Genomic DNA, 72089 nt, shown 5'->3' with positions numbered 1-72089 from the left:
CAAAAATTTAGAAGAAACCAATTCACCCCCCCCCCCTCTTGGATTGTCACCTTGGGCAACAGCCCACTCTCCCCAAATGTCCATATGTTCCTTGCAAGCCAGATCTGGTTGGTGGTATAGGTAGCCCATACCGCCTCCGGTCTGGCCTGCAAGGACCCAGCCATATGCCCAAGTACCTGCAAGAAAGAAGATGCATGACACCAAATCTCTATGGAGAACTCCGCCCACCTCCAAACCCTCATCGCCCGACGACACTGGAAGATGGCATGGTCCAACGACTCCTCTGTCTGACACTCGGGGCACTGGGCTGGATGCCCATGCCCCTCCCCGACAACAGCTATCTCGTTGATAGCCGGCCCCAAGCGACCTTCCAAAGAAATAAGGCCACTCTGGGGTACAGTCCAAAACGCCAGATCTAGCCGAAGTCCATCGCTAACTGCTCGCCACCCTGACCTATGGAGCAAATATTGGCCACCATGACTCTGGTCCTGCATGATGTACCCCAACCCCTGATATCAGGGCAGAAGCGCTCCGGAACAGGGAGTGATCTCATCCTCTCAGCTAGTGGCTCACCGAACAGTTGTGCAATCCGGAGAGTATCCCACCCCCCTCCTTCAAGGAGAAGAAAGTCACACACCTGAGCTCCCTCCACTACCTCAACATTGACTAAGGACGGCCAGCACCTCAATGGGAGCTCGTCCACCCATGCATCCTCCACCAGTTCCACACTTCGGCCATTGCCAATCATCCACCTACATCTAGCCAGGATCATGGGCATGAACCTGCCAATCTCCCGCCAAAATGGAGAAGTCCTTTGACCTCCAGAAGGAGTGCCACTTCTCTCCACATGGCCATACCGGGCGGCCATCGTCTAACTCCAAAAACACTACGGCTCCAAGATGAACCTCGCTGCGTGCCGAGCAATCAGCACCTCCCTCCTAATCACGAGAGACTAGACACCCAGCCCCCCTGCCCTAGTCGGTAGGCAGACCGATGCCCAATCCAGCAAATGCACCCCCCCCCCCCCCCCCCCCGTCCTCCTCCCTGAGTCCCTCAGATGAAGTTCCGGGCAAGCCTCTCAATCCTCAACAATACCGTCTTTAGGAGCATGATGTTGGACATCATATAGATAGGCATGGAGCATAACACCGATCTGACCAAGATCACCTTACCCATCATGGAGAGCGAGGCCGCCCTCCAGCCCTCCAATCTCTGCTGTATCTGGTGTACCATGTCCTAACAATTAGAAACTCGCAGCCTCCTCCCATTGATAGGAACTCCCAGGTAGCTCCAGATCCCATCATGCTCCCTCATGCCAAGCAACCCCCTGATCTCCTGGCATAGCCGCACATCCGTCTTCGGGCTAAAGGCAATAGTGGATTTCTGAAGATTCACCCTCTGACTCGAGGCTGAGCAGTAATCCTCCAGTACTCTCCGTAGCACAACCGCATTCTTAGGCCTAGCCCTGGCCAGGAGAAGGCAATCATCTGCAAAGAGGAGATGAGTGATTGGGCGGGCTCCAGGGGCCGGGACATAGGCCTCCAGCACCTGTTCCCCACAAGCATGTCGTCGGGCACGAGACAAAACATCAGCACATATGATAAACAGGTAAGAGGATAAGGGACAACCCTGATATAGTCCGATGGATGACCGAAAGAAGGGCGACGGTGTATCGTTCACAAGGATGGAGAACAGCGGCCCCTGCACACACCCCATGATCTAGAAAATCCAGGTCTCGTCGAAGCCAAGGCTCACCATCGCCTTTCGAAGGAAGCACCATCGAATCCTATCATAAGCTCTCTCCATATCAAGCTTCACTGCCATATAACACTGCCGCCGTGGCGCTCACTGCAGGTCCCACATCATCTTCTGGGCTATCATAACGTTGTCGGTAATACTTCGGGCTATCTTGTGGGCTCACCTACGAACGCCCTCTACTCTGAGCAAATCAAATGGGGAAGGAGAGGCTGCAACCTGCGAACTATAATCTTTGCCACCACCTTATAAATGGTGGTGCAGAGATTAATGGGTCTGTAGTGGTTGGGCTCAGCTGCATCGCGCCTCTTCGGAATCAGTATGATGAATGTCACCTTCCAGTCATCCAACATGGCCCCTGATCTGAAAAAATGTAGCACCGGCTCCGTCACCGCTCTCCTGACAATGCCCCAATATCTCCTGAAAAAGAATGGGGGGAACCCATCAGGCCCCGGAGCTTTGTCTTCCCCCAAAGCCTGGACCGCCCCCCGACCTTCGCCTCCGTCACCTCCTCAATCAAGCCAACATTCTCCGACACCCCCACCATAGTATCCGACCGTGGAACACCCTCCCCATTATCCAGGTCCCTCTCCTCAGACCATCTCGACCGAAAAAAGTCCACCAATAGGCATCTGATCGAGCTCTCCTCCTCCAACTGAGCCCCTGCCTCATCCCGTATAGACCAGATCAAGCTACTCTGCCTCCTGATAATAGTCGATTTGTGGAAAAATCGAGTATTCTTGTCTGCCTCCTGCAACCACTGGATCCGTGACTTCTGCCTCCAAAACACCTCCTGCTGTCTCAGAAGAGAGTGGTGTTCGGCAAGCCCCTACCGCAAAGCACCCATGTCATCCTTAGACAAGGAATCCAATCTATTCTCCCTCCCTTGTAGCTTAGTAATGGACGCCTCGACCACCTCCAATCTCATAAATATGTCCCCCACCACCTCCCTATTCCACCTGCGTAATCTGCACCTAGTGACCTGCAACCTGCGTGAGACCCACTGCATAGTGTCGCCTCTCACGGGCATGGACTAGGCCTGTCGAACTATCTCTCAAGAGTCGGGGTACTTCCAGCCACAGACGCTCGAATTGAAACGGGGGGCAATAGTGCGACTAGTCAACTATGGAAATCTAGAGCGGATAATGGTCAGATGCAATCCGGGCTAGGTGACTAACCTGGAACGCCGGAAAGCGTTGGACCCAACACGGCGATGCCACTGCCCTATCGATCCTCTCCCACACTCTGGCCTGCCTGTCCCTATTATTACACCATTTAAACTGCGCCCTTGAGTATCCAAGGTCCACCAGCCCATTTCTAGACAAAAATTCTCTAAATTCCCTTCCTTCCAGCTTGTCAGTATAAGCTCTGGCCCCTCTCTTCTCAGATGGTCCCACAATATAGTTGAAATCTCCCACTAGCAGCGTAGGAGCCCCCGGGAAACAACGATAGAGGCCTCTTCCCACAATCTTCTCCTTAACCTGTAGTCTATGCAAGCATAAACACCATAAAAGACCCATGGAGCAGAGTTTGGTTCCGAGGTTACTATGACTACTTGTTGGGGGAAGTTGCGGAGGACATCCACCATAGCAATCCCACGGTTCTGAAGTAGCAAGATTCCCCCTAACAACCTAGCTGATTCCACCGAGAAGGACTCCCACGCACTGAAGTGACGCTGAATCCGTTGAAGACTATGCCTGGATAGTCGCGTCTCACACAAACAATAAATATCTGGATTATTGAGTTGAACTACTCTTCTGAAGGAGGACTTGAAGGAGGGTTTTGCTGCCCCCTGCAACTCCAAATTAGGATCTTCATAAGTCACAAGCAACATCGGTGTAGCCCTCGCCCACGGGACTGCCCCCTCCAAGGAGCTCCCTATCACTAATCTGCACTAAAGTCTCCTCTCCCGGGCCGCTCACAGCAAACATAAGCTAAAGAAGAAGCTGGACATGCCCCCTTTAGCCCCTTCAACACTTCCTGGATTTTTTGCCAAATGGCACGCTACAGTGCCACCCTCGTTTGGCATGGGCAAGGACTCCTGCAAACCCCCCCGAGCCTCATTGGCAGGGCCCTTGATTGACTCCCCAGGGTGGGAGACCGTCTCAGCCCATGAAGCCGCCGCCGAGAGCACCGCCATCGGCCGCCGTGGAGAAGGTCCGGCACAGGGAGCGTCTCGCTGCCGTCCCACGCCCCGCCACCATCGGGCGCACCCTCAGCATCGACCTCCCCTCCGGCTACATGGGGCGGAGGGCCGCCGCCTGTCCCCTTGCGTACCATCGAGGACAGAGGAGGGGAGCTCAGGCTCCTCTTCCTTGGTCGGGCGCGGACAGCCACCTGCGGCTGTGGTCTGCCCGCATGCGGGCTTCTGAACCAATTCTGTGGCGTTAGGCCCCACCCAGCAGCAGTCGGTGGGCCTTCGGGCCGGCCTGCAGTAGCCCGGTCCAACACCACCCCTTCCTACAACCCGGCCTGGTTACTTGACTCGGGCCAGACCCCGAGTTGACCCGCTAAGCTCGCTTGCGGTCCCAAGTCCACGGCCTGGGTCGTCTTCTCTGGTGATCTCCGATGGGCGATCTTCGTGGGTTTCTCCCACCCCTCCAAGTCCGAGGGAGAGGCCGGCGGGACGTTCCCATCTCTTCTGGACCCTATGAGGTGCCGGCGGAGGGCTGCGATTGGACTGAGACGGCCTCTACCCCAGCCCCGTCCCTCTTTGTCGGTTGTCTCCCACCTTTGGGAACTCCTGGATGCCTGACTCGGTTGGTGGCCAGCCAGGGGCCAAACACTAGTGCGGGGTCCTCCCCAGGGATCCCACTCTGCCCGCACGCCACTGGTGGCGTCTCCGCCGCCTCCGGCCTCCCCTCCGCACTAGGCTCCCGCTCTACCTAAGCCGAGGAAGAGAAGCCACAATCGGAGACGACATGGCCGATTCGGCTGCATCTGGTGCAGTGAGCCGGCAAGTTTTCATATAAGAACACTTGCCAAATGTCATCCTTAAATCCCTTCGTGGTTCCCTTGACAATGGTATCTGGAACGAGGGGGCCTCTAGCATCGATCTCGATCCGGACTCTGGCGAAACCCAGCCTCCTCCTCTATGTTATGAAGCCATCGATTCCCAAAGGCTTCCTAGGCGTCGTCGCAATTCGAGAGATAACTTCTTTTTTCCAGTATTCCATTAGGAGGCTAGGCAAGCGCATCCAAAGAACTAACCCTGCCAATGGAATTAGGGCTGGGAACAAAATTCGGCCGCCACCTCTCCATCGTGAGTGGTTGGCCAGCCACGGGCCTGCCGCAATGGCTGCCTCCCGGTCCTTCTCCGAGGCAAAATGGGCTACTGTAACATCCTCCGCCAAAGGAAGACAGTCTACATTGTAGCTCAGTCGCCCCCCATCCTTTAGCTCCCAAGCAATCCAGTCAATCGGAACCCGTCGGCCAAGGCTCCGCATCAGAACAGCCTTCTCCATGCAGACTGACCTTAATTCCTCCAACTGCTCCACCGGAGCCTCCATTACCGTCGGAACCTGCCTCTTGAGCCTCTCCAACTCGCCATTGGAGATGCAGTGGGACGACCATGTTTGCTGCTTCCGAGGGTTCAAGAGTTCTTCACCATGTTCACCCAGGAGGGACCCCCCACCTCAGGCTTGCGGGGCCGCGTGCTTGGGTCGATCGCCTCCTCAGCCATCGGGGCCTTCAACTTCTCCGACCTACTAGACGACATCAGCCGCCGCCACACCCCGTTCGAGGAAAGGCCCCAACGAGTGCATGACTATTGAGGAACCAATAGTCGCGACGCGGCAGCTCCTACAGCTTTTAGGTTTCTCTCTGAAACACGCCTATCTTAAGGTCCTGTTTGGGAGAGCTGCTGGTAGTAGAGCTGTTGGAAGTAGAGCGGTTATAAAAAGCTGTTTGCTGTTTGGTAACTACATTCGTAAAGTGCTGTGGTACTTTATTTTGTGTTTGGTAAACAAACTGAGAAAGTACTTTTGTATGACAAAATTACCATAAAGGACATTACATAGTATTATACAATAGAACATAATAAAATATAACATAAATTAATACATAAATATACGATATATTATAATATTATTGTAATATAAAATAATATTATGTTAATATAGCATAGTAGTAATATAATTATTAGAGTAAATTAATATTTGGAAATATAACATAATATTAAATTATTTAACATAACATATTAATGTATTATGATATAATGTAATATATATTATATTTATAGTATAATACAATAATAAAAGTATAAAATATTATAATTATTAGTATAAATTAATTTCTCATAATATAACATAATATTAAATTATTTAAAATAACATATTAATGTATTATAATGTAATGTAATATAATATAATATTTATAGTATAATATAATAATAAAGGTATAAAATATTATAATTATTATTATAAATTAATTTTCCATAATATAACATAATATTAAATTATTTCAAATAACATATTAATGTATTATAATGTAATGTAATATAATATAATTTTTATAGTATAATACAATAATAAAGGTATAAAATATTATAATTATTAGTATAAATTAATTTCTCATAATATAACATAATATTAAATTATTTAAAATAACATATTAATGTATTATAATGTAATGTAATATAATATAATATTTATAGTATAATACAATAATAAAGGTATAAAATATTATAATTATTATTATAAATTAATTTTCCATAATATAACATAATATTAAATTATTTCAAATAACATATTAATGTATTATAATGTAATGTAATATAATATAATTTTTATAGTATAATACAATAATAAAGGTATAAAATATTATAATTATTAGTATAAATTAATTTTTCATAATATAACATAATATTAAATTATTTAACATAACATATTAATGTATTATGATATAATATAATATGATATTATATTTATAGTATAATACAAAAATAAAGGTATAAAATATTATGATTATTAGTATAAAATAATTTTTCATAATATAACATAATATTAAATTATTTAACATAACATATTAATGTATTATGATATAATATAATATGATATTATATTTATAGTATAATACAAAAATAAAGGTATAAAATATTATAATTATTAGTATAAAATAATTTTCCATAATAATTTTCCATAATTTCCCATAAAATAATTTTCCACGGTCCAGGGGCTCTTCTTCGTGGTCCACGCTCGAGGAGGACCTCAGCGTGGGCCGCGAGGTTGATGATAAAAAAAAACAATAGATTGATTTTGGAAGGTATGGAAAAGGATTAAAATTTTTTTCTTCTAAAATGTGGTTCAAGAAATGCATACAAAAATTGAAAAGAAAAATACATTTTCTTACGGAAGGGAGTCTGACGGCTAGGATTCTTGGCTCCAGCAGATTTTTAGGTTTATAAAGGGACAAACTATAAAATTATGTTATTTTAATATGGACATTTTTGTCAAAAATACAGCTTTCCGAAAAAGCTGAAACAGCTTCCTCCCAAAAGCTTCAAATTGGAGCTTTCTCCCAAAAGCTATTTTCAGCTTCCCGCAAAAGCTGAAACAGCTTTTTGAAAAATTTACCAAACACAGTTTTTCATCTAAAAGTACTTTTGGAGGGCCAGAAAGTGCTTTCTGGCCCTCCAAAAGCTCCCCAAACAGGGCCTAAATAGATGGTTGGTAGCAATGGTCACGGAGCTACGGAATCTTAATGGGCAGGGTTGTAACTTTCAACAGGAAGGAGGATTTACCTTTTTTTTTTTTTTTTTTTTTTGCACAAATCTACTATTAGGTCGGTTGTACAAGGATCGCTTCAAAATCTATTCAGTGACTGAATAAATTCAATGTGATCTATGAAAAATATGTTCCAACAGCTGATATCGAAAAAAAAATCAATCATTATTTCATGCAAAACGTACAATCTGAACCCCACCAACCGTATGGACCAATTGCATTCTAGAAATTTTTCAATTTTTATTGACGTTGAAAAATATATTTTCCAACAATTTTCTCGTGGAAACAAAAAATAATAATAAAAAAAGGAGTTGTGGATAAGGCTCCTTGTGGTGGGATACGGTCCACTGGATGAGAGAGATAATAATCCTATAATATACCGGATCTGCGTGCATAGAATTATTTGGTAAGAGAGTCTGAATGCGACCAAAGTAACCGGCCTTTACAGTAAATTGCATTCTTGAGAAACACACCTATCCTTTATAGATGGTTGGTTGCTATGGTCACGAAGCTTCGGAATCTCACGGTCATGGACAGGGCTATAAGGAGAGTTCATCTTACTTTGCACGAATCTATTATTAGATCGCACAAAGATCACTTTAAAATTTATATAGATAGATGAATGAATAAATATAAAGCACTTTGAGATCTACAAAAATTGCGATCCAACTATTAATGCTGTGAAAAAAAATCAACCCTACTTTCATGCAAAACATGCAACCCGAACCCCACCAACCATATGGAGCAATTTCGTTTTCTATAAATCTTCCTATTTTTATTGGTGTTGAAAATATATGTTTCAACAATTTTCTCGTGGAAACCAAAAAAGAAGGAAAAAAAAAAGGGAAGGGCAGAGAGCCGTCGGAGTCTTAATTTGTCTTTATATTACTGACATCCAATGGAAAGCTCCCAGAGATATTGTTGGTCTACCTCTTAGTCAAATGACTCTTTGAATTATTGTGCACAATTAAACCAATGCAGAATTATTGATTATTCAAACATTATAGAAGGAATTTATGATTTGTTCATTGGTTATTTGCGCTAATTTAAGAAATTTTTATACTAGATTTGTTGTTTGTACTACTGTTTTTGCTATCGGCTAAGTGGCTTTCCCATATTTATATTATGCAAGTAAATATAATGATAGCTCAGAAAGCGCTTTTAATAAGTTTTGATTGGTTGTAGGTATAACAACTCCATAAAACATTAATCGGGATTCTCTGTTGTACGGCTTGTGCACCGCAGAGTGTTGTATATCCCTAAATGACGACCATCAGGAGACAAATGGCTACTAAATAATATGTACCGTGTATGACATGATACGCACTCATGGACTGCCTTGTTTAATAGCCGCCGATCTCTTGATGGTAGCCAACTACGGCCTACAGTTCTCTGAGGTGCTACGTGTGTACTGCAGAGGACCTGTGTCCATAAAACATACTTATTTCTATCTTATGACCTACAAAATAGCATGGCCAACTCTGCTTCCATATAATCAAGACATCTCTAGGCTCCTACATGTAGCAGAACAAGCTTATAGGCAATCTACAGCTCATAAAGTGCCTACTTCACTCATTTTCATTGGACAATACCTAACCTGCAGTAATATGGTGCAAGTTGAGCTAGTTTAGCAAAACCTGACTTGACTTGATTGGGTTGGGCCAATATAAACCTAACTGTTGGGTTTTGCTAGGGTTCGAAATTGTCGTCACAACTTCAAGGTAGGTGAAGGTTGGGTTGAAAGTTTGGCAGCCAGGATCCAAACCAAATTTCTACATTTTAGTATTTAAACCAACCCAATTCAAGCTTCTTGTTGTCTTATTCTAAACAAACCTAAGTTTACTGATACTTGTGGTATAGATTTCTGGATCGAATATTGTTTGTATTGACTTGATCTAACTTGACCTAGACATATCCAGTCTAAATTGTGTTTGGGTTGAAAATTTAAAGTTGGATCACGTTTGGGCATTATTATTCGGTTGGGTTTGGATTGGATATTTCTCTTAACCAAGTTTGGATTAGGTCGGTACATGTTTCAAGTGACCAACAAACTCAAGAACACCAAGGTAGCTCTGCGGAGATGGAACAAAAGATCGGTTGGAAATATTCATGTGAGATTGTAGAATTTGGAGGCAGAGCTGGTTAAGCTTTAATCAAAGGAAGCAAATTCTGGAGGTTTACATCATAGCGCTCTACTGCTTCTTACTAAATTGGCTGAGTATAATAGGTTCCTGAGATAGCAAGAGACATTTTGTGTCACACCCCCAACCCAAAATCGTGAGTCAGAGATCACGGCAATCGCCGCATACTCATAAAAAACTCTTCCCACAAGCAATAAAGGCATCTCATTCTGATATCATAAACAAGCAGTGGAATAAATTTAAATAATCAATATTAAAACTTTAATTTAAATAATTAGAATCATATTTCAATGTCACCAACAATGTTTTTAAAAAAATTACATCAAACTCTAGTCAAACTCTGATCTAAATTAAAAATATTAAATTCAGCCTCTAGTCACTTCTCGATCATAATCTCATGCCATTTAGTTCTCAGATCTATAAAAACAGTAAGATATAAAGTAATGAGCTAGATAGCCCAATAAGTAATGAACACTTTAACCAAAATAATGAGGCAATAAATTAAATAATTATTTACAAAAAATAAGCAAATGTAAAGTATGCAGATTTATCAAAACATTATGCATCCCAAATTGAATCTTTCCTAAAATCAAATTTTATTTATAAATCCAAATTCTTTCAAATCATTAAGTTTATCTCGTCAACCATGAACTATGATCACATTTTTTCTATGGCAGAATCATGATATTTTATGTCTTCTTGCAGTGTCTGCACATCATCTTGTGGCAAAGTTCTTCAGGACTACGTATCTGCTTGTGGTATATCGCACATCTTCTTGTGACATAAATCTTTTAGGACAAATCAAGTGCCAACATATTAGCCCCCATTGGTGGGGTCCTTAATATATCAGGCTAAGAGTTCAAAATAATCATGCAGTTTATATCTCACTTCAACAAAAATATAAAAAATCATACGATATCGAAATCAATTGAACGAGTTCAATATTTCCAAGCATGCATCATCATAATATTCCAAAATAAAGCATATTTAGTAATAAAATATCGTTCATCAAATTCATACGTCATGAATAGTATGATTCAAATTTATTAATATAATAATCTTATAATTTTTTGATAAATCTAGAAAAAGGATCATATTACTTATTGTGTGAGTGAAATCAAGCGACATATTCAATTAATTTCTAAAATTTCTCTCAGAAACTAAAACTCTAGCCAGGGGCAGCCCAATGCATTTGGGGGCCTAAGACGAACTTACTAAAAGAGGCCTTTTTTAAATAATAATAATAATAATAATAAATTTTTAATAAGTGCAAAATACTTTAAAAATTTATTTAAAAATAATCCGTCTAGCTTTTTGAGATGCAAAATTGCTAATCAAACTTTTGTACTCAAGATTCATTAAAATACTATTTTTAATCGATAATATAGCTAATCCATTTAATCTTTCTTGAGACATAGTTGACCGCAAATAAGATTTTATCAACTTTAATTTTGAAAAACTTCTTTCTGCAGAAGCAACTGTTACTGGTATTGTTAACAATATCCGGTAAGCAATGCATGCATTTGGAAAAGAATCTATTTTTTTAATAAAACTTAAAGTATCAATAGAGGTACTAGTTTCTATTTGTAAAACTTCTTTTAAAACATTTAACTCTGAAAACAGATCAAGACCGTCAATATCAGAATATTCATCGTGCTTTAAAAAGTTTTCAAGATTAAGACAATACCTTTTCAAATTCTCTTCATTCAAAGATTTTAACTTACTAAAATTAAACAAAAAACCAAAAATATCTTCATATATGGTGAATTGTTCAAACCTATTTTGAATTGAAGAAATAGCTTGATCTACTATATATAAAAAGTAATCAATTCTAAAAGATTTCTTCAGCTGATCTTGTTGTCTCTTCATCAGTATTTTCATCAAATTATTTTTTTCTACGGATCACACGTTTTTCACGAAATATAGGTTCTATTTTCATTTCATTTGCAATTTCTTTAGATGAATTCAAAGCATTCATAAATCCATTTTCTCTATAACTTTTCAAATAAGAAAAAAGACCTTTTAATTGATCTATAGCAACATCAATATGCATGTCTTCAGATTGTAAGTTCTTACTAACTGAGTTAACAGCAAACAATATATCGTACCAAATATTCATGCCTAATAAGAATTCAAAATTTTCAATTTCATATGTAGCTAAGCATATAGCATCACTCTTTATTTTAGGATCTTCACTAGTTTCTCCTAATTGAACTAAGGCATCTCTTATTTTAGGAGCCTGATGTTTAATTGCTTTGATACTTTCAATACGACTTTTCCAACGTGTTTGTAACAAAGGTTTAAGAGTTAATGTAGATATGTTATCTTGTAAAATTTTTCATCGTTTTGTAGAAGAAGAAAATAAGGTATAAATTCGTTGTATCACTCCAAAAAAAGATATAGCCTTAAGACACGAGTTAGCAGTATCACATAATACTAAATTCAAATTATGACATCCACATGGTGTGTAAAATGCTCTAGGATTTATATCTAATAATCTCTTTTGTACACTTTGATGTTTTTCTTTCATATTAAATCCGTTGTCATATCCTTGTCCTCTTACATCATTAACCTCAAGTTTATGTTTTTCTATTATATTTATAAGTTCATTAAAAAGGCCCTTTCCAGAGGTATCATCTACTTCTAAAAATTCTAAAAAATATTCTTCTACTTTTACTGAACTTGTTGAAGTATCTACACATCTTAAAACTAGGGTCATTTGTTCCTGATGGCTTGCATCAGGAGTGCAATCAAGTATTACCGAAAAGTATTTTGCTTCTTTAATCTTTTTAAGTATTATAGCTTTAATTTCAGATGCTAACATTTGAATCAATTCATTTTGAATATTATGACCTGAATAATGATTGTAAATTTCACTATGTTGATTGCGTCGAACATGTTCTTGCATTACTGGATCAAATTCTGCAATCGTTTCAATAAAACTTAGAAAATTTTTGTTATTGCTTTGATAGATCTTTTCATTCTTTTCTCGAAATGCTAAATTATATTTTGCAAGATTTTTTATGACAATAATAATTCTTAATAGAACTTTTTTTCAATGATCATTTTCTTGGTTTATTTGTTCTTGAAAACTTTTATCAATTATCTTATTTTTTAGCAATCTCACTTCTAAATTAATCCACCTATTCATGCTAATGATATGTTCATTAGTTGTTTCATGACTTTTAAGCTTGATCCTAGATTTTTCCAATCTCTACTTTCTTCATTGACTAATTGACTCGTGCTAGGCTTTGAATCAAATAATTTACAACAAAAACAATATACTCTATCCAAATCTTTCGAATATACTAACCATTTTCTATCATATTTTTCACCATTGGTAACTTACGAATATAATATATCGTAGAGAAGTGTCTATTATTTTCATCCTTAGAAAAATGAAAATCATAATTCCTAATTAGACCTCTTTCCACTATTAGATCTCTAAATTTTGTATCAATCATTTTTCATTGACCAGGATCATATAAATTTGTAGGAATAGGACTAGTTTCACAATCTTTTTCCTTGTTTATCCTATCTCCATCTGATTCTTCATTGTATTCTTCACTAGATATTGTTTCACTAGCAATCTCATTTTTTAACTCTATTTCGGGTGCATGTTCTGTTGCTAATTCTTGAGTTGAATTTGATGTGATGTTATGTTTGTTTGTAACAACAAATCTATCTAGAGCTCCTTTTTGAGATTGAATGAGTTTATTGATTTTTTTTTTTGAGTTTTTCATATCCACAGTCATATTTTCTATTAGACATTTTAATCTATAAATAAGATTATCAAACTAAGCAATTAAAGAAACACTACAAACAAATCAAAATATAAAAAAGTTAAAAATGATAAAACTTAATTAATTGTGTCAAGAAAACAAACTCGGGTCCTGATAAGTAGTGCTGAACTTAATTGTGTCGAGAAGAGGCGGAATTGAGACGAACTCGACGGCGAGAAGAGGCCGAATAGTGTCGAACTGCTAAAGTCACAACCAATCTACAATTAGACCAAAAAATAACCAATTCTAGTGTCTCTTACTTGACTAAATAAAAATTAATTGGACCAAAAATTAATTAATAAACTAACTCACCTGCCTCACTGCCTGGGATCAGTGGGAACTGGGAACTGGGAGTCTAGGAACTTGGGAAGTGGGATGCTAATGCCGAACGGAGGAGCTGAGGTCTGAGGAGAGGACGGGAGGCCTCGGTCGCCTAAGGGCTAAGGCTCGAGTCGTGGGCCCGTGGCCGTGGGTGGGGGGCCTCGGTCGGGACTCGGGAGGAGGTCGGAGGAGCCGAGGACGGCGAGGAGAGCTGGAGAGGATGGGAGGCCTCGGTCGGGACTCGGGAGGCCTTGGTCGGGATTCGGGAGTCGGGAGGCCTCGGTTGGGACTCGGGAGGCCTCGGAGGAGCCGAAGACGGCGAGGAGAGCTGGAGTCTGGAGAGGACGGGAGGCCGGAGCTGAGGAGGCCGGAGCTCGAAGCCGAGGAGCACGGTGCACCGTGGACTTTAGAGCAGTCCGAGCTTGGAGGCCTCGGTCGCCGCGGAGCCAGGAGGTCGGAGCCTCGGAGGAGCCGAGGACAGTGAGGAAAGCTGGAGAGGACGGGAGGCCGGAGCTGAGGAGGCCAGAGCTCGGAGCCGAGGAGGAGCATGGTGGACCGTGGACTTCAAAGCGGTCCGAGCTTGGAGACCTTGGAGGACGGGAGGAGCCGATTGCCGAGGACGGCGACGTCGGTGAGGAGAGCTGGAGAGGACTGAGAGCCAAGCTTAAAACCGATTCTTTTGCACTCTGCAAGCCAAGCTACCGAGTCTGCCAAGAACTGGAGAAGGTTCAGCATTAAAAAGAAAGCACCGGCAGGCCGCAGGTGGCAGAGAAGGGGGGAGCCGGGGAGGAAATGCTCGTTGGCCGTTGCTTGTCGATGTTGTTGTAGCCGGTAGCCGTTGCCCAGGGCCTACGCCGCTATGCGCCTAGCCTGTGACCCTGTCTATCGTCGGGGAGACGCTGAAGGGCCGAAGGGGACTCACTGTAGCGGCGTACGGGTGTAGCCCGGTGGCCGTCGCCCAGTCCCCGTTTGCCAGACGCCAATGCCCACTGCCCAGCTATCCTTTCACATCCGTCGCCAACTCCCGTCTGCCATTAATTAAGCAAAAAAAAAAAAACGAGCCGTGGGTGGGGGCGGTCGCCTAAGGCTCGAGCCGGCACTGACTCTAGCGAACGCTCAATTAAAATTCCAGTGAGTACAGTGAGCCAATAGTGTTGAAGTCAAGAGGAGAAAAAGGGACCGACGATGATCTAGCGATGATGATCTGCAAAACATGCCAGCGATGAGGCGAAAGGGGGTGTCGGGGTGTAGCAATGATGCTTGGCAAAACTTTGCTAGCAGATGGAACCAGGACCCACACACAGTACCACCTAGTCTCCCACCTCCGAGAAATAGATTGGATGAAGAAGACGGACGATGGATCTTAGCAGAAATCACTGAAATAGAAGTTATGGCAACTCTAAAATCTATGGATTCCAACAGATCTCATGGGCCTGACGGTTTCTCACCTAGTTTCTGCAAGGGTTATTGGAATATCATTGGTATGGATATATGCAAAGCTATCAAAGAGTGCTTTATAAGAAGTCAAATGCCAGAGGCATGGAAGAGAACTTTTGTCACGCTAGTTCCAGAGTGCAGTACGCCTACTGTGCGAAATCATTATAGAGGAATAGGCAGATTTCATAAGGGGGCAAAATATCTCTGACAATGTGATTTTAGCTCAGGAGGTTATTCACTCATTGCATAAAGTTTCGGCTGCAGACTCTTTAATGATGATTAAGTTATATATGTAAAGAGCCTATGCCAAGGTTGATTGGAATTATTTGCATGCAGTGTTACGTCATTTCAATTTCCATTAAAAATTCATAAAGTGGATCGAGGCTTGTGTAAAGTTCCCTTTCTTTTCAGTGTTGGTTAACGGGACACCTAGTGATTTTTTCAAAAGTCCAGTATAAGGCAGCACCAAGGTTGTCCACTACCACCATACCTATTCATCCAATGTTCTAAGATGTTCAGTAGTGCCATCCTGGTGGAAGCTCAAGCAGGTAATATTCATGGATATAGGCAAATAGAAGAAGTCCGCTAGAGAGTTATTATTATTTGCTGATGACTTCCTTCTGATCTCTAAGGCGAGACTAAAAGATTGTAGAGCCTCTTGCTTCTTACTGTATGCAGTCTGGGCAGACGGTAAACCGCAAACCTCGACAAATCTATGGTTCAATTCAGTCCAAAATCCCTGAGGCTTCATGTTGTTGAATATACAAGCTGTTCGCAAGTTCAAAAAGCAGATGAGCTGAGTCAGTATCTTGGCATGCCACTTAAAGGAAGAAGATTAACAATGGGAGAAATGAAGATAATGATGGACAGAATTAATGGTCAGCTAGATTCTTCGAAATGGAAGTTGTTGTCTTCGGCAGGAGGGCTACTTTAGTGAGGTCAGTTCTATGCTCTCTGCCCGTTCATGATTTCCAATACAGTAAAAGTTCCAAGAAGTTTGATAGATTGGTTTAACAGAACTTTGAGGAACTTTGTGTGGGGGAGTCATACATGATAGCACAAGAAGTCATAAGGCAATGGGAGGTTTGGGAATTCCAAATACTGAATATTGGTGGGAAGGATTGATGAGCAAAGTAGCTGGTAAGATTGCTTATCTATATTCATATATATCTATATATGTATGCATGAATGCATGTAGGCATATGTGTGTATTAAACTTGTAGTTTGTAAATTTAAGAACAATCAATTACTTGGATGAAATTAAAATTTTTTGAATGATTTAAATTACTCCTTTTGGTTTTATTTAAATTCTAAGTTATTTTATATTTAATTATTTATTGTTATATTTTAGCTATAAATACATAACTAGCATCTTGACACAACCTAAAAATCTGACTGAACTCAACATGAAAACATTTCTCTTACTTGTCCCCGACCCAACCCAATCAATTATTGGTTGGGTACAGTTCCCAACCTAAATATTATAATAATATTATTATATTATAATGTTGTAATAGTATTTTAGTACAATAATAATATTTTAATTACAAGGATACGGAAAATGGAATAGTTGGAGTGTTAAGCGACCCTTTCTAAAGGGTTTTCTGAATTACAAGATTCTATTGGAATTGTATTGAAATTTGGCTGCAATTCCAATTATACGTTTTTGGGGCTTTACAGGCATCCATATATTTCTTTTAGGCATCTGTAATTCTATTGCAGGCAATTGCAGCTGCAGCTTGCTAATTGCAGTCAATCAAACATTTACATCCTTTCCATTGATTTTTATAGTTAGATTTATCCCTTTTTTGGCAAGAAAAATAATTGCCTTTTAAGGATTAAATCTTGATTCACTTGGTATGATTCCTACAGTCAATTGCAAATATCTAATACCAACTAGTAAATATCTAGCTCATAAATTGCTGAAATGTTTTAATATGCTACCATGAGGTTAGCTCAATTTATGGCATTGGAAGGCAGTCCTGTTTTGGTGACATGTAATTTTTATTCAAACCCCCCCAGAAGTGCATGGTTTGGGTGTTCATCAAATGAGACCGTACATTGATTCTTTTCATTTTTCTCAATTGCCTTGATTGGTAATTCAATGTTAACGTGCCAGCTCAATGAGGTGCTGGCATCCAAGACTTTTACGGCATTGAGTGGAGCTAGTTTAGCACCTAGTTATTTATGTGAAGAAGCACTTTCATGAACTTTATAAAGCCATGCCAATTGCTGATAGAAATACAATCAGCAATCTAGGATTGAAATCGAATCGGATACTAGTATATCGATATCCATATTTGTTTTGTTTGATAAATATAGATAAAAATAGGAATGCTAGTCGAATGCAAAAATTTATATCTATATTTGTTTTAAACAGAAACGGATACAAATCAAATATAAATATAAATTAAATTATTAAATTTTATATTCGTAAAACTAAAAATATTATGAAGTGAACGATAAATCAAGTTAATAGCATATTAATATAGTCGTTTATTTTTCTTAAAAGTTCATAAGACTATAAAAAATTAGGTAAAGTTAAAAATGGAATCGGATATTTGAATACGGATTGAATAGTTATCTATTCAAACCTATTTTTTTTTGACAAATATGAATATAGATATCAGTCGGATGCTCAAATTTCTATCCATATCTAATAGATTCAGATATGAAAATAAATTTGGACGAATATCATCCGATCTACTATCACCTCTATAGCAATCTTTAGCATTTCTGATGGAAAATGTGCTTTGCGCAAGCATACGGCACAATCTTTTCACTTAATAATGCTTTTCGCACTGACAAGCCTGAGTGCCTGCTTGTAGGAGATAGAATAACCATTTCTTGAAGCAATATGTGATATCTTGTACATCTTCTTCAGTCATAATGGTCCTGATGAGAAAAATGAACCGAATTCCACATGCCAAACTTTTACATATCATTGAAAGAATTTATTTGCGCAACTTCATCACATAGGTGTGGTCATACAATTACAAGTTCTTGTCTGTTATATTTATCCCCCAATGATTTAATTTTCTCCATTAGGAAATTTGTTGTGCTTTGTCTCACATCGTCTGGTGGTGGCGTGTGTCTGCAACACCTTCAATCACCTGTCCCTTGTGCTATAATCCTAAAGTAATCTGCACCAAGTAAATATTTATGTGAATAAACTCAAGGAGTCAGACATTATGTTGACAAGCATAAATATATGTATTTCATGGTTCCCAGAATTTGGACATATACATTGACACCTTTCAGTGTTGACTGACCGTTAAATATCATGCGTGTTACACTTTCACATCGAATTGAAATTGTCTAAATTAATTTTATTTGTGTTATCCTGCTGCGATTCATCCAGTTCAACCATTGCTTCTGTGCTTGGAAAGATTAGTTGGAGCTCCAAATCTCATAAGTCATCTTTAGCATTATCAACTCTGACTACTCTTGTTAGCTTGGTGAAATGAAAACAGGTGGTTCAAGAACTGCTCTGGCTCCTCGCCCTCTCTAATTATCTATCAATCACACAATAAAACAGCAACAACAAAATCAGGTTGAATTACAAAACAAACCATAACAAAAAGAAGAAAGACGAAGAAGTTATGTTGAAAACATATATTTGTTTTAAACAAACTACAAAGTAGAGTCAACTGACCAGATGTTCATGGCACAGATAGGTCATAGGTGAAAAAGAAAATTACGTAACTTGCTTGGCAACTCAAAAAAATTTCACCACACTCAACCAGTTCTGGGAAGACCCATTTACACGTGCTACTAGGATAGGTGAGCAAATAACTCCTCCCAGATCAGCAAAATACATTTTCTTTGACACTCGTACTTGGCATTTTAGAAGTCTCAATGTTGAAGTAATCGTGTCATAAGTACATTAAAACGGCCTTTGCAGGCCAATATATGATAGCAATGAAACCGACAAGGAAGAAATCCTCTGTTCACATTCGCACATAAGCCTTAGCATGCTTCTTTATCAGTTCTAGATGGCTGAATGGCTTATGAGACAAGAAAACAATATTTGCATATTATCTCTTGTCAACCTTGTCATTTGTTACTGTTAGCTATATGTACTATCTATACATGCTGATAGATGTATGGCAGCCACATTCTACATGAAAGAGCATTAACCTATTCTAGTTGTAAAATTGAGAACTTGATTTATCATTCTCATTACTGGTTTCAGGTACATGATTGCAATCCACTTAACCATGTTCCTGGGCCGTTATGTTATAAGAGCCTCATGATACTCCTCAAGACTTCTTAGGATAACTTTGAAAATCTATCATGAGATATTGGTTGATTATCTCCAATGTGACCTTTGAGCATAGGTGTGTGCATCAATATTTTCACTGAAGGAAGTTGTGAAGATCTTTGGTGACGGATCCATATTTTCATACAAAGGCATCCTTTCTCCAGCATAATTTAATGACTGTCAGCAAGCTCAGACTGGCCTACCACCAAACTCAACTTCCCCAACCTTCCTGTGGCATCTTTGACCCACCTAGTGCCCTGTTAGGAAAAAGTATTTCATTACCACTATAAGACATGGCCAAGATGGCCATGTTAGCATCTGAAAAACCTAGATTTCTGGTATATTTCCCTCTGATCTACTTTCTCACTTTTTTATATAAATTTTGCAATTTCTTTTGGTATTTTCTTTGGACATTTTGACGTTCCTTAGCTTGGCGACCATTTTCCATATATCTTGCCACCATTTGCCAAAAGTGAAATGTTTTTGTTTATATATTTTCATTTTTTATTTGTTGCATCTTTTAATTTAATTTTTTTTTTTTACATACATCTTGTGATCTTTATTAGGCTCGGCATTAACTGTTTGTTCTCTCCTTGAAAATATATTCCAAATTATTTTCTTGTACTTTTGGTTCTTTAACAGTTGGGTTCTTTGGATTAGCCACACTTGCCAGCTGTCTTCATGCATTTAGATATCTTACCATTGCACTTGCATCTAATAAAATCCTCATGATGCCCTTCATGAATTCTTGCTAGCTAGGGATGTTCATGCTAACATTGAGAGCAAACAGTCGGTAGCTTGTCACTGTCAACAGCCACATCATTGGATAACACATATGTAGTCATCTTAATTGTTCCAATCCAGTTCCTCGACTTCATTTCAGGCCCAAAATCCTGAAATTTTAAGTAGAGCTGTCTCATCAATGTCTTCATTATTATAACATCATTTTCTAAAAGCACATATCTGTACTTTATCTTCTGGCCCTCACATGGTCCTTCACTTTTCATCTCTCCAAAGCCTGATAAAAAGAACCTAATAGAACTCGCTGGGCATGCATGCACCTAGAAATCATTTACTGGAGTGGCTACTAATGCATCTATTACTCAGCTTGCCAGCTTGCCAAGCATATTTATACAATGTTTGAAAAGTTTCTGTGATGACACAAATAGTTCCAATTTTCCATCATCATCAATGTCTCCTGCTTCATTGACCTCATATGTTCGATTCTAGACAAGAAAAGATACAAAACTAGGTTTCTCCAGTCTAACCGCATGATCAATGCCCCTGACCTCCTAGATCAATATCATAGATTGGCCCCATTAAACCATATTTCTACTTGATTCAGATATAGTGTAGTGAAACCTACAGACTTGCCAACTCTTCCAAATGTCCTATACATTCCTCGTATGAACTTTTATGAGTGAGCCTACTCCATGTCTCCCTTTTCTTTTACATGTTTTATGCAATGTTTATCCTCATATAGGCCAAAGGACTAGGTCCAACCTAAGAGTGAGGGAGATTAATCAGTAAGATTATCTCTGTCACATTCCCATTCTTTACTTTAAAACCTTCAATTTTTAGTTCCAGAGCCTAGTCCATCTGATTTAGAGCACCTTATACTAGATCATTTATCGGCTTCTAGTTTTAGTCTCTGTCTTCTTCAATACTTTTGGTTGACCAGCGTTTGTTATCAAACAACACTGATGAAGGGCCCAGGTCCTGAGAAAACTGGTCAATAGCTGATGTTAAATTGACGGGCAGATTTTCAAAGAATGTCAAAAACTATGATACTTGCATATGATTTAATCGGTATGGTTATGGTCAAAGCACTTGACCATATGCTTTTATCTAGTGAAATGAATTCTTCTAATAATTTTGGTATTGTTCATAATCATTCAGGGACCAAATACGTCACCTTCTATTAGAGACTATACATATTGCATTTACTTCTTTGATGGTTTCTAACATTCTACCTCCATTTACCATTTGGATTACCATTTCAATCATATGCAACAATTAAGATAACATCACATTGTGCACCTATATGGGTCAGTACTTCAAGATTATTACTTTTGATAGTCCACTCAAATACCCCTCGCTCAAGACGTATGACATTAATGACACACGATACCAATCTTAAACACCTGTTTTCTGACAACCTTACAAGAAATAGGTTGTTGAGGAAAAAATTTATCACTTTGAGACTACCTGCATGCAACTCATTTTTTTCGTGCCCATTTAGATCTAGGACAAGTCTGTAATCTTAGTCATTGACAGTCACTGACTTTAATTTAGTAAAGAAACAAAAGGTTGATTCTACACTTATTAAGATCTAGAATTTATTTCAGATATGCAATATCGGCAATAATCTGCAAACAAATTAAGATTTTTGATGCAAGAAAAACAGCATTGGACTGAATTCACAATGTGGAGGCCAAGTAGAAGACATCATTTCTTCTCAAAGTAGAAAAAATGAAGAAAAAGAAGAACAGAAAAGAAGACACCATATTCTTTTCTTTTATATTCTCCTTTGTACTGCTCCACAACTACGGGTAACAATAGGTCAAGTCAGATTGGGTTTGTTCTTGGTTTGGGACCACAGGCCATCTCTCAAAAGGAAATGATTCCTTAGAGAGATAAGGATAATTTTGATCAAGAAATTATCGTACTCACATATATATGGCTTCCAATAGGATCAAAAGCTACTATTGATTATTGCCCATCTTGGGGCATTTCCAATTACGAGATCATGTTCTGAAGTGCTGAAAAGAAGAGTAGAAGAAAAACGTTTTTTCCATAAATTGCTCAGTAATATATGGCTTGGCAAAGAGCACACAATCTCTATTTTCATTATGCACAATCTAATGATGTGGAGATCATTTTGTTTCGAATTTCCCTATTTTATGAGATGAAGGCCATTTTTGCTTTGCTTATGATTTGTTTAAGAGGATCAAATGACCATCTTCATAATTAACTAAACTCAGAGGACTAATCAAGAATAATTTAACAGGGTTCACATGGAAAAACACTATAACATTTTAAATTTAGTTATACTCAGGTAATCAAGTCCAAATTTAAATATGTCAAGCTCAAAGCCTCAAATGATTTAGTCATATGGAGAAATTAGTCAAAAGGTAATACTCAAGGGTTTAGAGAGTAAGCCTTTGAGTAGACTCAGAGGATTAGGCCCAAAATTACTTCATAGTAACCTATGAAGAAAGTAAATGGATCCAACATTATATGATAACAATAACAAATCTTTAAATATATATATATAGTAATTCTAGAATACAACAATAGAACAATCAAATGACTTAGTCACTTGGAGAACTTAGTCAAAAGGTAATACCTTAGGGTTTAGATAGTAAACCTTTGAGTAGACTCAGAGGATTAAGTCCAAAATTGCTTCATAGTAACCTATGAAGCAAGCAAATGGATGCAACATGACATGATACCAATATAACAAATAGTTAAAAGAATGTAATTCTAGAACACAACAATAAAACATAATACAATATCAACAGCATCCACAAAATCTATTATTTTGTCCACTTCATTATGTTTATGCAGCATGCACATGAACATAACATGGTTTGATGCACCAGTATGACAAATCTCGAAAGAATAAAACAGGATATGACTGAAATATGCTAATAAAACATACCATGCCATCAAACTACTGTTCTCAAGCTTTTGGCAACATCAACATCGAAAAACTCCATCATTTGGTCATGATAAAAAATCTATAGGACATGGTCCATACTTACTCCATAAAATAACATCAATGTTACATATTCTAAAATTAGCCATACATCAGATCCATAATTAAAAGGTTAGCATCCATTAAAAGTAAAAAAAAAACCCTAAATATATCTAAGAAGTATATGAAGCCTTTTTTTAATTTCTAAAAATATGATACTCCAAATGAGTACCTTACATGTATCCTAGCCCTATCCTACAATTCCTAAAATCCCATATGTATTGAAAACAAAGATAGTGTGAAATTCAAAGTATTCAAGGGACATAACTAGTTACATGACAGGAGTTGAAGGGCTGTGCTACATTTTCTTTTTAGCTGGCTCAAAGACTAAATCAAATTGTATTCAGAAGAAAATCACCAACAAGATTCAATCAATTTAAGTTCTCCTAGCTAGATCCAATAGATTGAACTTGATGGGAGGCAAAATGGATCGTCCTACTCTAGCATGGAGGCACCCAATTCCGACCAAGCAGACCTCACTCAGCTTCTTCCAGCGTGGTCACCCTCAGGCCAGATTTCAACCACAACAGAACTCATGGAGGGTTTAAACCAAAGGATTAGTCCCCTTTAAGCTTACAGAAGATGGACTCAGGGCCTAGGAAATGCAAATCATGCCAAGGATGAGTTCAATCATTGATGGGATCAGTAAAGTTCAAGTTGGAACAGGCCTGCTGGGCAAAGTCATCATTAAATTAGAAGACTTGCAAAGTCGCCAAAATTTACGAAAACACCAGCTAATAGCTTGGGATGTAGGTTTCTTTAGGGTTCCCTTATTTCGGATAGATCAACATGTGTTAGCTGGTGACATGACCAAGTAAAAGTGAGGCTCTTTTTGTTCCCACAATGAGTAGGAATTATTACCCAGCAACAGTCTAGTTTCCTTATTTCATAACTGCTAGAATAGAGTCCTATTTATAACTTTATTTGAGTTGTCAAGGAAACTGTCGCCTATATAAGATGTCTTTACAGTGAGGCTAAATTATTCTTTCTTATTAATAACATTATTTTTCCTTTTTTTCTCTTGAGAAAGTTGTGGTATTCTGTTGTGAAGCCAAGGTTGATTTGTGAGCTAAAGAAGACAGTTTTTTGTTTTTAGATTTGGCCTTGTTTTAAGAGGATGATGTTAACATTAGGTGGTATCAAAGTGAGTTCTTCCTTGGCCTAACAGCATTCAACAACAAATAAAAGCAATGGCACCTCCAAGAACAACACAACAAATGGTTAATAAGTGACTCAAGATGTGTTTAGCACATCACTCAAGGTGACTCAAAGATCAATCTACTACGAAGTTGATGGGTCGAATCAACTCTCTCTAGATCAACTTATGTACTGTGATGATGATGGTGCTTGCAGTCACATGGATTGTGATCCAATGAATAAGCTAAATAGCCAATTTCAACCCTACAAAGAAGGGTGTAGTAGTGAGGAGCTTGATGAAGTTATTATTCAAAGAGATGCTACATGAACAAGACACCAAGATGAAGACTATCATATGAAGATAAATCTTCCAGCTTTTAAGAGACAATAGAATACCAAGGCTTCCTTGACTGGGTTGCTGAAATCAAGAGGTTCTCTGATTACATGAAAAATTGCAGGTTAAAGAAGGTGGAACTTTTCCCTTACACATTGAAGGTTGGTGCTTCAACATGCTGGGAATGTCAACAAAGTGAATTTGATATGGACATGGCAGTTGATAAAGAATTTATTAAAGGTACAACTTTTATCCATTAACCATGATCAAATATAATTTCAATGGTATCAAAGTTGTAAACAAGGGAGTCACAACATGACAAGGGAACCGGCCGAACCCCTGTTTCGTTCGAAATAGAGGAACCGGCCGGACCCCTGTTTCGTTCGAAATAGGAGAACCGGCCGCGGCCTCGCCTCCCGCGGCCTCCGCCGGCCTCCCTCCCTCTCCCTCGCCCGCTCACTCTCTCTTTCCTTTTTCTCCGGCACCAGTAACGATTTTTGTTTCCATTGCCGGAACCGTACCCATGAGCTGCCGGTACTAGTCAGAATGGCCGGAACTGCCCGGTCCGGGACAATTCTGCCGACCCTGCTTGCTACCATTCATGACACCACCCGATAGCTTGGGACATAGATTTCTTTCAAGTTTTCTTGTCAGACAGTCAATATGTGTTAGTGACATAACCATGTGAAAGTAAGCCTCCCTTTATTCCATAGAAGTAAGAATCATTACCTAGCAGCACTTCAGTTTAGTTTTTATTGTATAACTATACTAGAACATATTTCAATAGAAGTTCTATGTCCTATATGTAAGGAGTCTCTCATGAGTCTGAACTATTTCTTCTTATTAATGAAACTGCTTTTCTTTTTTTTCCTTTCAAAAAGAAAGTTGTAGTTTTCCATTGTGAAGCCAAAATAGATCTATGAGTTCCGGATGATACTGTTCCTTTTCTAGCCTTGGGCTTGTTTTGAATAGATGGTGTTTATCTTGTTTCTTTGCGCTCTCATGCTTGTGCTATGTCACCAGGCCAAAGCTGAATTAGTTAATTATCCAGGAGGATTGAACACACATACTCCTTTGCGTCATACATGTAGAGATTTGTACCTACATTTATCCATGCAAGCTGGGCCTAGAGGGCTAAATGTAATTTAACATTACCAGATCAAAAGGAAAGAATCCTTCAAAGTCCAAACCGAACATTATAGTGCCAAAACCTTTAGTAGGGAAACTAGTTGAGTCCAAAGACTTTAACAATATTGTAAACTCAAAAATCCATGCTCTAAGCTCAGTTATTTTTTCAGAGAGACTAAGTTCCAACATGAGACTTCAACCTAAAAGATTGAGTTGTCAAGCATTGGCTTCCAGGCGCTTAAGTCTCTTCTTCAAGTTTGTTTCTAGGAATATTCCTTGTCATATCTATGCACAAGCCTAAAACCTATACTTTGTTCATGGAGGAATAATATCCTCCTTTAATTGGACACTGTGGAGCCCCCATTTAGCTATGAAATACTTAGAAAGCTTAATTCCAAGTTCCAAGTTCCATATGCGATGATCATTTATTTTAAGCATTCACTTAGCTAATCAAACTTAAATATGAGGTTTCTTACTTCTTGGAGGATTTATATTCTCCTTGCATTTAGTTCCAAAGGATAAAAATACCTATTTTATCATGAGAGACCCAAAGTTCTCCTCTAGTTTCATTTCATGAATTTGTTTTGTGTTTACGTATATGGTAATTTCTATTAAGAATTTGAGAAAGATTCAAAGTCCTCTTTAATCTAGCTCCATAAAAACTCAAAATCCTGTGTTAATTCAGCTCCAGGAGAATAAGCCCCTCTCAAGGACTAAAAGGCCATTTTCGTTAAAAGTTCGAAGTTTTCTATATTACACTTCATTACTTTGAAACAAGGGTGACGCTGTTTCCGAGGTCGCTAAGCCCAATTTAGCAATGAAAGAAAAGTTTGGTTGGGGACCCATTAAAGGGGGCAATTACCCATGAAATAAACAGGATGAGATGTATTATCAATCAAGACCTATGGTACACTAGGCACAATGCTCCATACACCTATCATAGAAGAAAGAGTGAGACAAAAGAATAAAGAAAAGAGAAAGATAGGCATGCATCCCTTATGCATCTGAGAGCAAGGGAGTTAAGAAAAAGAAAGAAAGAAAAGCATTATGTAAGCTCACCTTGAAAGACCTAGTTGAGACATCTCATCCAAAAACGGAGAGTAAGGATTTTTTATGGCTTAATTAGAGTGATTTGATAGGACTATTAGGGTCAAGTGGATTGAAAAGGCCTAAGAAGGCAAGGCTTGGTCTTTTCCTTTCCTCTCAAAGTGAAAGAGAACACCCCTTATTATGCAAGAGACTAAAGGGTCGACCTAAGCTTTAAAAAAGGCAGCAAAACAATCATCTTCTCAGGATAGCTTTCAGAAAGGAGCCTTTTCAAGAAAAATTTCCTCGAAAAGTAGATGACCATAGCACTTGATCATTGGATTGATATACATAAAAGAGTCACCATTAGATGGGTAGAAACATTTTTCGCCAATAGGGGTCAATTTTATATCGGACTATGACATTAAGTGTTAGATGAGTATCATTGTTGTTTAAAAATCCCCTTGAAAATTAGAGCTGGGAATAATCTTGATCAAAAATGGCCAGATGTGGATATGCCATTGTTAGATGCATGAAAGCCCTCTTTGAGAGTAAAACAACTTTAGTCTCTACCATTCAATCATCGTGGATGAAAGATCTATCTAGAATAAGGGCCAATATTAATTCAACCCTTGGATTAGGTGCAAATGAGCACAGCTGTAAGATGAAAGTTGGATTCAATCCAAACTACAAAATCTGGTTTAGACTGTATTATTTTGTTGATTGGGCAATAGCCCATTAGGAATGAGGGCTGGCTCAATTCAGACCATGGTATTAATGCATATAAGCACAGTGATTACATAGATGAAAGTCCTTTACAAGGATAAATTAAGATTCAATTGGCTTGGGAAGGAATGAGCCTCGACATGAGATGGACAAAAGCCCTCTATAAGGGCAATGTTTAGTTTCGAGCATGTATTGAATGGTGGAAGTCTCCTTTAAGAGTGAAGGACACTCTGACCATTTGTTAAGTCTTTACAACCATGGGTGGGCAAAACCCTTCTATAAGAGCAATTGGTAGATATTTTATCAACTTGTTAGAATAGAAAGGGCTTCAAAGCCATGTAGCAAGCTAAAGAGGATGTATAAATTTAATCATGGACATCCATCAAGATATGGGTGTAAACAAGCAGAAATTAGCAAACTAGGGCCATGCTTAAGCTTGGCTTCTTTTATAATCAAACTAAGCATAAGCTCAATTAAGTTAATTTCAAGTCAAACACAAGTTGTCTACAACAAACTCATCTAAAGGACTTGTTAAACCTTGAGGTCCATCAAGAAATTCCTTTGAGCTAATTTCCATTATTCTATATCAATGCACTGGTTGGAATTTTCATTAGCAATTAACAATTACAGCTATTAGCAGCAATTTGTTTTGAAGGATATAGTAGGAGGGTACTTCCATTTGTTTTGAAGGATATAGTAGGAGGGTAAGACCTAAGATCACATTGAAAGAACTATGAAAATATATGGAATAGCTTGAAATAATATTAGAGGTAGCCTAAATAAAAATACGTGGTGAATGAGGATTTGTATAAAGCTGATTTGAAATAGTTAGAGAAAAGGCTCTATAATTATGGTTGTTATGGTTAAACGTTGTCAAGAGGCACAGTTCTTTATATAAAATATGTTAGTGCGTAATAAATAAATACAAAAAATCAAATTTCTATTCTAATTAGTAACTAAATTAATACATGAAATATACTAGTGATTGTATTTCGAGTTTATTTGAACCAACCACCGAATAAGCTAGGCAAATTTCATTCTCAGCTTGTTTTCTGACAGCAAGTCCTTTTCAAGCTGAACAGAGAGCAGAACACGAGCTACTCACTAATGGCTTGCTCATTTGATTAGCCCTACATCAGGATAATAATGGATTTATGGTCATCAAAAGCATTAAACCATAATTATTGACTTTCTAAAGGGTTAGGTTGAAAATGCACATAACATATGCAAACTGACTTAAAAGGGTGTTAACTCCTCCGTTAAACACCTTGGGTGATAAACTACCAGAACATCGAAACATGGTAAACATGACCACTTTAAAAGGGATCAAATATTCAAACACTAGATTGACATGTTTATTAAATGGGTGATATGACTCGACACATCTTATTCTATGGGCCAAACCTATGCCAGTAAAATAACAAAATTACAAGGCTAACCCACTCTAGATAGTTCAAACCCTAAAAGAGTGAAACAAAAGGGGATTCTACTCCATGATGCTACAAAAGATAGCAAAGGCAATTATACATGTTGGGTTCCATATAAGTTAAGAAGCTCATCCCAGTTGGCTTTCCATATTTAGTCAAAGAAGGCAGAAATCATGAATTGAATATCAGCTCTTCAACCTACATAAGGAAGAGAAGTTGTATCTTATGGCATTCTTTACCATAACCATGAAGCCTGGTATAAACAGCTGGGATCCATAAAAATAATTTAAGAACAATCTATATTAGTGAGTTTACAAATATGAGTTACATTTGTTATTAAAGTACAGTTGAAGGTAACTACTTTCTAGCCCTTTATAAGTTAAAAGTAAGAACTGTATAGTACTTCTCAGTTGGAATCATGACAGGAAAACCACATCATAATCCCTTTATTTCCTTTCTCAATCTTAGCCGGAAAGGTTGAGATAGATAGTGTATAATTTTATTGCAGCTGCAGTGATCAAGTCCTCATATGACAACAAAGATCTAAGCTTAGATTGTATAAGTACATCACTTCACTCCCCTACTTGCAACAAAATGTGTTTAGACATCAAAAGATCTAACACTGTCATAGATTTTCATTAGAATCTGTCCTCAGTTGAAAGGTCAATCCATATAGAATTATCATTATAAAGACATCAAATAATGACATCATTTGCCAACCAAATAACATGAAAAGGTTTTTGCTTCCTTTGCATTTTGCAATAAATATCAACAGCAAAAATAACAGTAATTATTGAAAGGCAAGTAATAATCAGCATGTCACTTCCACAAGTTAGTTTGTGCAGTGTATAATCAAAATTGCAGTGCAGGTATGCAAGTCATTGTTTTCAAGAATTTATTAGATACCTGTACAGGAATATCGGCTGGAAGCCCCATATGATCAAAAAACTCGGTGCCAATCCTATGCAAATATGTATGCCCATCATCTCCGTCTCCTTCACTCATCTCACTCCCACTGCCACAGCTCATCTGCGGACTCTGTCTTCCTAGCCAGACATACATAATATTCTTCTTTGTCTTTCTTCTACCTGATTTAGACTTCGGTGCTAACAAAACAAACACGGATTCAGAGTCGAGGACCCCGGGGTGAATTATTTCCACTTTTTCCATATCAGGCCACCTGAAAAGAACTGCATGAGTTAACCGAGCATGACCTTCAGTGCTAACACTCTCTTCCTCAGCATCCATCCAGTCTGGAGATGAATCCAATGAAAGCCTTTGCTCTATATCCATGGTTCCTCGGTCTTCTTCCAATTCTGAAATGAAAGGAGGAGAATAGCACCAATCCCTTATTATATCTCTGGGGGAGATCTTCGCCTTCTTGTCATCAGCCTCCGGTAACAGGGCAAGAGAGGGAGCCCTGGTTCCTCTACGCTCAGCTAGAGACCGAGGAGCACCAGAAGAAACAGAAACGGATGCATCTTTTTCCCTCTCCATTCTCTTGTGCAAAGGTAGTGACTTAGAATCAAGATGAATCAGTGGTGTCCCAAATAAATCCAATCTCGGCGGCGAGGAATTGTACCAATCAGAAGAAGATGACGATGCCGGAGAAAATGTGAACAGAGTAGAAGAAGAGTCAGCCGACGAAGACGATGGAGTGGTGCTCGACTCGACCGAGAAGGAGCCTGGCGACGGAACCTGATCCCCTGTCACTGATTGCTCATCACTAGATCCTTCAACCTCTGCTGCCGCTGCTGCTGTCACAAGTTCCTTTATCCCACCTTTCAAGAACTTGTGCCTCAACCGGCTCCACCCGCTCTCCCTCGCCGGAAGCCGGGTCTCGGCCTCGCTCCCCGGCATCGGGAGCGGCGGCACCACGCCGCCCTTGAGCGCCCGCCGGAAGATCTCGAAATCAAGATCATAGAGCTCGACCCTCCTCTTCCCGACCACCCCGACATCAAGATCCGTTGCTTCGGAGCTCGAAGAATTTGGGTCACGGAGGGCGGCCCAGAAGTCGGGCGGCTCGGAGCCCTCCAGGACGGTGACGATCGGCCCCTGGGCCCGCTCGTAGCGGACGACCTGAAGCGCCGCCCCGCCGGCGCTGGCGGCCATGGTCGGCTCGCAATCGCGGCCGACCCACACGTAGATCGCCGCCGGGACGTGGACGAGAAACGCCCCCCGGGAGTCGAGGAATCGGGGAAGCCGGTCGGCGACGGCCTTGGGGACGAGGTGGAGAGGGTCGTAGGGGGAGTGGGGGCCCATCCGGTAGGCCCGGAGGGCCGACCCGGGGCTGGGCGGCAGCGCGTGGACGCGGCTCTGACACTGAAGGAGTTGCGCGGCGAAGCCGAGATTGGGGTCGGTGACCGCCCGGGCGGCGCGGACGCGGCGGAGGGCGTCGTCGAAGGAGAGGGCTTGGCGCCACATGAGGTAGGCGATAACGAGCGCGGCGGAGCGGGAGGCGCCTCGGCGGCAGTGGACGAGGACGCGGCCGTCGGGGCGGTGGAGCCGGACGTCCTCCAAGTAGTCGAAGGCGTCGTAGAGGACGCTGGTGATGTCCTCCGCGGGGGAGTCGTGGAGCCACAGCGTCTTGTAGACCAGCTCCCCCCGGAAGTACTCCGGGCACGCCGACCCCACGCAGTTGAGCACGTGCGTGATCCCGTGCCGCCGGAGCACGTCCCTGTCCCGCGCCGCCACGTCGCTCCCCAGGTAGACGTGATCAGCCACCCGGGAGCACTCCCTCGCCGTCGCCGCCGCCGCCGCCGACGACGACGACGACGACGACCCGGCGGCCGACGGCGTCGGAGGAGGGCAATTCCGGCAAATCGGCCACTCGCCGGAGTCGTCGGAGCCGGGGCGAGGCCACTCGTTCAGGACCGGCCGGCGGGCGACGGAGAGAGGCTGGAGAGGCGGGAGGGCGAGCCGGCCGAGTTTCGCCGGCGGGCGGGCCGGGTTCGGGGGCAGGTTTGGTTGGGACGTGGGGGAGGAGCGGGCGGTCCAGGAGGCGGAGCGCCAGAGGGACTTCCTGGGGGTGGGAGTATCCTCGCCGTCCATGCTATCTCACTGCCGTCGCGATGGGGTCGGGCAGCCGTCCATTAATATAGCTACGGCTTCTTCGTCGGTTTGCTGTTTCACCTAAAGCCCGTGACCGATGGGTGGAAGCAATCTCGGCGGGACCGGAGAGAAGAACGGCGACCGGGGAGAGCGACGACCGAGTAAGCGAGTGGATTTTGAAAGGAAATAGAAAGGGGGATGCATTCAATGGGATGGAAGAGTACGGCGCCGCTGTGGGCGTCGGGTTGGAATGGCGACTCTTTGACTGGGTTATGGCTCGGTCAACGCCACGTCATCGTACAGTGGGGTCCACGCGTCTATTTCGGATTCGTTGGAATGGTTAAAGTCATGCTAATGCATGTGAGGAGGGGCAGAGAGAGAATGGAGAGCAGCACGCAGTGTTCAGGAAAGGTAGATGATGGTGGGTAAAGTGTGAGTTTATTAATACGGTGTACTGCGACACGTGGAGCAAGTGGGAACCATGGGCTCGTAGTTCCTTTTTTAATATATAAATATCAAAAGAAGGAATTATGTTCTAAGAAATTTTTTTTTTTTTTTACAAGTATTGAAGTGCCAATTTGAAGCATGTTAATGTTTGTTTAATAGTTTGTTAGAACCACTAACTAGAAATTAGCTTGGTTAGCTTAATTAAAGGATGCTTAGAGATGATTTCTTATTTTTCCACTCCCTTGCATGGTTTTGGTGACAATACAATTAGTGGTGGGCCACCTTCATTTGTATTAAGTAGTGATATGAAGCTTATTAATATTAGATATTAAACATGCAAGTGTTGATTTGAATTGTTGATTGGATATATTAGATTCCATTTGGCATCTTTTTTTTAAAAAAATAAATTAGAAATAGGAAAAGCATTTTGATTTTTTTATATTTTTGAAAATAGGTACCATATTTAGTATCGCTATTTTTTTAACACTGGTTGCCCCCATCTTCTCCATCGCTACTTCTCGCCTCTAATTTATCATATACCAAATCTATGCGGAGGGTCAAGGTGAAGTGTCAGAGGGCCGGGCAGAACGTCTAAGGGTCAAGGCGAAGATAGAACTAGGATGAGCTCAGGGTGGGAAGAAGAGGAGAGCCCGGAGGCGCAAATAGGAGAGTTAGGAGGCGTTAACCTACTTTTAAAAATAAGCATGGACATAAAAATTTCTCACTTTTAGATTTTTTAGAATAGTTAAAATTTTATTAAAAAAATATTTATTGGACATGTTTCCTACTTTAATTTCCATATTTCTATTTTTTATTAAAAATAGAAAAATATCATACCAATTAGGCTGTTAGTTTCTTACGTTATTAGGGGGAGAATTCTGGATTTATGTATAAGGGGAGCCGGATATTTTAGACTATGTTGGTATTATGATGCATTAAATTATTAAAAAGGATAAAAAAAATAATTAAATAAAAACAACTATATTATTCATGTTTATTCTTGATGTAAAAGTATTTGTAATATATCTAAATAGTAATTACAGTTATTCATATTAGGATCTGAAATTTATAAAAATTGTGATTAGTAAAATACAAAAAGGGGACTTCACTAGCAAAATGTTAACAAAATGTATTGCTGATTGTCAACAAATGAATGTAGTTATAAATGTTAAGATATTATACTCCACTCCAACTTCACTAGTAAGCTTTGTCAAAAAAAAAAAATTGGGACTTCACTCTTGAAGTACTGGGCAGCTGACTAGCCCAATTAGCTTTAATTGAGGAACTAAGATATAAAGGAAGAGAAAGTAAATAGAGCTATCATTTATTAAAGTTATGATATGGAGATATATTTGAATTCAATTTTTCCATGATTTGGCTTAAGTCCCTCTTCTTTATTTGGAAGAATTTGTTGTTTTGGTATGATAGGACTTCCTTGAGAGAGCATTACAATTTCTATAAGAGAAAATATTTCTACTCTAGCACTTAGAAATTTGGCTTAGTAGCTGCCATGGTAAACATTTAACACTAAGTATATGGCCATAACCAGCCAATTCGTACCTTTCTATGAATTTTCAATCCTATATTAACTCCGGATTTGATAGTTCCAGTCCATTGAATGTCTACTAGTGATGGTTAAATTGGTAATTTGAATTTAAATGGAAATGACTCTCCCATTTTGATTAGCATATTTTATGACTGTATTTTATGATGCACTTAATTTTGGAATGTGATTGATATTCTTTGTACTATTGTGAAGATTCTTTTCAATTAAATTAGCATCTTTATTAGTGTTAATTTTTTAGAAAACAAATAAAAGAAATCAAAAAAGAGAAAGAATAAAAAAAAAGTTTAAATTACTGTTCCCATATCATTTTATTTTCAAAACAACTCAATATGGTTTTATTAGCAACAATCACAAAGAGTCAATTACACGTACCAACTTGAGAGTCGGTGTTGTAATAGTAACATTTAGTTTAATAAAATTTGTTGGTGTATTAAAACTCTTTATGACCGGCTAGTCTTCGTTCAACTAGTGGGCATCTCTTTCTTCTTAGAATAAGTCTAGGATTTGAACTCTGATGGTGGCATCTGAACTATAAAAAATGGAGAAGAAAAAAAAAAGCAATGAGACTATTTCTGAACTTTCAAAGTACATGAGTTCCACTTTCGTGATAAAAGATTTTATATTTCAAAACTATTTATTAAAATGCTTCATATTTGTTTAAATTTTACTTCTACTACTAACAATTCTCAATATATTGTAATAGTTTTCTAATACAGCAAGGATTTTGCTTTATTTATTTATTTATTTAGGGGTGGGAAGGATAGAGGGTAAGTAAATTCTCAGACTGCATTACTTTCTCAAAACAATAATTGGAAACAAAACCCATATGATAATATTTTATAGCTTAGGCAAAGGCTTCTGTTCTAAATTATGCCAGCATTTATGTTAGATGTATGCCCTAGAAGCCAATTTGGCTGACACATTGTTGATTCTAGGGACATAATTTTGTACTTGACTGTTTATTATTGAATAAATAAAAGGCATCTTTTCATTCATATTATTTATGTGTCTATGAATCGTTCAAGGAATTAATAAGATGATGATACATATTCTCAAGAGTTGAGAATTTGAGCCATGTATCATTGGTGATTAATTTCTAAATGCTCCTAATCAATGGATCATCACGAGGACGGTGATCGATCCGATCAGTGCACAGATCACTTTCCTTCTGGATGGATGAGACTTGAGTCCACAGTATAGGGACACTGAAGTGATAGTGTAGGTGCTTGTTAGAGAACAAGGGTACTGAGCGTGACCAAGACAAGAAGTCACTTGGATGTCTATCCACTCGTCAGTGACTTGCTTGATGTTGCAGTAGTGTGACTGGTCCTTTGACCTGCGGTGCTTCGGCTACTCACAGTGAGGTTATTGTAGTTTGACTGCACACATACATGGTCTCTAGCCATATGGGTCCATGCAGTGTAGATTGGCTGCAGTAAGTTCACTGTAGGAGTAGGGTATGCACCTATAAGGAATCTATCGACCTTGATAGAAGAGGAGTGATCCTATGTGATTTGTTAGACTGAGTTCTAAGACCTTGGCCAGGGCAGTAATATAAAGTGGAGAAAGAGTTTTCCACTATCGAACTCGAGTCGAATAAATCTTGACATATGACAGACGATGGGGTTTGACGAGTTGTCCATGACCTCCGTCCTGTAGGGATCCACGATAGTAGGACTGTATCACACGTTAACTGCACCTAGAGGTTCATCATTCCATTCTGCTGGGTAGCCACTACATGCTGCTAGGTGTCACTGGTGGATGGTGGGACTCATAGGGATTATCTTGATGATCGATAAACCCTAATGAGTTGAGTTGGAATCGTTCCAACCCATTGAAAGGAGTTTTCAATGATATAGTGATAGAGATCACAATATATCTCACTACCAGTCAGAATAGAACCTATGGGGTCACACACACTAGAAGTATTGACCGATCCGATGGTTGAAATCGTGATTAGGAATCACAAGTAATCAATTTGATTGATAATAAGTTGAAGAAGGAACAAAGGGAATTAATTAATTGGACTTAAACACAAATCCTACTTCGAGTAGGATTCCTAGAGTCCTAATTGGATTAGGACTGGGAATCCTAGTTGGAGTAGGACTGGGATTCCTACTTAGAATAGGATTCCTACAATCCTAATGAGATTAGGAATTTTGAATTAAAATTGGATTCCTACTTGGAGTAGGATTCCTAGAAATCCTAATTGGATTAGGACTTCGGATTCAAATAGAGTCCTAATTGGATTAGGACTAAAATTAAATACATCCTAATTGGATTAGGATTCCTTAAGTCTAAATTAATTATTAATCTAATGAATCAACATGACTCCTAATTGGATTAGGATTGAAGAGTTCAATTGAGTCATGGTTCATTCAAGTCCTAATTGAATTAGGACTAGCATAGATTGAACCCAAAATTGGCTAATCCTAATTAGATTAGGATTAAACCATGAGAGAGGCACCTAATCCTCTTTGGAAGAGGATTAGGCTAACCAAGTAAGAGGGGCATCAGCCCCTCTCCAATTGGTTAGGGCGACAAGAAGAGAGAAGGGGCCGGCGCTCCAAAGAAAGAAGGTTGTCAAGGGCTCCTAACTTGTAGGAGCCCTTGATGCTTATAAAAAGGGACCTAGGGCCGGCGCCCTAGGTGTGTGCTCTCTTCCCCCTCTTGCTGCCGCCACCAGCCCCTCTCCTCTCTTAGTTCAGCCGCAAGCAAGGGAAAAGGATCTCCAAGTGTTGGCGGCCTCCTCCCCTTCCCTTCCTTCATCCAATGCAAGGAACAAAAGAAGGCTGCGTGGGGTTCTTTCTTCTTCCTCTTCTTCATCCTTCTTCTTCCTCCTCTCAAGCACTTTCAAGAGTTGAAAGAAAGAGAGGAGATCAGCCATCAAAGGAAGTCTCTGCAAGGGAGCTAGCACCCCGGGGAGACAAGAAAATATTGATCGGTCCTCTACTTCGTGTGGATACCCGTAGAGGCCGGACGTTTGAACGGCTTCAAGCGAACCCTCTTCCAAAACCACGAATTCAAATTTGCGGTGATCATCTACCCGCGCAAGGTGAAGATTTGATCTTTCTATTAGTTTTAAAAGTTTTAATTCTTACCTAATTACGAAAGGTCTCGAAACAACGTTCATGCGATGAACGTCGATCCCGCACATGCCTCTTCCGCTGCCATCTGATTTAATTTTTGAAATATCAGCGGCATGGGCGGGTTCCCAACAGTGGTATCAGAGCCTAGGCTTCGTAGATTAAGGTAAGAATTAAATATCTAAAGGCATATTAGATCTGAAAATTGAATGATCATGCATGCTGAAAAATTCTGCATGCAGATTTTTCAGGGGTGCTGATTTTTTGCATGCTGATTTTTATGTGATAAAAAGATGATTCTAAATGCATTGTTAATGGGATTACAAAGTTTAGAATCATGATTAGCATGATCAGCGACCTATGTCATGATACAATTAGTTAGTTTTCAGATCTGAAAATTATAATTGTTGCATACGGTGATGATCATAGGATTCAAACTCTTTTGGTATCAAATGTAATGACCTGCGATGTGATCTGCGATGTCATGTAATTTTTCAGATGCTTGCATGCATCTTATTTGATGTTTTGAGAGGCCTGCGTGCCTCCTAAAAGGAGATGTAATTTATTTTTATTTTTATTTTACATCTGGTTGTATTTCTGTGATGTGATGTACATCAACGATCAAGCTGAAGCAAAGGCATGAGATGAAAGGTGATCTAAGCGGTTGATGGCGATGGGATCAAGAGTTGATCAAGGATCGAATCAAGAAGGCTTGGAACCAATTCAAGAGTTGAAGACCACTTGATCGATTGATGTGCATGTGCTTGTAATACGACCTAATTAGAATCCATGATCATCACCTAGTTAAAGTTTAGCTTTAATTATTGCTGCGATTATAACTGCCTGCAATGCGCCGTTTGCATGTGATGTGAATGAGAGTCGGGTAGATAGGTTTACATGTGATGTAGCAAACCCAATTGAGACCTAAATCAAAACCTCCTCAATCAAGTCGAGAGTGAACCGACATGAGCAAGTCATATTAGATTAATTGATCTAATTGGTGTCTAGGAAAGCATGAAAGGTGGTTACTTAATTAGGACCTTACTCTCTGAGTAAGGGGAGCCTCCCACCTGCTTACCTGGCCAATTGTTCGATTACCTCTTATGAAGGGCTCAAGTTGCAAACACTAAGACCTGATTAACCAATATTAAGTCAATAGGTCTTCCACTGTAGTAGAGCTGCTAAGGCCTTTCTGATGTTGATTTGTCTCGGCTGGACACAGTGGTCAAGTTGCATCGGGGGGCTGGACCTCTCTATAGACATGAGATGTTGTAGGGTAAAGGTGGAGTTGGGCACCAATAACTGTTAGGTGAGGACCCAATGACGACTTTATTCCTACGGTTATACGGTGGGTCTGACTTAACTAAGAAATGGGACCAATAACTGTTAGGTGAGGTCTTCATGGCTTAGAGACCAAGTTGCACTGCAACATGCTTGAGAAGCATTGTACAAGAGTTGTACACTCATCCATCTATGTGTCACCAATAACTGTTAGGTGAGGTGGCATGTAAATCGGTGGGATCGCAGTACCCATTAGAAACCCTAGTCGTGTGGGATTTCCGTTTCCCTACCAGGGGAGTGTAAGGGATTCGAGAAAATAGTGGGAGTCACATTTGTTCTAAAAGACCTTAGAACAGATTAGGATCAAGTACAAATAGTCTAACTAGAATCTTTACTCTCTGCAGATACAATGTCGGCTTCAAACCCTCTGACCCGTATTCTTGAGACCAACCGACTGACCGGAACCAATTATAAAGACTGGCTTAGAAATCTCAAAATTGTTTTGGATTGTGAGAAAATAGGCTACATACTCGATTCAGATATCCCCACACTACCAGCACGTCCTACTGATGTTCAGCGTGAGTTGCATAAAAAGTGGTTGGATGATGACATTAGAGTAAAATGCTATATGATGGCATCCATGTCTAATGAACTCCAATGCCAGCATGAAAGTATGAAGACTGCTAGGGACATACTAGCACACCTGCAAGAGTTGTATGGTGAGCAGAGTCGCACAGCTCGTTTTAAAGTGTCCAAGAGGCTTTTCAAGGCGAAGATGCGCGAGGGGCAGTCTGTCCATGATCACGGTCTGACCATGATCAAGGACCTAGAGGAGCTTGAGAAGCTCGGTATGGACATGCACAAGGAATTACAAGTGGATTTGATCCTACAGTCACTTCCTGATTCATTTGGTCAGTTTATAGTAAACTACCACATGAATAAGATTGAATGCACTAAGACTGAACTAATCAACATGTTGGTAACTGCTGAGGGAGCCTTGAAAGGTTCAAGGGGCAATGTCCTTGCTGCTGAGTTGACTTCTGGTTCCAAGAGAAAGTCTACTTGGAAAAAAAAGAAGCCTGCTAAGAAGCAGAAGAAAGACAAGAAGCCAAAGAAGGAAGTTCAAAAGAAAAAGGCTAACGACAAAGGAAAATGTTTCCACTGCAATGTCGAAGGCCACTGGAAGAGAAACTGTCCTTCATACCTCGAGAGCCTGAAGAACAAGAAAGGTGACACACCTTCAGAAGGTATAGACTTGCTCATAATTGAAACTAATCTAACGGTTTCTTCTACTTCTAGTTGGGTTATAGATTCTGGTTCTAGTGCTCATCTGTGCACTACCATGCAGGGTCTAAAGGAAAGTAGAAGGCTGGCGGAAGGTGCGGTAACCCTTCGGATTGGCAACGGGGCAAAAGTTGCTGCTGTGGCTGTGGGCACCTACCATCTGCGACTGCCGTCTGGATTTAGTTTATTACTTAGAGACTGCTATTATGTACCTGCTGCTAGCAGAAATTTGATTTCTGTTTCATGTCTAGCACAGGAAGGTCATGTTTTTACATTTGACAAAGACTGCTGTTCTATTTATTTAAGAAATAAAATAGTCGCACGTGGTTTCATGATCGACAGTCTCTATCATTTACATATGGATGTATCTGTGAATGTTACCGAGCAAGAAGTGAATGCCAAAGGATCCAAGAGATCCAGGGATGAGATAAACCAAAGATATTTGTGGCACCTCAGGCTTGGCCATATTGGAGAAAACAGAATGAACAAAATGGATAAAGATGGGCTTTTAGGCTCATTGACTTCCAAGTCATATCCAGTTTGCGAGTCCTGTCTTCAAGGAAAAATGGCTAGACTGCCCTTTGTAGGACATAGGGAGAGGACCACTGAAATACTTACCCTAGTACATACAGATGTATGTGGCCCATTCGATGTGCTAGCCAGGGGACGTTATTCTTACTTCATTACCTTTACCGATGATTATTCACGGTATGGGTATGTGTATCTTATGAGACACAAGTCTGAATCTTTTGAAAAGTTCAAAGAGTTCAAGAATGAAGTAGAAAAACAAACTGGAAAACCTCTTAAAACTCTTCGATCAGATCGAGGAGGAGAATACCTTAGTGGGGAATTCCGGGACTATCTCAAAGAAAACGGCATAGTCTCACAATGGACACCTCCGGGTACACCTTAACTCAACGGGGTGTCAGAGAGGAGGAATCGGACCCTATTGGATATGGTCAGGTCCATGATGAGCTTCACTGATCTACCTATGTTCCTTTGGGGAGATGCCTTACTCACAGCGATTTATTTATTGAATAGAGTTTCCTCTAAATCCGTTCCTACCACACCGTATGAGATATGGCATGGTAAGAAACCAAGTCTGGGTCATCTCAAGATTTGGGGATGTCCGGCCCACGTCAAGAGACTACAGGCGGACAAACTAGAGGCTAGGACCATAAGTGCTCGTTTTATAGGATATCCTAAAGAGTCATTAGGATACAATTTTTCCGTCTCAGAGGATCACAATGTGTTTGTGAGCCGTCATGCCATCTTCTTGGAAAATCAGTTTATCCTTGATAGAGGCAGTGGGAGGAAAATTGAGCTTGAAGAGAAAGTCTCTGAAAAGCAACGAGTCATGGATCCTATTGAACCCATTCATACAGAGCCAGTACACGATGTCCCTCGACCACCTCGTAGATCTAGTAGGGTCTCCCATCCTCCCGATAGATACTTAGGTATACTAGAAGAGGATACCGAGGAAATGTTCCTAGTGGGAGATAGGGATCACATACAGGATCCCAAAACCTACAACGAGGCGATATCTGATATCGATTCCGAGAAATGGCTGGAAGCTATGAAGTCAGAGTTAGACTCCATGCATTCCAACCAAGTCTGGACCTTAGTAGATCCACCAGAAGGTATTGTACCTATTGGATGCAAATGGATCTACAAAAGGAAGATAGGTTCGGATGGAGAGGTAGAGACCTATAAGGCAAGGTTTGTGACGAAAGGGTATAGTCAGCGCGAAGGCATTGACTATCAGGAGACCTTTTCACCTATAGCCATGCTAAAATCCATCCGAACATTGCTTGCCATTGCAGCATTTCATGATTATGAAATCTGGCAGATGGATGTGAAAACTGCTTTCCTGAATGGATATCTTGATGAAGATATCTATATGGAACAGCCTTTGGGTTTCACTTCCAGTGATGGAGATCACAAGGTCTGCAAGCTGCAAAGGTCCATCTATGGACTAAAGCAAGCATCTCGGAGTTGGAACACTCGTTTCGATGACGCAATCAAAACGTTTGATTTCATCAAAAATGAAGAGGAACCGTGTGTTTACAAAAAGGTTAGTGGGAGTGCTGTCGTTTTTCTCGTACTGTACGTAGATGACATTCTCCTGATTGGGAATGATATTCCCATGCTAACCTCGGTCAAGGTCTGGTTGTCAAAAGAATTCTCCATGAAAGACCTTGGGGAAGCATCCTATATTTTGGGAATAAAGGTATATAGAGATAGATCTAAAAGGATGCTTGGCCTGTCACAGAAAATGTACATAGAGGAGGTGCTGAAGAGGTTCAGCATGGAAAACTCCAAGAGGGGTCTCTTACCCCTAAGGCATGGAATTCATCTCTCCAAGAAGATGTGCCCCAACACATCTGAAGAGATTCAACGCATGAGCAAGATACCCTATGCATCGGCAATAGGAAGCCTCATGTATGCCATGCTGTGTACACGACCTGATATAGCCCTTGCTGTGAGTGTCACAAGCAGATATCAGTCGAATCCAGGTGAAGAACACTGGACAGCTGTGAAGAATATTCTTAAGTACTTGAGAAGAACTAAAGATTTATTCTTGGTCTTTGGAGGATCATCAGAGTTAAAGGTAGAAGGGTACACAGATTCAGACTTCATGACTGATGTCGATGACAGGAAGTCAACATCTGGATATGTGTTCTTATGCAATGGTGGTACGGTGAATTGGAAGAGTTCTAAACAACCGATCATTGCTGATTCTACCTTAGAAGCTGAATGTTAAGCCGTATCTAAGGGTGCAGTGGAAACCTTCTGATTAAAAGTTAATTGCAGAGTTAGGTGTAATGTCATTAGATGCCATAACACTTTACTGCGATAACATTGGCACCATAGCACTAGCTATGGAGCCATGGTCTCATCAGAAGTCCAAGCACATAGAGCGGCGCTTCCATTTCATACGCGACTATGATGTAGAGGTGCAGAGAGTAGACTCCGCGGATAACGTAGCAGACCCGTTCACTAAGCAGCTGAGTCAGCAAAAGACTGAAGCCCACCTTGAGAAGATGGGCCTAAGATATATGACCAATTGGCTTTAGTGCAAGTGGGAGATTGTTAGATGTATGCCCTAGAAGCCAATTTGGCTGACACATTGTTGATTCTAGGGACATAATTTTGTACTTGACTGTTTATTATTGAATAAATAAAAGGCATCTTTTCATTCATATTATTTATGTGTCTATGAATCGTCCAAGAAATTAATAAGATGATGATACATATTCTCAAGAGTTGAGAATTTGAGCCATGTATCATTGGTGATTAATTTCTAAATGCTCCTGATCAATGGATCATCACGAGGACGGTGATCGATCCGATCAGTGCACAGATCACTTTCCTTCTGGATGGACGAGACTTGAGTCCACAGTATAGGGACACTGAAGTGATAGTGTAGGTGCTTGTTAGAGAACAAGGGTACTGAGCGTGACCAAGACAAGAAGTCACTTGGATGTCTATCCACTCGTCAGTGACTTGCTTGATGTTGCAGTAGTGTGACTGGTCCTTTGACCTGCGGTGCTTCGGCTACTCACAGTGAGGTTATTGTAGTTTGACTGCACACATACATGGTCTCTAGCCATATGGGTCCATGCAGTGTAGATTGGCTGCAGTAAGTTCACTGTAGGAGTAGGGTATGCACCTATAAGGAATCTATCGACCTTGATAGAAGAGGAGTGATCCTATGTTATTTGTTAGACTGAGTTCTAAGACCTTGGCCAGGGCAGTAATATAAAGTGGAGAAAGAGTTTTCCACTATCGAACTCGAGTCGAATAAATCTTGACATATGACAGACGATGGGGTTTGACGAGTTGTCCATGACCTCCGTCCTGTAGGGATCCACGATAGTAGGACTGTATCACACGTTAACTGCACCTAGAGGTTCATCATTCCATTCTGCTGGGTTGCCACTACATGCTGCTAGGTGTCACTGGTGGATGGTAGGACTCATAGGGATTATCTTGATGATCGATAAACCCTAATGAGTTGAGTTGGAATCGTTCCAACCCATTGAAAGGAGTTTTCAATGATATAGTGATAGAGATCACAATATATCTCACACCAGTCAGAATAGAACCTATGGGGTCACACACACTAGAAGTATTGACCGATCCGATGGTTGAAATCGTGATTAGGAATCACAAGTAATCAATTTGATTGATAAGAAGTTGAAGAAGGAACAAAGGGAATTAATTAATTGGACTTAAACACAAATCCTACTTCGAGTAGGATTCCTAGAGTCCTAATTGGATTAGGACTGGGAATCCTAGTTGGAGTAGGACTGGGATTCCTACTTAGAATAGGATTCCTACAATCCTAATGAGATTAGAAATTTTGAATTAAAATTGGATTCCTACTTGGAGTAGGATTCCTAGAAATCCTAATTGGATTAGGACTTCGGATTCAAATAGAGTCCTAATTGGATTAGGACTAAAATTAAATACATCCTAATTGGATTAGGATTCCTTAAGTCTAAATTAATTATTAATCTAATGAATCAATATGACTCCTAATTGGATTAGGATTGAAGAGTTCAATTGAGTCATGGTTCATTCAAGTCCTAATTGGATTAGGACTAGCATAGATTGAACCCAAAATTGGCTAATCCTAATTAGATTAGGATTAAACCATGAGAGAGGCACCTAATCCTCTTTGGAAGAGGATTAGGCTAACCAAGTAAGAGGGGCATCAGCCCCTCTCCAATTGGTTAGGGCGACAAGAAGAGAGAAGGGGCCGGCGCTCCAAAGAAAGAAGGTTGTCAAGGGCTCCTAACTTGTAGGAGCCCTTGATGCTTATAAAAAGGGACCTAGGGCCGGCGCCCTAGGTGTGTGCTATCTTCCCCCTCTTGCTGCCGCCACCAGCCCCTCTCCTCTCTTAGTTCAGCCGCAAGCAAGGGAAAAGGATCTCCAAGTGTTGGCGGCCTCCTCCCCTTCCCTTCCTTCATCCAACGCAAGGAACAAAAGAAGGCTGCGTGGGGTTCTTTCTTCTTCCTCTTCTTCATCCTTCTTCTTCCTCCTCTCAAGCACTTTCAAGAGTTGAAAGAAAGAGAGGAGATCAGCCATCAAAGGAAGTCTCTGCAAGGGAGCTAGCACCCCGGGGAGACAAGAAAACATTGATCGGTCCTCTACTTCGTGTGGATACCCGTAGAGGCCGGACGTTTGAACGGCTTCAAGCGAACCCTCTTCCAAAACCACGAATTCAGATTTGCGGTGATCATCTACCCGCGCAAGGTGAAGATTTGATCTTCCTATTAGTTTTAAAAGTTTTAATTCTTACCTAATTACGAAAGGTCTCGAAACAACGTTCATGCGATGAACGTCGATCCCGCACATGCCTCTTCCGCTGCCATCTGATTTAATTTTTGAAATATCAGCGGCATGGGCGGGTTCCCAACAATTTATACAATAGACATACATTTCTTCTTTTTTGTAGAAAAAAGATACCCCATTGAACATTTCATTAAGGTGATGAAATGTATACAAACATGCTTAACAAAAGCACAAGCCATGGGAACCTAATAATGTCCAAACAAATACAACAGTTTGAAATTAATGAGCCATCACAGGGGAGTATTTGACTGAAATTATAGAAGACCACTCCCTTAAAGTTTTGATAGTTATATCAATGAGGAAGAAATAAGATTTAGTTGAAACTTTAGATGTGATAGAATTTCTGTCCTTTCAAAACTTTCACTAAACAACAACATTAATAACATCCCATCTACATCAAAGTTGTCCTGGATCAAGCCTCCACTAAAACCTAAACGAAAAGAAATACCCAGGTCGACCTTTTTAGAGAAAGCTTCATTTTAAAGTGGTTCCAAATCAATTTAACATAAGAGAAATTAAAATATAAATTATCAACCAATTCAAAAAAATTGTAGCATAAAACTAGGGTTGGAATCGAGTTGCGCCACATCCTTGTTCAAGCTTGACCTAATTTATTTTTCTTTCTGATCAAGCGTAGGCTTGAATGTATTTTCAAATTCCGACCCAAGCCCAGGTCTGGGCCTTGCCTGTGACTCAACTGGGCTGACTCAAATTAGCCCATTCAAGCCTAAAGACTAGGCCGCCTAGGGTATCATCTTCTACTCTTCTTTCGATCCAATGGCCTCTTCTACTTTCGCTTCTGCACAACAATTCATCCATCCTAATGTTGGCCAATTGATCTCGGTCAAACTTGATGGAGACAATTACCTTCAATGGCTTTTGCAGTTTGTTCCTATGCTAAAGACCAATGATCTTATAGGGATTGTGGATGGTTCTGAACCACCCCCCAGTGAATATCTGCCTTTTGCAGAAGGCCAAACCTCTCCCACCAAGAATCCTACGTGCAATCTTTGGTACAAGAAGAATTAGTGGTACTTGGCTGGTTAATGCCACCTTAACTCCTAAGGTGCCATCAGATGTTTTTAATTAGAAGACCTCTCAATTGGCTTGGAAAGCTCTTGCTACTATATTTTCCTCTCCTTCTCGATCTCGGATCAATCTTCTTCAACACCAGCTCCGTAGTCTTAAGCAAGAAAACAAGACTTGCTCCTAGTATTTGGCTCAGGCCAAACACCTTGTTGATCAACTCACATCTGATGGCAAATACATTGACGAGGATGACCTTGTTTTTTAATTGCTCAGTGGTTTGAACGCCTCATTTACTCCTTTCCAGACATCCATTGCTATTGCTACCCATGAGAAAGGGATGTCCTTTGCTAACTTTCAAGCCGAGCTTACCTCCTTTGAGCTCTTACTTGATTCCCATCACAAGACTGTTCCGCCAGAGAGCTCCTATGCTCTTGTTGCTCGACAGAACCAGAAGCCATTTCATCACATTGCCAAACCAAAACCCTCATACAAGGGTGAACCACAAGCTAAACAAGGACATGGTGCTCATCATCTGAATTCTTCTAGACAACATCTTGTTGCTAGTATCCACAATGGTGACTCTGATGCTTGTTAAATATGCAAAAAATGTAGTCATCGTGCTCTTGATTGTTTTCACAGGTTTGGCTACTCATACTAAGGACGCCATCCACCACAAACCCTCGCAGCCATGGTTGCTCAAACCAATACTACCTTACTAGCTCGTGCTCCTCCTACTTCAGGTGAGGAAATATGGTATGTGGATAGTGGATCCAATCAGCATATCACGGCACATCTTGAGCAACTCTTCATGTATCAGCCATACACCGAAAATGATAATATTGCTGTTGGTAACAATTCTAGTTTAAATATTGCTCATGCTGGTTCAGTGTTTATCAAAGCCTCTAATTCTCCTCTTCACATGTCAAGGGTTCTTCATTGCCCACTGCCTCTGCCAATCTAATTTCAATAAATCAATTTTGTCATGAAAATAACTGCTATTTCATTTTAATAGCAACTCATTATTTTGTCCATGATTTGCAGACGAGACAAATGTTGCTCCACGGACAAAGTGAAAGTGGTCTATATCCTATCCACCTCAGAAAATCGGTGACTTCCAAACACAATAGCTTTACTACATTTTTGGGTATCAAGGCATCTCTTCCTAGGTGGCATTCACGGCTCGGACATGTTTTCCATTTTATTGTTTCTAGTCTTATTCAATATAAATCTCTTATGTTGGTAGTTTAAATAAAGTTGGAAAATGTGAGCATTGTCAGTTGGGGAAAAGCAAGGAATTGCCCTACTCTCCATCAACTCGAGTTACTCATGCTCCACTAGAATTGTTTCATTCGGATGTCTGGTCTTGTTTCATCAAATCCATAGACGGTTGCTACAATTATGTTCTATTTATTGATGATTTTACGCATTTCAATTGGCTTTATCATCTACAACATAAGTCGGATGTCTTTTCTTACTTTGTCAAATTTAAAGCCTTAGTTGAAAACTAGTTTTCTATCAAGATCAAACAACTCCAATCGGATAACGAAGGAGAGTATGTGTCAAATAATTTCAAAAAAAATTTGGACCAATATGGCATTTTACATCGGTTCAGTTGTCCTCATACAAATCAATAGAATGGACTTACTGAGCGCAAACATAGACATATAATGGAAATGGGACTCTCTCTTTTAGCTGAATCAAAACTCTCCTTATCCTTTTAGGTTGATGCTTTTCTCACATCCATTTATATCATTAATCATTTACTAACAAATTCTGAATAATCATTCCCCTTATTTCAAACTATTTGGTCATGATTCGAACTACTCTTTACTCAAGAGTTTCGATTGTGCTTGCTATCCTTTATCGAAACCGTATTCAAATCAAAAGCTCATGTTCAAAAGGAAGCAATGCATTTTTATTGGCAACAATTCAAACTCCAAAGGATATAGATGTCTTGACCCAACCACACGCAAAGTCTATCTCTCAAGAAATATTGTGTTTCATGAGTCACTATTTCTAGCAGCAAAAGCTCACACCACCTCTACTATCTTGACAACATTGTTCGCATCTTCATCATCAGTGAATAGCCCAATTATTTTACCACCTATCTCGGGAACTCAGGTACCATCTTTTTCCACTTCTCCATCTTTATCTCATGAGTATTTGTCAAACCATATGCCACCTATTTCTTCATCATCTTCTAATAATATTGTCCCAAACATTGCACCTCTTGAATTTGATCATAATAATGTAGTAGCTGCAGATATTCCTCTTATGGATAATGATCACATAGATGGCGATCCTGTTCTACAAGAGTTCGTTGTCTCTACAGTTGTCACTAGGTCTAAAACTGGTTCTACTCGTCCCAAACAATTTTTTGATTATTATGTTTACTTTGCTATAAAACATTTTCTTGTCACACTGAACATTGTCACAATACCTGTTGAACCAACTTGTTACTCAAAAGTAGTATTATCACCCGAGTGGCGGGTTGCTATGGGCGAGGAGTTTGATGCCTTAGTTGCTACTGGTATCTGGTCCTTATGTCCATGTCCTACTCATCAAAAAGTGGTAAGAAACAAGTGAGTATATCGACTCAAACAGAAGCAAGATGGTCCCATCGATCGCTATAAAGCCCAGCTTGTAGCAAAGGGCTTTGATCAGAAAAGTGGAATCGACTTCATAGAAACTTTTAGCCCTATAATCAAGCCTTCTACAGTTCGGATTCTACTTGCATTGGCTGTTAATTTCGATTGGCCTGTGAGACAATTAGATGTCTCCAATGCTTTCTTGAATGGTTTTTTGTAGAGGAAGTTTACATGGAACAACCTCAAGACTTCCGTGATCCTCAATTTTCAGATCATGTATGTCATCTGCACAAAGCTTTGTATAGCCTAAAACAAGCGCCCCGTGCTTGGTTCACAAGATTTCGAGACTCTCTTCTTGAGCTTAGCTTCACCTTATCATCAGTAGACTCCTCTCTTTTTATGTATCATCAGCAACATGTTCACATTTTCATTCTTGTCTATGTCGACGACATTTTAATCACTGGCAACAATTCTTCTCTTATCTCACATTTTATCACCAGCTTGCAACAAAATTTGCGTATGAAAGATCTCGGCAACTTAACTTTCTTTTTGGGCATTCAAGCATATCGCGATACCACTGGTCTTCATCTTCGGCAGTCAAAATATAATGCTGATTTACTAAAGCATGCTTGCATGTCTGGTGCAAAGCCTATTGCTTCTCCATGCCTCCTCGGAACTAAGCTTTCCCCTCATGTTGGTGACCCTCTATTTAATAGTGAAACAACTGAATACTATCAGCTTGTTGGTGCCATGCAATACTGCACATTGACCCATCCTGATATCAATTATTTTATTAACCAATTATTCCAACATTTGTAACATCCAACTTCACTTCATTGGGCTACTGCAAAGCGAGTTCTTCGCTACTTAAAAGGGACCATTGATCATGGCCTCTTCTATAAACCTGGTGATCTCAAATTTCAAGATTTTTGTGACTATGATTGGCCTAAAAATCTCAACAACAATCGTTCAATATCAGGTTATGGTCTCTTTCTCGGCCCTTGTTTGGTCTCCTGGTCGGCTAAGAAATAAAATGTGGTCTCACGCTCTAGTATTGAAGCTGAGTATAGAGCATTGTCCCTCGCCACGGTAGAAATCTATTAGCTACGAATGTTATTGAGTGATCTTCGAATTACATTCCCCTTACCACTGACAATTTGGTGTGATAATGTGAGTGCTATTTCTCGTGCTTCAAATCCAGTTTTTCATGCTCGGACTAAGCATGTAGAAGTTGACTACCATTTTATTCGAGAGAAGATCACCAATGGAGATATTGTTGTCAAATTCATTAGCACCTTCGACTAAGTGGCTGATATTTTCACAAAAGGTCTTAGTTCCCATCGATTTGCTTGACTACGTTCCAAGCTGCTAGTAGTTTCGCCTCCTATCAGCTTGCAGGAGGGTATTAACCAAGTTGTCACAAGTCTGACTCACATCCCTTCAATTGCTCCACCACAATTTCTGCAAGACAGCACAAATGATAGTTCAATTGCTTCACCACAATCTCGGTAAGACAGCAAAGATAATAGTCATATTCTACATTTATCTCTTATTCAACAATCATGGTGAGACAGCAAAGAGAATCGCAGCATTCCATCGCCTATATAGTTGTATTGCTTTAATTGTCTCTATAACATCTCCAATTATTTTGCCCATTTTTTTCAATTGCTCCACCACAATCTCGGAAAGACAACAAAGATAGCAGCCACATTCCACATTTATCTCTTGCTCAACAATCATGAAAAGATAGCAAATATCTCTTACTCAACAATCATAGAAAGACAACAAAGAGAATCGCAGCATTCTATCGCCTACATAGTTGTACTGCTTTAATTGTCTATGTACATCTTCTATTATTTTGCCTTTGTACAGCTTACTTGATACATATATATTCTCTATATAATTCTCAATAGAAAACACAAGGGTCATTGATTGACAACCCAAGGCTCTCAAAAAAAAACTTTCAAAGCATTCTTCCATCAACCTTTTTAGCTCTTTATGTTCGGTTGGCTCACCTCGTAGCGTGGAAGGTTGGGGAATGGTGTTCTTGAGACTATCTTAACGGCATATTGCATGTCACTCATAGGAAAGAACCCATGAAAGCCATCAAGGACCACAACCTCAAAGTTTGAAAGGAGCTGCTAGTTTCATGGTGGGTGTGCTTCTACTCAACCTCAGATGGTACATTGGCTTCTTTGATTACCAGGGCAAACATGATGCTGATCTCCTTCGCTTCCTCAAATTGTCAAATGAAAGAACTTGAGGTTCAAATGACTACTTCTCTAGCTTTGCCTTGCTCTTCACCTCCTCATCGGTTTTGGCGCAAGCATATATAATTCTCTTCCCATTTAGAGTGAAGGTTTCGATGTTGCCACTACTGTGGTAGGTGACATCATGATCATCCATAGTTTCAGTGTAGACTTGGATACTAGAACTCGAGATGAAGTCCATTGAGAAGTCGACCGATGAACAGGTTCGAGGTTTCGTCAAATCAAATTTGAAGGGAGAGCTTGTCAAACTCTTCTCAATACTCTTGCACTAATTTGGCAGCTTGCTTGAGTTGCAGCATTCAAGTGTAGAGGCTTCAAAAAGTAGTCGAAGGGGCCCATGTTGTGATAGGCCTCTCAGCTCTTTATTATAATGAAATAATTGCATGAACCCAATATATGCTTCAATGAGTGTTTATTATTTGCCTGGATGATCTTTTGAACACTACATTTTTGTCTTTGCAAGAATAGGAAACAAATATCTCTACACTCCAATGTCGTCGCACATTAGAAGAGCTTGGCTTTTGAAGAGCTACTGCACGCAATAAAAATATAAATAGCACCTATAATCTGCAGGTATCAAAATCATCCCTCACCTAAGTCCAATATTGTATTGAACTTTCACTTCACTAGCAGCTGAAGCTATAGAATTAACTGGTCATTGACAATTATGAGAAAGAAACTCATTCATGAATATCAACTTAGAAATCACTGGGAAAGATCCCAAGGAAAAAGTTCGGTGAGTGACACTTTCCAACAAAAAAAATGTATTAGAAGCCTCATTTGATTTTTAAACAAGGTGAGTTTTCCAAATAAGATTTAGATGAAAAATCAAAGAAGAGTATCTCACAACTTCCCCCTATGTTGTGAATAGTAGGTACACAAGGCCTTTAAGATATTCAACAATTTCAGATCCACCGAGTTTTGAACTTCCATAAATTCTGTCAACGAAGGTAATGGGCACCTGCAACAAATCCAGCATCAAACTTTGACATGATCTTAGAACTAGAGGTACTGCTGCTGTTGATAAACTACAGAATTTATAGCATTAGGAAAGCATGTAACATCATTTTCAACATCTTGAGATGAATTAGTATGTTAAAAATAACAATCTCATCTTCAGTAATTGATGAATGAAATCAGCAATAAACAAATGGCAGTAACAAGGTTATTTCGAAAACAACAAGATGACTATTCTCTAAGGCCCTATTTGGTTCCTGGAAAACCCTTGGTTGAATGTTCAATTACCAGCCAAAAGAACACCACTTTCTGGGTCGTTAAAGTCAGCCTCCTCCCTCTATTTTTCTCCTCGTTTACCCTTCTTTCCTCACCTTCTGCCCCTTTCTTTCCCACTGTTTTTTTTGTGTCCAACCCAATACGTGGTACTTGATCTACACTTTTTTCAACGAAATAGCATTTTTGCCATGTCAGCAAAAAGGGTTGGTTAAGTGAGCAGCAACCAAACAGCAATTTCTGTTCATCTTCATGGTTAACTGCTTGAGTGGTGGTTACCGATAGTGAAGGTTATCCACCCCCTAGTTAGCTATCCAGAAACCAAACAGAGCCTAATGCAAAGCGCTCAAACTTACATGAGAGTTGCTTTAGTCAAAACATGGCCAAGCACAACAGGCAAAGTATGCTGCAATAAAAATAAGGCTATTGTCCTTACCTCTTCAATGTGATATCCTTTCCTCGAAGCTCTCACAATCATCTCCATCTGAAAGACATAACCTTTACTAACGCACGAGCTTATCACATCTTCAAGAACAGACCGCTCATATAGCCTGTTTAAGAAATAACAAAGGTTAGGTATTCAGACCAAAGTGTTGCATGATCTTCCCAGCTGAAACAAGGTACCTAAAGGAACCAGTCAAATCTGATACGCCTGGCCATAAAAGTGTCTGTGCAAGTACATTTGCTCCCCTACTTGTCAGTTTGCGCATAAGGTTCCATCCATGCACACCACCATTTCTAACATAACGGGTCCCCGTAACGATATTTGCACCAGTTTCCTTTTGTTTCCTAATAGAATAAGATGTAAGATGATGACTGCAGTGATACCAAGCTAGTTCGCCTGGATATATCATTAGAACATATATCTTTCTATGCTACAATAATCTACATTCAGATTATCATTATTCTTGTAAATGGAATGACCATATCAGCTTTTTCGAATCATGAGAAAACTTCTTTACAACTAGTATATAGGACTTCATTATAAAATAAAAACAATTTACATTATGAGTCTATAATTTTGGCATTAATAAATCTAACTTAGAAATTCTATGACAAATAAATAAGGCACAGATGAATGAAGAATCTTTGTATCTAATATGCTAGGCACATGGGTGATGAATCCATAAATCCTCATACACAAGTCCATGAAAACCTTATAGTAATCATTTTCCCTCTATTGTTGAAATGAGGGAATCACTAAAAGAACTGGGCCCTCCGATTCCAATAACAATATTCTCTATGGAGGGCGAACATTCTAAATGGAGAAATATGTGGATATTTGTAGAAATTATTATAACGTATTTTGTTGGAAGTCTTACCTGATGAAGCTCAGTAAGTATTTGGGCTGCAAACAAGAACATAAGATAATTAAAGGAAATAAAGTAAGAAAAACCTAAGCTAACATTTTAGAAAACTCGATATGCTAGATATGCTAGTATTTGAAAGGAAAAAACCTCGTACATGGTGGGAAAGATCTGCATCCATAATTATAACAAACTCCCCAGATGCATGCTTCAGTCCATGATAATAAGCAGTTCCTGAACAGTACACCATATCAGGAACCAAGTTTTTATTTCCTGGTTGAAAGAAATTCTAGACACTTACCTAAACCAAGCTTCCTTGGCCTTGCTCTTAACAGCTGGTATTAACAAAGAAATGAAATGGTTAAGCATGGGAGGAGCAATTAAAACCAGCAAAATGGTTCCATACATTAAAAACACAGATTAAACTTTTCGAGCATAAAAACTAAACCTACATACTTACAATACGATCTTCCCCATACACTTGCTGCAATTGTTTAACGACATCTTGAGTTCCATCAGGACTTCCATCATCCACAACTATGACTTCAAAATCAACATCCCTAGATCAAAGCAAGAAGGATGGAATGCCAATATTAGTTCCAAAAGTATAAATATAATTACAATCATGCAGCAATGGAACATAATCAATGATAAATTCTCCTCCCAATGAGAGTAATGTCAAATCATCAAAATAGTCTAAAGTGTTGGATCATTATGTCTTCAGACATAAGACACTTACATAGGGATGAAAGTGGATCGGATAATATCCATCCGGATCCGTTTTTGTATCTGAATCTATCTGGATATAGATAGAAATTTGAACATCCGACTAATATCTGTATCCATATTCATATCCGTCAAAGAAAAATGGATATGGATATGGATAGAGACACATCCGATCCGTATCCGAATATCCGATTCTATTTGTAACCCCACTTAATTTTATATGGCACTCATTAACTTTTACGAAAAATAATTGACCACATTAACATGCTATTAACTTGATTTATCATCCACTTAGTAATATCTTTGATTTTGTGGTCATAAAGTTTAATTATCTGATTTACATCCATATTTATATCCATATTTTCGGCATCTAATTTGTATCCGTATTCATTTAAAACAAATATGGATATGAATTTTTGTACCCGACTAACATCCATACCCGTATCTATATTCGTCAAACAAAACAAATATGAATATGGATATGCTAGTATCTGATCTGTATCAAATCCAATTTCATCCCTATACTTACATAAGTACCAGATAAATTGCAAATCCAAAACAATAGTTCGAGTCTTACCAATCATGTTGAGGTCGTTGCTTCTGTGCATGCATGACACCATGGACAGAGAGTGACTTGCCACAAGTGTCCCTTGTCAGATTTGAAAACATTTGAATTGGTTATCTAATTCAGCACCTTCATTGGTTGTCTCAGATAATAATATTGAAATTTATTTTATTTAAGTTTTCTTCACTATTCTTGAGACAACAGTACTTGTCTCTCTAATTACATGCTCCTACAACGAAAGCCATGACAACTTCTACTATCAGGACCAGGGTCGGCAGAACCGTCTCAAACCGGATAGTTCCAGCCGCTCCGAGCCATACCAGTGGCCTACCGGTACGGTTCCGGCAACAAAAACGAAAACCGATGCCGGAGGCGGAGAAGGAGAAGGAAAAGAGGAAAAGAGAGAGCGAGCGGGGGAGCGAGGGAGAGGGAGAGGGAGGGAGGCCGGCGGAGGGGGGGTGGAGGCTGGTGGAAGGTCGGCGAAGGCCGATGGAGGACCGGCAAGGGGACGCTGCGGTCGTTTTCTTGTTTCGTTCGAAACAGGAATCCGGCTGCTTTTTTGATTTCGTGATTTTTAAGTGAGGTCGGCCCTCCGCCAGCCTCCCTCCCTCCCTCCCCCGCTCTCTCTCTCGCTTTTTCTCTCTCGTTCTGCCTTTCCACTGCCTCTTCTCTATTATGTCGATACGAGCACGGCATGGCGCAGGCCCGTGCCAACTCGTCCCGCTAGAAAATCGGTACGGTGCCAGTACCGATTCCGCCGACGTTGACCAGGACTATCTAGGCCTCCCTGAACCGACAATTAGTCAAACCAAACCAATTGGTGGGTTGAAAAAAATGGCCCTACCCAACATCTATAATCATAGACAAAGCAAGAGGAGATCATGGAGAGGACAATGGAAAACGAAAGAAAAGAAAGGAGAGAGGAGAAAAAAAAAAGGAGAAGAGAGGAAGTGGATAGTGGTAGCATCTTCAGGAGACACTGGGGAAAAATGCAAAGGCAGCTTCCACTGGCCTAGGGATCTCCAACTTCCAACAAAACCACTACCCAACTACTTCAAGTTCCCCTAGGAAAAATACAACCCACTAAACTAAATCATTTAGACTTAATATTTAATATTTAATACAATAAATGGTTTAAATCCCCATACTAAGGTCCATTCCAATCTAGTCCTAAGTTGGTAGGGGTTCGGGACAAGTCGAGACAGACTAGGATAGATTGAAATAGTCATTAACAAAAAGAATAAAAGAGGAAAAAATTGCATGAATATATGTTAGGTCATTTGTATCAAGTGTCGTGACACAACCATCCTGGCCCATCCCAATAGGTACCAAGTAAGATGATTGGTGTGTCCCACTTCAAGATAGAACCAATGTCCTACAGCTATCTCAGTACCATTCTCTCATCAGTAAAGCAGTAATGGCAGGAAATGCAAATCAAACACACTAATTCATGACTTGTAAAAGAAATGCATTTAACTCTTATCCTAAAACTTCACTCTCATCATTACCTCTATCAAAGCCCATCAAGCATTTCATATAATGGTTTGGCAGCAATTGCCATGTTAGCCACCAAAGCCAGACTCACCATCATCTCAACTTCCTAAAAACATGCTATCAGCACTCTAAATGAATTTACACAAGGTCAAACTCCAATAAAACATCCGTGTCTCTGGACAAAGGATGCCATCACGATTATTTGCCAAAAGCTCTAGTATATCAATTATCCATCCTACCACCCCACTCCTTAATGGTTTTCCATTTAACTAACAAGTTTAAAAGCATAAAAATACACTAAGGATAAAGGAATCACACATAAAGACATAATTTGCCCAAAAAAATTAAAGTTTAAGCACTATGTATGCATATAAAGTTCATGGCACAAAGGAAGTCAAAGAACATATAGTTCAATGCCATTACTTATAAACAAATATCCAAGTTTTTTTCCATTCTACAACTCAAAGCCACGACGAAACACGAAAATATATTAATATTATAGTGAAGGTGAGAAGATGTAAACCACTCAATCACAAGTCAGCGAAAATGTAATATAACTTCATCCATCACAGACACCCAAAGGATTTGCCAACTAGCATACTTATCCCACAAAGCATACTAAAGATAGAAAAATCTATTAAAAACAGGATAGTAATAATCACCAATTACTTTCACTTGAATAACCAAATCACATGGCAAATATCCAGAAAACTATAATATGTAAAGCAACAAACCAGAGACTGTACTCTAATAACTATTAGAGTAAGAGTGAAGGGTGTACTTAAGATGCTTGAAGACAAGGTAGATTATGATGGCAATGTTAAGGCGCTCATTGTATGTGGGGATAATTATGCTGTATTTGTTGTCCTTGTCCTCATGTTTCCCCATGGCCTATGAGTATTGAGTCCTTTACAAGTTATCAGAACCTAACAAACAAATAAAAGTAATAAAGGGTCAATTAAAGAAAATGTTAAATTGTTCAGACTAAGTTCTTCTGATACTGAAGTAAATATGGGTTTGTTCAATTCTTGATTTTTATCTCTTGGGCATGTGCTTTGAGTAAATTCTGTGTGAGATTAATCATGCAGTCATGACATATAATGGCTAATAGATATAGTTATATGTCTTAACCTTGGATTTTATAATTTGACTCCGTTATACTTTGACAGCCAGCTGTAAAAACAATGTTCAAATATGACATGGATCAAAATTCAATTTCCATAAATGATAGGATGTTCATTCTTGTACAAATAACATCAGGGGTGATCCTGAATAGGTGTGCTTATAAGGATTGATAAAGACACTGCCTACAGTAGGAATAAGATTGGATGATTACGGTTATGGTTACGGTCATGGTCATGGTACTCTACTACAAATTATTCTAAACTCTACACCTGCTTTGCAACTGTATTTAATCTCTTTCAATATTCATTTTGCCTGCAGACATTATCAATGACTTGGATTTCTAAATAATTACTTGAGTTGGACTGTTGAAGAATAATCTTTAAGATGAATCTCTAACATTGTTTGAGACCGCGTGCAAGATGATGATAGAATGTCTTTATTAAACTTTCTACTAATTTTATTTATCAATTTCTATCCAAAATTGACATGAGTATAATCCATCTCTTTGATCATTTTTCGGATCTTATGTAGAGCTGATTGTAATATTTTCGTAGTCCATTTACTTAGTGCACTGCTCATTCAAAAATAATCATAATTAGTTGCAGTCTCCCTTGTAGAATTTAGATTTGGAAAGAGCACAACAGGTTCATTGAGATGATTATTTCATGTCTAGAACCATATGACATGTTTGGACAGGGGTCAACTACAAGTTGTATGATGAAGCTGTGAGAGAGTATACTTGAACAATGGCTAAATTGTATTGCCCATTTAGCATTTTGGAGCACCTCTGTTAGAATCACTCTATGATCATTATGATTGAGATAAAGGCATCATACGAAATAGTCATAACACTCATTATTTGACAATACCATTGTCTATACAATTTATTGTTATTTAAAATCAAATTTACATAATTATTGTTATTTAAATACAAATTCATAATACAACTATATAAAATCAAATCACACTTACATGCTATATTGGCTAATAATAACTGTTGCAACATATCAATAAAACAATTTGGAAGTCATGTAAATTTCTTAGCAATTGTTACATTGCTTTTTGAGAAGAGCAACTGCTACATTGTTACAATAACCTACAATTGACTTAGACCATGGCTATTGTCCAGTAACAAAAAGGTGATCGAAACCACAATGACTTCTCTCTTCATGGGATAGACACGCTTCTTTTTTATATTTAACAAAACAATTTAAAAGGGACTGTATCGGACTTTCAAAATTAATTGCATGTCTCATGCATGTTTGACACATATCTATAATCATTTTTTTTATAAGCACTATGTAAGTTTCCAATGTCATTATCTAATGCTCTTATGCAAAGAAAACTATATTATTATCTAATGGTGATGCCATTAGTTGGACATCCTTTCTCAAACTCACTTAAGGTTAAAGAACTTTAAGTCTCCTTCATGACACTATCAAAGTACCTTCCTTGACTCTAAGGACCTCAGACTCCTAATCAATTCAAGGACTTGCAAAATAAATTCCAAATTTGACTGTTATATCAACACAGACTAGAGTTGCTATGAGCCTTCTATGATAATAGCGCCTCTAAGTTCAAGGCTGATGCACTTCAACCCTTCAAAAATTCTTCAAACTCTGAATATTTCAATTTATTTTTCTCAAAGATTATGCTTTCAAATTTACCATGAGCATCTTTAAACGTTGTTATAACCTTAACAAATTTTCTATTTCAAATCCATTCAGTTCTCAAGATTATGTATCGTGAACTCATTGAGAGGCATCGGATCATCATCCTTGCCTGCTTTTGTTAGGTAACATTGCCTATATCCTCATTTACTTTATAACTACTATGTTAATCTCTTATTGATTTTCCATACTTGTCTTGAACTTGCAATTCAATTTCCGGACTTTGACTGATGTTATGCAAGCTGCCTTTCTAGCTGACTTTGGCCAAACCAATGCAGCATCTTTTTTTTGTAACAAAAAAGATTTTTAGCTGATAACATAATACAGAAATTTGCATCTAAAATCATTATGTATACTACATATAAAAATGACAGTTTTGAAATCAAGGAATATTCCTTCTTGATTCTGTCTGTTATTTTTTTTATACATCCTATCTACACTACATATAAAAATGACAGTTTCGAGATCAGGATATACCAATTCTTGATTTCATCTATCATTTCTTATACCAAGAATACTCCTATTTATCTTACAAAATAGCTTAATTATCCCACCAGCTTTCACACCACATGCACTCTCTCCTCTCCTTTTCCGAACCCTTTCACAAATCTCTCAAACTCCCAAACATATTGGACTCTATCACTTGTTCTCTCTTCTCTGTACTCTCTTCTTGCATTAACTACCACATGCACCCTCTCTCCTCCTTTCACAATCAAATTAGATCCCTTTCATAAAACTCCTAAACAACTCCTAAATGGATTTAATAAACAGATTTGACCGTATTACTTGCTCACTCTCTTCTTTCTTCCCTCGAAGACTCAAACCTGACCCTATTACTTGCTCACTCTCTTGTCTCTCCCCTCAAAGACTCAAACCTGCATTGCTAGTCTTCTTAAACTTAACAAAATATTTAAAAGTCTTCTTCAAAGTGATGATTTTCTTTTCACAATCTTCATAGACAAATTCATTTTCATATTTGGTTTCAAGTATTCAATTTTGGACGAGGTTGATTGCATGTTGTGATTTCTTTTTCTATCAAAAACATTAAAATGTCCACAAAATATGTACCACATCCAAAATTTTTGTCACCATATCACGTTATCGCTAATAATCATGCTAGACATTTTTCACCATGGTTATTCCACTTCAATTTTGTTATTAATCCAAATTCAACAATCTTCTTTTACCAAAGTGATTATTTTAATAGAATATCTAAGAATAAACTAATGATTTAGATTGCCGTTCCGATATACCTTTCAAATCCAGTTTTTTTAGCCTGACCTAATACGTTTTATGCTCCCAGCGCGAGGTGTCCCTAGACTATTTCAGACATGATACTTCCTCTCCTGTCTGAGTGAAGGAAAACAATGGGGAAGGGCAACAGAAACTAACCGGAGATGAGATCGATCCGCGGGAGATCCGAGGGTCGGAGATGCCCTCGACGGAGTAAGAACAGTCGGAGAGAGCGCCGTGCGTCGGAGATCGGAGCGCCGGCGACCGGCCGAGGACGGAGCGCAAGAGGGTTCGAGGACGATAGAGAGAGTGAAAAATGGGTGGGATTTTGGTTTTGGAGAGGGCGAGCCCGGGGGCGGTTCGGTTAAAATGGCACCGATATTCCTGAAAGAAGACGGAGCCGCCGAAACCGTTAATTGACCGTCGTAACGTAAGATAGATTCCGTACCAGAAGAGTAACGCCGTTATGTATGGTTTGAGGTTGTTGCACATGCGAGTACTTTGGCTGTGAAAGGAGGTTGGTGGTGCAGCATATTATGGGTGCGGACCGTATTCATCTTCAAGAAGATACGACTATGGTGATGCATTGCATTAAGGCTGGCACATCGATGTTTACGGTCCGAACCATAAAGATTATCAGGAGAATGTGGCTTCTTCCGAACCATCCATGTCTATCGAGAAACAAACAGTATTGCTGACTGGATCGTCTTTTTTGCAGCTCATCACTCAGAAGGGATTTTAATTATAAATGCTAGCAGTGAAAAACAAATTTAAGATACAGAGCAAACTACTACATTAATATATAATAATAGCAATTACAATATCATTAGTATAGCGACCAACCCCAAAGAAAATAGAATTACAAATCTACACATAAAAAACTATAGTTCCCAACTTGGAGAATATAACAAAACATGATTAATGTAAAAAACTATAATCCTGCTAAGAAAAGACATAGTGGAGTGGCAGCTTAATGACAGAAGACAGAAGAGGCTTTGCAGTAGACATAGGTCCTGTTGCTGGTGGTCCAAACCGAGAACGATTGGCACAGCGGTGTGAACGGGGTTCCCTTGGAGTTGGATTGATTGCGCTCCACCTTCCACCGGGAAACCCGCAGGCAAGCCTCGCACCACCACTGGGGTAGTGGGGGCCCTCCGACGATCAAGTCAGAGGAGATTGAAGGAGAAGGAGAGATAGTAGTAACGGATAAGAGAATACTCTGGAAAACCTTTGCTTACCCTCCCCCTTCCCCCCCCAGCCTCATATATATCAGGCTGGGGGGTTTTTCCGGGGATTCGTCATCGTGTGGCACGATGGGGCTGCCACTGACATGGCCGTTACAGGGCGTCGTGGGGCAGCGCTGGGTACGGCCCTGGCAGGGCATAGTGGAGCTCCGCTTTGTACGGCTGTTACAGGGGATCGTGGGGCAGCGCCGGATACGGCCGTTGCAGGGAGTAGTGGAGCAGGGGGCCGCGGCGTGCCTCAGAGGAACAGTCTGTTGTTGTCGAGAGATTGCCGACTCGGGGTCGGATGACTGGATCAGGGGGCAGCCGACTCGGGGTCGGGCTGCGGAGCCGAAGATATCCGACTCGGGGTCGGATTGCTGGATCAAGGGGCAGCCGACTCGGGGTCGGGCTGCGGAGCCGAAGATATCCGACTCGGGGTCGGATTGCTGGATCAAGGGACTGCCGTAGTCTTCCTGGGCGCGCGTGCCGGTTACGTGGGGCATGGTGGCTAAATTCCCCCGTAACAGTAGCCCCCCACTTCCGAGCCTGGAACCAGGAGGGGAACGGGTGAAGGGAGTGATGCTTCGAGATTGCCGCCATCCCTCGGAAAGGCGCGCGCGCTTCGAGCTCCCCGCCTCCTTTATGGCGTATAGCGGTTGTCGCTGATCTGGCAGTCTGCGGATTTCGGCGGACATCCTTCCTCTTTTTAACTCTTGGTAGCGTCTCGCCGACTCCTAACTCTTGAAGTTCTTCCGGCGCTAGGCCAGGCATCCGAGGGTTAGGCCTCAGGAAATTCTTCCGGCACTAGGCCAGGCATCCGAGGGTTAGGCCTCAGGAAATTCTTCCGGCACCAGGCCAGGCATCCGGGGGTTAGGCCTCAGGAAATTCTTCCGGCGCTAGGCCAGGCATCCGAGGGTTAGGCCTCAGGAAATTCTTCCGGCGCTAGGCCAGGCATCCGAGGGTTAGGCCTCAGGAAATTCCTCCGGCGCTAGGCCAGGCATCCGAGGGCTAGGCCTCAGGAAATTCTTCCGGCGCTAGGCCAGGCATCCGAGGGTTAGGCCTCAGGAAATTCTTCCGGCACCAAGCCAGGCATCCGAGGGTTAGGCCTCAGGAAATTCTTCCGGCGCTAGGCCAGGCATCCGAGGGTTAGGCCTCAGGAAATTCTTCCGGCACCAGGCCAGGCATCCGAGGGTTAGGCCTCAGAAAATTCTTCCGGCGCTAGGCCAGGCATCCGAGGGTTAGGCCTCAGGAAATTCTTCCGGCACCAGGCCAGGCATCCGGGGGTTAGGCCTCAGGAAATTCTTCCGATGCTAGGCCAGGCATCCGAGGGTTAGGCCTCAGGAAATTCTTCCGGCACTAGGCCAGGCATCCGAGGGTTAGGCCTCAGGAAATTCCTCCGGCGCTAGGCCAGGCATCCGAGGGCTAGGCCTCAGGAAATTCTTCCGGCGCTAGGCCAGGCATCCGAGGGTAAGGCCTCAGGAAATTCTTCCGGCGCTAGGCCAGGCATCCGAGGGTTAGGCCTCAGGAAATTCCGCTCGTTAGTCGGCCAAGGCTGGCGCAAGCCGAGGCGACCGGTCGGGGCTTCAGGCTAGTCTGCTCCCGGGATGATCATCGGGTTAGCCTGGCATCTGAGGGCCGAGCCTCGGGAGATTCCGCTCGTTGGTCGGCCAAGGCTGGCGCAAGCCGAGGCGACCGGTCGGGGCTTCAGGCTAGTCTGCTCCCGGGATGATCATCGGGTTAGCCTGGCATCCGAGGGCCGAGCCTCGGAAGATTCCGCTCGTTGGTCGGCCCAGGCTGGCGCAAGCCGAGGCGACCGGTCGGGGCTTCAGGCTAGTCTGCTCCCGGGATGATCATCGGGTTAGCCTGGCATCCGAGGGCCGAGCCTCGGGAGATTCCGCTCGTTGGTCGGCCAAGGCTGGCGCAAGCCGAGGCGACCGGTCGGGGCTTCAGGCTAGTCTGCTCCCGGGATGATCATCGGGTTAGCCTGGCATCCGAGGGCCGAGCCTCAGGGAATTCCGCTCGTTGGTCGGCCAAGGCTGGCGCAAGCCGAGGCGACCGGTCGGGGCTTCAGGCTAGTCTGCTCCCGGGATGATCATCGGGTTAGCCTGGCATCCGAGGGCCGAGCCTCGGGGAATTCCGCTCGTTGGTCGGCCAAGGCTGGCGCAAGCCGAGGCGACCGGTCGGGGCTTCAGGCTAGTCTGCTCCCGGGATGATCATCGGGTTAGCCTGGCATCCGAGGGCCGAGCCTCGGGGAATTCCGCTCGTTGGTCGGCCAAGGCTGGCGCAAGCCGAGGCGACCGGTCGGGGCTTCAGGCTAGTCTGCTCTCGGGATGATCATCGGGTTAGCCTGGCATCCGAGGGCCGAGCCTCAGGGAATTCCGCTCGTTGGTCGGCCAAGGCTGGCGCAAGCCGAGGCGACCGGTCGGGGCTTCAGGCTAGTCTGCTCCTGGGATGATCATCGGGTTGGCCTGGCATCCGAGGGCCGAGCCTCGGGGAATTCCGCTCGTTGGTCGGCCAAGGCTGGCGCAAGCCGAGGCGACCGGTCGGGGCTTCAGGCTAGTCTGCTCCCGGGATGATCATCGGGTTAGCCTGGCATCCGAGGGCCGAGCCTCGGGAGATTCCGCTCGTTGGTCGGCCAAGGCTGGCGCAAGCCGAGGCGACCGGTCGGGGCTTCAGGCTAGTCTGCTCCCGGGATGATCATCGGGTTAGCCTGGCATCCGAGGGCCGAGCCTCGGAAAATTCCGCTCGTTGGTCGGCCAAGGCTGGCGCAAGCCGAGGCGACCGGTCGGGGCTTCAGGCTAGTCTGCTCCCGGGATGATCATCGGGTTAGCCTGGCATCCGAGGGCCGAGCCTCGGGGAATTCCGCTCGTTGGTCGGCCAAGGCTGGCGCAAGCCGAGGCGACCGGTCGGGGCTTCAGGCTAGTCTGCTCCCGGAATGATCATCGGGTTAGCCTGGCATCCGAGGGCCGAGCCTCGGAAAATTCCGCTCGTTGGTCGGCCAAGGCTGGCGCAAGCCGAGGCGACCGGTCGGGGCTTCAGGCTAGTCTGCTCCCGGGATGATCATCGGATTAGCCTGGCATCCGAGGGCCGAGCCTCGGGGAATTCCGCTCGTTGGTCACGCGCCTGTCGCTTGCCGCTCGACGAGATTTCTCCGTGGCCAGCTACGATCGTGTTTCTCCTCTTCTCCAAGCGTCGCCTGGGGAACACCAGAAGGGTATTAAATGCTAATTGAGGCGTTACCTGGGGAATCGGATCGCCAGTTGCTGCTTGCAAGGAGTGTCAGTTAAGCGGCCGCGATACGCGCGTTCTTCGAGGCGGATGCGGCCTGGGCGCGAGCGGAGATACGTGGGCCGTGGGATACACACCGCCCGGAGTGTTCTGCATGAAGAATGCAATTAAGGAGAACGACGCTTAGGAGATCGTGGGAGGATACGCCTCGAGAGCTGGAACGGCTCCGGATCAATCGCCATCACCGCTCCAGCCTCGCCGATGCTTGGGGCATCCAGGGTCTCCAGGTAGATTGCCCTCGACAAGTTGTGCGCCTCTGTGCCCACCAAGCGGGACAACCTGTCGGCCCTGGCATTTTCGCTTCTGGGGACCTGCTGAATGTCGACACTGCCGGGGTCGGGAATGAGTGCTTGCACCTTCCGGACGTAGTTCTGCATGGTCGGGCTCCGGGCCTCGAACTCCCCACGAACCTGCCCGACCACCAGCTGGGAGTCGGTGAAGACCTTCAAACGCCGAATGCCGAGCTCTCTGGTGAGTTTGAGTCCCGTGACTAGGGCCTCGTACTCCGCCTCGTTGTTGGTCACTGGAAATCCAAACCTCAAAGCATACTCGGCTATCACTCCATCAGGACTGGTAAGGACCAGCCCGGCCCCTCCACCCTCGGGGTTCGACGACCCATCGATGTGAAGCGTCCAAATCGGGAGGTCGAGGCTGGGCGTTTCCGGCGGTCTAGGTTCCGCCTCCTGCACCGTGCACTCAGCGAGGAAGTCTGCGAGCACCTGGGCCTTGATGGCGGGTCGAGGCTGGTAGCGGATGTCAAACTCACCGAGTTCTACTGCCCACTTCACCAGTCGTCCCGCATTCTCGGGGTTGCTGAGGATCTGCCGTAGTGGTTGATCGGTTAAGAGGGTGACCGAATGAGCCTGGAAATAGGGGCGAAGCCTCCTGGTCGTGGTCAGCAGCGCGAAGGCGATCTTTTCAGCCTTCGTGTACCGCATCTCGGCATCCCGTAGGACCCGGCTGATGTAGTACACAGGCTTCTGGAGCTTTGCCTCTTCCCGAACCAGCACTGCACTGACCGCGGTTGGGGAGACCGCCAGATAGAGGTAGAGCATCTCGCCTTCTTGCGGCTTGGACAGTAGGGGAGGAGACGCCAGGTATTCCTTGAGCTGGTCGAATGCTGCTTGACATTCGGCCGTCCAGAGGAAGTCTTTCGGGCGTTTTAACACCTTGAAGAATGGTTGGCAGCGTTCGGCCGATTTTGCCACAAATCGTCCAAGCGCGGCGACCCTTCCAGCGAGCTCCTGAACCTCCTTTACATTGGTCGGAGGGGACATACCTTGGATGGCCTTGATTTTGTCTGGGTTGGCTTCGATACCCCGCTGGTTGAAAATGAAACCGAGGAACCTCCCGGCCGAAGCGCCGAAGGCGCACTTCGCTGGGTTCAGCTTCATGCGAAACTTCCGCAAGGTGGTGAAAGTCTCCTCCAAATCCGCGATGTGCTGGTCTGCATGGCGGCTCTTCACCAGCATATCGTCCACGTACACCTCCATGTTCCGGCCGATTTGCTCTTTGAAGATTTTGTTGACGAGGCGCTGGTAAGTGGCGCCAGCATTCTTCAGACCGAAGGGCATTACCTTGTAGCAGTACAGCCCCCGGTCTGTTATAAAGGCAGTTTTCTCCTCGTCCTGTGGGGCCATCATTATCTGGTTGTAACCGGAGAAGGCGTCCATGAAAGACAGCAGCTGATATCCGGAAGTCGCGTCGACCAGTTGGTCTATTCGCGGAAGCGGAAAGCTATCCTTAGGGCACGCCTTGTTCAGGTCGGTATAGTCGACGCACATCCTCCACTTCCCGCTCGCCTTCCGGACAAGTACAACATTTGCCAGCCACTCGGGGTAGCTTACCTCCCTTATGAATCCTGCCTCCAAGAGCTTGTCTACCTCCTGGTCGACCACCCGGATCCGATCCGGGGCACAGTGTCTCTTCTTCTGCTTTATTGGTCGGTGGGTCGGGTCGACGTTGAGGGCGTGAGAAATGACCTCCGGGTCGATCCCAGGTACATCGGCCGCCGACCAGGCGAATACATCGGCATTGGCTCGGAGGAATTCCACCAACCAGGTCCGAGCTCCCGGGTCGAGATTGGCGCCGACCCGGACCGCTCGGTCGGGGCGGCCTTCCTCAAGGGGGACTTCGACCATACCCTCGGCCGGCTCCCCCTGCCGCAAGGCCACCTCGTCTCTGGCATCAAGGGACTCGACGCTTAGGGCTTCCACGGGCTTCTTCCCTTTGAGGGTTGCTAGAAAACATTGCCGTGCGGTCGGTTGGTCACCTCGGACCTCTCCGATCCCGACCGCCGTGGGGAGCCGCATGAGCAAGTGGTACGTGGAGACCACCGCGCGAAGGGCGTTCAGCCCGGGTCGCCCGAGGATAGCATTGTAGGCCGAGGGAACACGGACGACCAAGAACCCGAGTCGCACCGTGGCTTCTGTGGGTGCGACGCCCGCAGTCACAGGCAGCTCAACGACACCTTCCGCCGGGACAGCGTCACCGGTGAATCCTACGAGGGGGGTGGACATTTTGTGCAACAACTGTCTGGACAAGCTCATCATGGCGTCATCGTAGGGAGTCTGAACCCCCTTTACATCCTCATCAGAAAAGGTGATTACATTGCCGACCCTCTGCCTCTTTACGATGGCCGTCCCTGACGCTTCCGTCGAGCCCCCTGCGTTCCTCACGGGCCGAGAGCAGCCCCCAGTGATAGTGTGGATCACGCCCGCAACGGGTCGATTCTGCTCCCGAGGCTTCGGAGGAGCCGGGTCGGCCGGACGCGGGTCTGCGGGGGGACGTCGGTCGCTCACATATCGACCGAGACGCCCCCGACGGATAAGAGCCTCGATCTCGTCCCGAAGCTGGAAGCAGTCCTCTGTGTCGTGGCCGTGGTCTCGGTGGTACTCACAGTACGCCCGGGAGGGCCTCTTTCCAGGGATCCTTCGTATCTGTCTCGGGGCCGGGAGGTCCTCCCGCCCCTTGATCTCCATAAGGATCTGGGCCCGGGGAGTCAGGAGAGGGGTGTACCGGTTGAAACGTCGGGGCGGAGAACGAGGGCATGGGGCGCCGTGGTTCTTCGCCGGCGACGGGCTTCTGCGCTGACGCTGGGGCGTCGGGCTCCTCCTCTGGCGTGCCTCTTTCCGCCTTTTCTTCCCAAGCTTTTGTGGGATCTCGGGGGCCTCCTTGCTCCGGTGGGCGGCCGCCTCCTCGGCGTCCGCATACTGGTTCGCCCGGGACAACAGCTCTGGGAAGCTCCGCGGCAGGCGTTTGTCCAGGGAGAAGGTGAGTCTGCCCTTCCGGAAGCCACGCTTCAGGGCTGAAAGAGCTACCTCCTGACTCAGGTTCCGGACCTCCAGCGTAGCCCTGTTGAAGCGGGTAAGATAATCCCGCAGGCTTTCTCCCTCGTTTTGCCGGACATCAAAGAGGGAGTCGGAGACCAGTCGCCGCCGGCTACTGACGGCGAAATGAGTGATGAAGAGGCGAGTGAACTGGTCGAAGGACCGGATTGAGTCAGCCTCCAGCCCGGCGAACCATGCCCTCGCCGGGCCACGGAGGGTTGCCGGGAAAGCCTTGCAGAGAAGGGGATCTGATGCTCCGTGGAGGAGCATAAGGGTCCTGAAACTCTCGACGTGATCCCGCGGGTCCGCCGCCCCGTCATAGGGCTCGATCGCCGGCATTTTGAACCCCGGCGGATTCGGGGTCCGCAGGATCCTCGAGGCGAGCGCCGGCTGGGAGGAGATCTCTAAGTCGGCGAAGGGATCTTTGGAATGACCCTTCAGGACCTGGAGTTGTCGGTGGAGATCGTCCACCCGCCGGTCCAGGGAACGCGACCGGTGGGTGGGAGACAAGGAGCGGCGAGAGGGGGATCCACTGGAGCGCGGGTTCCTCGAGGACTGGGGGGTCTGGGAATGCGCCCGGGCCCGCCTCTCGTACCCCGCGCAGCTCCGGTGGGAAGGTCCCGGCAGAATGGAGCGTGCTCGAGAATCCTCCTCGCGTCGGCGCTCCTCCCCATGGGAGAGGGAGGAACGCGGGTTGGGGAGGACAGGCGAACGCTCAGACAGCGGCGGCTCCTGAGCCTGCTGCGGCGCCCGGGACATCGCACCCTGCAGATTCCGCACTGCCTCCGCGAGGGTGCGAACCTGCTGGGTTAGCTGGTCGAACTGGGCGGCTTCGACCATCTGAATGGGCGGTGGGGCGGTGGAGTGTTGCTGAGAGCGTGTTGATGCAGCGGCCTCCCGGCCAGTGGCGCGAGAGGCCCCGCGACCGGAAGCATTGGAAGCTCCACGACCACCTCGCCGTGCCATTACGATCGCTCTGAGATCCGGCCCTTCCTCTAGCGCCAACTGTTGCTGGTGGTCCAAACCGAGAACGATTGGCACAGCGGTGTGAACGGGGTTCCCTTGGAGTTGGATTGATTGCGCTCCACCTTCCACCGGGAAACCTGCAGGCAAGCCTCGCACCACCACTGGGGTAGTGGGGGCCCTCCGACGATCAAGTCAGAGGAGATTGAAGGAGAAGGAGAGATAGTAGTAACGGATAAGAGAATACTCTGGAAAATCTTTGCTTACCCTCCCCCTTCCCCCCCAGCCTCATATATATCAGGCTGGGGGGCTTTTCCGGGGATTCGTCATCGTGTGGCACGATGGGGCTGCCACTGACATGGCCGTTACAAGGCGTCGTGGGGCAGCGCTGGGTACGGCCCTGGCAGGGCATAGTGGAGCTCCGCTTTGTACGGCTGTTACAGGGGATCGTGGGGCAGCGCCGGATACGGCCGTTGCAGGGAGTAGTGGAGCAGGGGGCCGCGGCGTGCCTCAGAGGAACAGTCTGTTGTTGTCGAGAGATTGCCGACTCGGGGTCGGATGACTGGATCAGGGGGCAGCCGACTCGGGGTCGGGCTGCGGAGCCGAAGATATCCGACTCGGGGTCGGATTGCTGGATCAAGGGGCAGCCGACTCGGGGTCGGGCTGCGGAGCCGAAGATATCCGACTCGGGGTCGGATTGCTGGATCAAGGGACTGCCGTAGTCTTCCTGGGCGCGCGTGCCGGTTACGTGGGGCATGGTGGCTAAATTCCCCCGTAACAGGTCCCATTTGGGGGAGCTTTTGTATGAAAAAGAGTGTTTGGTAAAAATTTCGGAAAACTGTTTTAGTTTTTCCAAAAAGCTAAAAACATCTTTTTAAAAGAAGCTTCATTTTGGAGCTTTCTGAAAAGGTTGTTTTGAGCATTGTCGGAAAGTTATTTTTTTATCAAAATACCCATAATAAAATATAATAATTACATACTTTATCCCTTTATAAACTTAAAAATTTGCTGGAGCCCTAACAAAGAACCCTAGCCATAAATCCCTTCAGTGCAAAAAAAGATATTTTTGTTTTTTATTTTTATATGCATCTTTTGAATCACATTTTAAGAGAAAGAATTTTTAAATATAATATTATATTACAATATATCATAATATATTAATATGTTATGTTAAATAATTTAAAATTATGTTATATTATGAGAGATTAATTTATGCTAATAATTATAATATTTTATACCTTTATTATTGTATTATACTATAAATATAATATTATATTACATTATATCATAATACATTAATATGTTGTGTTAAATAATTTAATATTATGTTATATTATGGAAAATTAATGTATGCTAATAATTATAATATTTTGTATCTTTATTATTGTATTATACTATAAATATAATATTATATTATATTATATCATAATTCATTGATATGTTATGTCAAATAATTTAATATTATATTAAATTATTATGCTATAGTATACCATATTATATTACTATATTATAATAATATTATATTACATTACAGTAATATTATACTATATTATATATTTAGTTATTAATATATGTTATATTTTATTATGCTATGTTGTATAATACTATGCAATGTCCTTTATGGTAATTTTGTCATAAAAAAATATTTTCTTAGTTTGTTTACCAAACATATGTGAAAGTGCTACAGCACTTTAGAAATGTAGTTATCAAACAGCAAACAGTTTTTTATAAAAGCTTTACTTTATAAAGCTCTACTTCCAACAACTCTACTGCCAACCGCTTTCCCAAACAAAGCCATGGTAATTAGGCCACAAGCAATACCAAGCCAGCTATAGTAGAAACCATATGATGTGTCGGAAGTTGAATGGAATGATACATTTATCTTAGAAATAAAAAACGATCCCTTTTCGGATGCATCGACCGAAGTCTTGTGCTAACAAAGTAGGTTGTTGATATATCTTATAGCATTGAATGAAAGAGTCGAAACTTTTACTTAAGAATAAAACAACTATGAGGGACATTGTGAGTACATTATCATCCCAGGCCATTAAATAGTTGATAAGCGGAAACACACACCGTCTCTTAAAAAGATCTAGAGTGCAGAGAAAGTAGTAATTTTGATAATGCATAGTTGCAGTGAACTGAAGTGTTGAACCAGAGTGAAAATGCCAAAGGTTCAAGAATGCTATGGATGGTATTTTTCACCTGGAAACCCTCCATCTTCGAGTTTTTTTAAGGTCAACTTCGATGGATGCATATTAGATAATGGTAGAAGAGGTAGTGCGGGTTTCGTAATTAGAGATCTAGACTCAAAAATAGTTGTTGCTGGTAGATACTAGATCTTTGATATCTCTTTTTCTAAGATGAAGCTGAGGACAGCTTGGACTGGTCTGTGTCAAGCTCAATGTGTTCTGCGGGCCAGCACAGTCCTGCTCGAGAGTGACTCGGCTACGGTGATCGGCTGGATCCAGGAGTGCACCACCGGTATGGGTGGTTGTCACCTATTGCTCCAAGATATTTTGGCCATGGTTGGTGGAGACGTTGCCTTCCAAATTAAGCATATCTAAATGGAGCTATGGATTGAGTAGCCTTGTATATAGCTAACCACTCTAGAGGAGCTCTCTAGGTTGGTGAGAGAAAACTGTGCAAAGCGCTCCGAGATTTGTTACTTTTTAACTTTTATAGATATATCCATACTAGAAATATATGAATTATCTGTCGTAGCAAAAAAAGAAAATCAAAGAAAGCAACAATCATCCAGCAGATGTACCAACCGGCTTGCAAGAACCTGATACTTATGATGAGTCACCTGAACAATAGGACCATAAGAGTAGCTGTCAAAGATTAGAGAGGCATGAGTAATAGTTAAGTTCAGAATCCATCATCTATTGCGAAGATAGTACACGCTTCTGCAATCAGCCATTAAAACAGCAAGTAAATCTGCAAGTTGTTCATCAGAGCAATTAAAGTTGATATCTCATGTTAAAGCTAAATTCACCAGAAAGCCA

At 42.0% G+C, this 72089-nt stretch overlaps 2 protein-coding genes across 7 annotated transcripts; both read right to left on the bottom strand.

Moving 5' to 3' along the window:
* Positions 1 to 17857: 17857 nt before the first annotated feature.
* On the bottom strand, positions 17858 to 32260 carry LOC103709950 (protein-tyrosine-phosphatase MKP1-like). 4 transcript variants are annotated; one of them, XR_003386249.4, is made up of 3 exons: positions 29868 to 32248; positions 18432 to 18674; positions 17861 to 18302 (listed from the first exon to the last, which is right to left on the bottom strand). XR_003386249.4 is itself a non-coding variant. In XM_026805762.4 (2 exons), the coding sequence occupies exons 1-2, from the start codon at positions 32010 to 32012 to the stop codon at positions 18285 to 18287; spliced, it is 2163 nt and encodes a 720-aa protein (XP_026661563.3). In that variant the 5' UTR covers positions 32013 to 32259; the 3' UTR covers positions 17858 to 18284. The 4 variants fall into 4 exon arrangements, 3 of the variants coding, with proteins under 3 accessions (XP_026661563.3, XP_008793723.3, XP_089786250.1); XM_026805762.4 differs by lacking the exon at positions 18432 to 18674 and having other exon boundaries at positions 17858 to 18302; positions 29868 to 32259; XM_008795501.5 differs by lacking the exon at positions 17861 to 18302 and having other exon boundaries at positions 18352 to 18674.
* A 19330-nt stretch (positions 32261 to 51590) lies between these two features.
* On the bottom strand, positions 51591 to 60637 carry LOC103719093 (dolichol-phosphate mannosyltransferase subunit 1). 3 transcript variants are annotated; one of them, XM_088719877.2, is made up of 10 exons: positions 60435 to 60573; positions 57029 to 57173; positions 54766 to 54837; positions 53923 to 54022; positions 53764 to 53797; positions 53620 to 53696; positions 53478 to 53503; positions 52780 to 52944; positions 52592 to 52706; positions 51591 to 51886 (listed from the first exon to the last, which is right to left on the bottom strand). In XM_088719877.2, the coding sequence occupies exons 2-10, from the start codon at positions 57133 to 57135 to the stop codon at positions 51782 to 51784; spliced, it is 801 nt and encodes a 266-aa protein (XP_088576003.1). In that variant the 5' UTR covers positions 57136 to 57173; positions 60435 to 60573; the 3' UTR covers positions 51591 to 51781. The 3 variants fall into 3 exon arrangements, with proteins under 3 accessions (XP_088576003.1, XP_088576005.1, XP_088576004.1); XM_088719879.2 differs by having other exon boundaries at positions 51591 to 51863; XM_088719878.1 differs by lacking the exon at positions 54766 to 54837 and having other exon boundaries at positions 60435 to 60637.
* Between the last annotated feature and the right edge of the window lie 11452 nt (positions 60638 to 72089).

The sequence above is a fragment of the Phoenix dactylifera genome, chromosome 4 (assembly GCF_051530095.1).
Source record: "Phoenix dactylifera cultivar Ajwa chromosome 4, Ajwa_hap1_PhDact_Kaust_v1.1, whole genome shotgun sequence".
Classification (NCBI taxonomy): Eukaryota; Viridiplantae; Streptophyta; class Magnoliopsida; order Arecales; family Arecaceae; genus Phoenix; species Phoenix dactylifera.
The sequence above is the reverse complement of the archived record's forward strand: the minus strand, read 5'-3'. Positions and strand labels throughout refer to the sequence as shown.

What these genes read in the sequence shown, in the direction of transcription:
- LOC103709950 (XM_008795501.5), bottom strand. Translation starts at nt 32,012, where the DNA reads ATGGACGGCGAGGATACTCCCACCCCCAGGAAGTCCCTCTGGCGCTCC. An exon ending in CAGCCGATATTCCTGTACAG is followed by an intron (nt 18,675 to 29,867) that starts GTATCTAATAAA and finishes TGTGATTGATAG; the next exon opens with ATAATTAGAGAGGGCGAGGA.
- LOC103719093 (XM_088719877.2), bottom strand. Translation starts at nt 57,135, where the DNA reads ATGGGGAAACATGAGGACAAGGACAACAAATACAGCATAATTATCCCC. An exon ending in CTTGTCTTCAAGCATCTTAA is followed by an intron (nt 54,838 to 57,028) that starts GTACACCCTTCA and finishes AAATCTGACAAG; the next exon opens with GGACACTTGTGGCAAGTCAC. An exon ending in ATGCAGATCTTTCCCACCAT is followed by an intron (nt 53,504 to 53,619) that starts GTACGAGGTTTT and finishes TCTTGTTTGCAG; the next exon opens with CCCAAATACTTACTGAGCTT.